The 72089-nt window shown below is 42.9% G+C and overlaps 1 protein-coding gene across 1 annotated transcript; it reads right to left on the bottom strand.

The window, feature by feature from the left end:
* Positions 1–26056: 26056 nt before the first annotated feature.
* Positions 26057–52763, bottom strand: LOC121450787 (acyl-coenzyme A thioesterase THEM4-like). Its single transcript, XM_041656080.1, has 6 exons — positions 52375–52763; positions 42929–43115; positions 38795–38954; positions 37881–37988; positions 30431–30555; positions 26057–26606 (listed from the first exon to the last, which is right to left on the bottom strand). The coding sequence occupies exons 1-6, from the start codon at positions 52444–52446 to the stop codon at positions 26566–26568; spliced, it is 693 nt and encodes a 230-aa protein (XP_041512014.1). The 5' UTR covers positions 52447–52763; the 3' UTR covers positions 26057–26565.
* Between the last annotated feature and the right edge of the window lie 19326 nt (positions 52764–72089).

Below are 72089 nucleotides of genomic sequence, written 5' to 3'. Positions count from 1 at the left end.
GTTCAGCTTATTGCCCCATTTTATAATTGGGTTGATTAGCCTTTTACGGTCTAGTTTCTTGAGATCTTTATATATTTTGGAGATCAGACCTTTGTCAGTTGCGGGGTTGGTGAAGATCTTCTCCCAGTCAGTGGGTTGCCTTTGTATCTTAGCGACAGTGTCCTTTGCTTTACAGAAGCTTCTCAGTCTCAGGAGGTCCCATTTATTCAATGAGGTCCTTAATGTCTGTGCTGCTGGGGTTATACGTAGGAAGTGGTCTCCTGTGCCCATGTGTTGTAGAGTACTTCCCACTTTCTCTTCTATCAGGTTCAGTGTGTTCGGATTGATATTGAGGTCTTTAATCCATTTGGACTTGAGTTTTGTGCATGGTGATAGATATGGATCTATTTTCATTCTTCTACAGGTTGACATCCAGTTTTGCCAGCACAATTTGTTGAAGATGCTCTCTTTTTTCCATTGTATACTTTTAGCTCCTTTATCGAAAATCAGGTGTTCATAGGTTTGTGGGTTAATGTCAGGATCTTCTATTCGATTCCATTGGTCGACTTCTCTGTTTTTATGCCAATACCAAGCTGTTTTCAATACTGTAGCTCTGTAGTAGAGTTTGAAGTCAGGGATGGTAATGCCTCCAGATGATCCTTTGTTGTATAAGATTGTTTTGGCTATCCTGGGTTTTTTGTTTTTCCATATAAAGTTGATTATTGTCTTCTCCAGATCTGTGAAGAATTTTGATGGGATTTTGATGGGGATTTCATTGAATCTATAGATTGCTTTTGGTAGAATTGCCATTTTTACTATGTTGATCCTCCCAATCCAGGAGCAAGGGAGATCCTTCCATTTTCTGGTGTCCTCTTCAATTTCTTTCTTCTAAGTTCTTGTCAAATAGATCTTTCACATCCTTGGTCAGAGTTACCCCAAGATATTTTATGCTATTTGTGGCTATCGTGAAAGGTGATGCTTCTCTAATTTCCCTCTCTGTTTCCTTGTCCTTAGTGTATAGGAAGGCCACTGATTTTTTGGAGTTGATCTTGTATCCTGCCACATTACTAAAGGTTTAAACATTATTTATATAGACATATACAGCCATATATATTCAATGAAAGGTATGATAAAGACAAAAGTAGATATGAAGAAAAGTAATTTTTTTCTAAATTCTTTTTTCTTTTTGTCTCATACCAGATAGCTCTTGACATGAGACATAAACTCTGGATTTTTCTTTGAACAACATGCTTGGATTTAGAGAAGGACAGAGCCATTGTCTAACTTCAAAACCAGCACCATATATTGATAAATATGTATACATACATACACATATAAATGGATATATTTTATCATCTGTCCTTACAAGTCATATTTGTTTTTCTTGATGATCCTTATTGGATAATTATTTTTCCTTCCTGTTAAGTGATCTGGTAAACTGCAATCTTTATTGTTCAGCAGATGTTGTAATTGCAGAGTTGCGACTAGAAGCTATGCAACTGGTGGTGACAGGAATGGTCCTGGCGGCTTTAGTTTTCTGCCTTGGTACTGGCTAAATATTGAGAAATATGCTTTGCTTGACAAATTAAAAGCAATTAAATCAATTCCATACATGGAGAAAGAAACCCAGAATTCAGCTGGGCGGTGGTGGCGCACGCCTTTTATCCCAGCACTCGGGAGGCAGAGGCAGGCGGATCTCTGTGAGTTCGAGGCCAGCCTGGTCTACATGAGCTGGTTCCAGGGAGCAGAAACCAGAAGCTGCACAAGTTGCCATGTGGCAAGAAACTGCCCCAGGGAACGAAGGGGACATGTGTGTGTGTTTGGGAAATATCCAAGTTGCCACATGCAGTAAACTCTGCTGTGACAGGGATTCTACAAAAAACCGCTTAGGTAAAAGCAAGTCATGTGGGCAGGGGTGGGAGAGTGTCTGGGCCATGGAACGGCTAGGCCATTCGATGGTCCAGTAGGCATGGAGTTTGAAACCACGTGGGTGTCAAATGTGGAACGGACACTTAAAAGAAATCCCACACTAGCTCAGAATTGAGAAATAGATGGTTATTTATTTAGAAGTAAACTCACAAATCAGAAATTTCTGCTTGAATGGAGAACAGAGATTGAATTCAGCAATCTAGCAATCCGAAAGAGCGGCCAGGGAAGAAGTGGCAGGATGCAGGCTCTGCATCAGCATATACAGTATAAGAGGCCACGCCCCAGTAGGTAGGTAACCACAAGCTGTAAGACTTCCTACAGTACACACCACACTGGTTAGACCTTCTTTTTCCACCACTCATCTCTTTAATTGGCATGCTGGGCTACGTGGCTCAACTTGGTTTGTTGGGAGTCCTAGAACCCCGGTCACACTCTCATCCCCCACCATTATGACTGAGACTGTAACTATCTTGGCAAGCATAATAGTTTTATTTCATGTTATGTGTGGAGGTGTTTTGCATGTATGTTTAAGCACCATGTACCTTCTGGATGCCCACAGAGGCCAAAAGGTGTCAGATCCTTGGGTTTGCAGTTCCAACTAGTTGTGAGCTACCATGCCAATCCTGGGAAAGGCATCAGTGCTCGTAGCTGCTGAGACGTCTCTTCAGCCCTAGGAACGAAGATATTCTAAAGACTCAGTTGTAGCCTAGGCAGTTTGGATGCTCACCTTACTAGACTTGGATGGAGGTGGGTGGTCCTTGGACTTCCCACAGGGCAGGGAACCCTGATTGCTCTTTGGGCTGACGAGGGAGGGGGGCATGATTGGGGAAGGGAGAGGGAAATGGGAGGCGGTGGCAGGGAAGAGACAGAAATCTTTAATAAATAAATAAACGGAAAAAAAAAGACTCAGTTGTGCCCTTCCCTTTAGCTTTCAGAACATTGAGATGATGGGCCACAAGAAGTTGGTACTTCCTCAGGAATAGTATGCTGGAAGAAGATGGAGGCTGGAGCCCTAGGGCAAGCCTAAGAGGAACTTTGTCTCCTGGAAAGAGAAACAGTTCTGCCAACTAATGATACTACCTTGAAGGAGAACCTGGAGCTGAGACAGTGGTGGGTCAATGAATAGCAAGATCACACCCCCACCAGGGCTGCTTAGTTATGTGTATTTCCCGCCCTCTGTTTAAACCTAAGCTCTAAGTCAGAGCCTGGAAGATTGACTTGGCCATTAGACTTCCTTTTTCCTCTTCCCATTGTGGTTAAATTGAATAAATCTTCTTTTCGGCTTTTCACTATGTCTCAATAAGGATAGAAAGAGTAAAAATCTTAGAGACATGAGAAGAGAAAAGAGCCCATCCCTTGGAATCTAGAAAAAGTCTCTTACCAGCAAAGAAGCAAGAATTGGACTGGTGAGACGGCTCAGCAAGTAATTGTTGGGGAATATTATTTTAAAGTGTGTTGATTTTGTTTATGCTACTTTTGACTCTGTGAAGCTGTGTTAACTTTGCCTGTCTAAAACACCCGATTGTCTACTAAAGAGCTGAACAGCCAATAGCAAGGCAGGAGCAAAGATAGGCAGGACTGGCAGGCAGAGAGGATAAGTAGAAGGAGAAACAAGGAAGAAGAGGAGCAGCAAGAGAACAGGGGAGAAGGATGTCAGGTGCCAGTCACCCAACCACCCATGAAGAGTGAAAGTAAGATGTACAAAAGTAAGTAAAGGAGAAAGCCCAGAGCCAAAAATTAGTTGGGAAAATTTAAGAAAAGCTGGAAAGAAACAAGTCAGGTTAAGGCTGGGGCATTAATAATTAAGAATAAGCTTCTGTATGAAGCTTTGGTGAGTCAACAGTCCAGTGAGCTTAACACAGTAAATATACAAGCTGTGGAGCCTACAAACCAAGACCTACTTGGTGGAAAAAGAGAATCAACCTCTGCCAACATAGTGTGACAAGCATGCTCTCCAATAATGCATCCAAATAGATAAAGATAATACACAAAGAACCAAGAATTTCAGCATAGTAATTGTGAGGACAGGTGAACAGGAGATGGAAACTGGTTGGACAGTTTTAGGGCAGAGATCTTGAAAGAGAGAAATTCTAATTTTTGTCCTTGGGCAGACGCCCAAAGTAGCCAGATTGACTCATCCATCTCCAAAATTATTTTAAGGTCTTAACTCTTGAGAGGGGAATGTTACAGAGATATCAGGGCTTAGTTGAGGCCCATTAAGGGGGACCTACTTCTTTCAGATTAAAAGAATGGTATCTACCTCATGCCCTATGTGAACCCGACTTTCGGATCTGTTACAGAGAAGAGAACATTTCATATTATTTTCTCCTCCATTAAGAGTTAACCTGGGAACTGAGCAGCTGTGGTGCAAGTCTTTAATCCCAGCACTCGGGAGACAGAGTCCATGAGTTTGAGGACAGCCTTGTCTAAAAGCAAGTTCCAGGACAGCCAGTGTTGTTACATGAGTAAGTGAGTAGAGTACTTGCCCCTGAGGCTTGAGAACCTGAGTTGATCCTCAGAGCACATATAAGGGTGTAGGGGACTCTACTAGAATGCCTTGGAACCACATATAGTTTCATTCTCTCTCTCTCTCTCTCTCTCTCTCTCTCTCTCTCTCTCTCACACACACACACACACACACACACATGCTAGCTTCTTGAACCTCCTTATTCTCCAGGGATAGGTGAGTGCGCTATCTGCCCATCCTGTAGCCCCACGATGCAGGACCATCCAGAAACGCAGACCCATGATGCAGTACAATCACATGCAACAGGGAGCCAAGTCAAAGCAGGAACTCAGTTTATTACTGTGAATGTCAGTTTATATATTAAGTGACATGGTGTGATGTGGGGGTACTTCCAGCCAATAAAAGGCAGCCAAACCCTCCCTCTGGCTAGAGGGGTGTCTACCTAGTTTTTGCTGTCTCACCCCTACTCTGTCCTACAGGCCTCAAAGTCTGGGCTCTGAACTCGAGCCAGGCTTTTTTCTGTCCTCAAGGTACAGGCCCTGAGATAATTTTGGCCCAACACACACACACACACACACACACACACACACACACACACTAACCTGTTTCAGAGGGGGAGGAGTTGGCATTTCAGCAGAGTTCTGCCATGTGTGGATGTAGATAATCGAGTAATAGTGAAAAAGCTTCTCTGTAGCCCTAAAAACTGGGACCATAAAATCCACAGAAATTTAAGGACTCCTGAAAACTGTAGTCAGTGCCCTATCAGTTTATCTAACCTGCATTCATCAATGCTAAAACTCCAAACCTCCGAAGTTCCAGTATAATAATAGCATAGAAAGAGGACAGAAGTCTGAAACGTCTTACATATTGTAAGTTGTTTAAGGGAAGTTACATCTGAAACCTGTTTATTCTTTACTATGAAGTCTGTGAACAAGGCAAACCTGTTAAAGTTTTTTAACAGGAAACTTAACTAATGAACTAATGACCTACCAAGGTGGTTATTGCCTTGGGGGATGGGGCAGAGCTATTAAACTGGTAAGTCTGTCAGTACCCTAGTCATCAAATACTGTCAGAACTGAGAAGGATAAATTTTACCTGAGTAAGCAGAAGTGAGACCGCTTTCTAGCTACCTAGGTATCTATCCTAGGTTTCTCTGTGGTCACTGGGGACAGAAGTCCCAAGGCACTTACCAATCTTTAGCTGCCAAGCCCAGAAGATCTGACAGACTTTCCTGTGGAGTAAGAATTTGGGAATACTGGTCTACCTTGTCTTGTCAATCAGTTCCCCATTGTCCTGTGCAACTAAACACTTAGTAGCAACTTTAGTCACTGAAGCTAGCTCACAGGGAGGGGACAATTTGGGCCCAGTCATAGCTTTCTTTCTCCAAATCTGGCAGCTAAAGCATGCAGCCTTTTCAGCAGTAGGGTCTTACCAATTCTGGGATGCAAACAATGACGGTGGCAATATCCTTTATTGTTTTAGGAGTCTCTAGAATCTCTGGAGCTAAAACTCCTAGGAATGTATGGTGTTTTGAATAAGAATAACCCTTATGAGCTCATAAGTTTGGATGTTTAGTTCTCTGGTTGATGGAACTGTTTAGGAAGGATTAGGATGTGTAGCCTTGTTGGAGAAGGTGTGTCACTGGGGGTAGGCGTAGAGGTTTCAAAAGTCCATGCCAGACCTTGTCTTACACTATATATACCTGTTGACTGTGGATCAGGATGTAAGCTCTCAGCTCCTGCTCCTGCACCATGCCGCTGCCAGCTGCCAGCTGCCATTATGCCCCACCATGATAGTCATAGGTTTATCCTCTGAAACAATAAGCAAGCCCCCAATTAAATGCTTTTTCTTATAAGTTACCTTGGTCATTGTATATCTTTACAGCAATACAACTGTAACTAAGACAGGAGGTAACCTCCTACCAATACTGAGATCCCCAGTTAATCAACTCACGTCTTTTGGATCCTTCAACATTACAGGCACAGGCTAGCTATTGCAGACTTTCCCTAGTCATCATGGTGGGTATCACTTGTACTAACTATAAAGCCCCCAAGAAACCCACAGCCACCTGGCCTTTTCACCCTTTGTAAACTAATTCCTCAGGCTTGCTTTGTCAGGTGCATTCCAATGTCTCTTAACTGAGTCTCCAAATCTGCAAAAACACTCAAAGGTTGGTGTTATGCTATGCAGATGTAACAAAATGTTTATGCAGAGGAGCGGCCCAACTCTGATCATGAACAGTGGGACTATGGAAATAACCCTGGTAAAACCCTTCACCACTCTGTTCCAAGCAAGTGTCTGGTGATCACAGAAGTTCACAACAAAGGAAATACTGATGGCATACATAAGCAAGGTGTAACGCAGCTTGAGATGCTATTACCCATTAACTTCCGTTGTTCCCTCCATAGGTCCATGTTGGGCACAGTATTATAGACAGGAGGCACTAGCTTAACTCTCCACGGTCCTCAGTCATCTCTGAGTCATTCCTCTTCTATACCCTGGTGCTCTTCCGAGGAGCCTCCCCATATTTCCCCACCCCTGCTAGCTTTCTGGGTCTGGTTCTTGCTGCTCATCCCTGCCTAATGCCAAGGTGGAGTAAGGATTCCCTCTCCCCAGCTGTATCCGCTGCTTCTCTGGGCTAGAGAGGCTCTGGGTTGGCACCTTGTACTGGCCTCAGGATGTGCAGCCTGTGGCTTCAGGGCTGATGGTTACATCTCTCTGTTTCTTTGCTTCTGCAGCACTCAGAGTGAGCCCATCTGCACCCATATCCCACGGCCTCACAAGGCATGTGTGGGAGATTCTCTTTGCTTGTAAAGCTTTCTCCCAATTCCAGCAATTCCAGTGCAGAATATTCTTTGGTTACCATGGTCTCTTGTGCAGAATCCCCATCTGCATGAAGGCTTGTGGGTTTTCCCTTTCTTGGTAGCAAAAGGTCAGACTCTCGGGTATCTTTTGTTGCTTTTAGGTCACTCATCAATACTGGACTCTTCTCATGGGTTCTAGACTTTGGAGTCTCAGAAGGGACTCTGTATTACTGGTCTAATATGGGCCGACTTTTACTTTTGGCTCACCCAAACAATGGCAGCCTAATGCTTCCATTTCTCCTCTTTTAGCCAATTTACTTCTTAAGTTGGAGGCTAGTGCTGAAGACAACACTCTCATATTTCTTTTGCTACAATTCTTTCTTTATACCTGTTTGATTGGCACTAGGCTTGCCCCTGCATAGTCCTGGAAGTCCCATTTCTATCTCTCTATCTCTCCAAACCTCACCCTCCCAGAGAGTATCTGAACAAAGGGAAGGCACGAAAAAGCCCAGTTCCATATCCTTGGCCACTATTGCATCTTCTTCCATGAAGTTGTTAGCTGCCCAAGTCCCCACCTAAGTGCTCAGCTTTTGACCATACTTGGGCACAAACCCAGCTTGTGGTGGATGCACTATCATCCCATGCCTACAATCTATAAAACTTTTCTGCCCTGGCCTGGACATACACATTCTCTGGCCTGGATCTCTGGGACCAGAGATCCTGTTTGGGAGTGGCTTTGATTAACAGACCTGTTAAACTTTTTCAGTTTGGCTTGATCTGGCTTGCTGTATTGGTAGAGAATCTTAGTATGGGGAGGGCAGAAAACCTATTAACACCCTCCTGGCTGAGCCTTGACCTCAGATCTCTTGTTATGCACTGCAGTGGCCAGGCTGCTCCAACAACTATTTATTGACACCTCCATTCCTGTGTTATACCCGAGCTTGGAATGTCTGCTCCGGACCTCCAGCAGTCCCCAAAGCACTTCTATACTTCCAGGGTGGACTCTGCCCATCAAATGAGCATGGAAGAAGGCACACCACCTGGAAGAAGACTGCCACCCCAGGGGTTCCCCCACAGACAGCCCCTGCCCAGGTGGCCTGACCTTAGTTACATACTCCTCTCTGCACTGTCTGTGTCTTTGCCACTGCCCCTCCAAACTCCCCTTTAAGAACAATCTACCATGCTCCCCCCACCCCACCTTCCATATTGCTTCAGGGACAACACCGTTGTTTAAATCAGGGACAAAACCATTGGTCTAGTCAGGGCCTCTCAAGGACTACACAGCCTTGCCACACCTCCCAGGCAATTCTCAGTCCCCACATTACAGACATTCTTAGTATCACAGCCCCGTTGTTTGAAAGTACCCAATTAGGGGCTGGAGAGATGACTCAGTAGTTAAGAGCACAGGCTGCTCTTCTAAAGGCCCCAGAGTGGATTCCAGTACCCACGTGGCAACTCACAACCATCTGTAACTCCAGTTCTAGGGGAATCTGACTCTCCTCACCTCTGAGGGTACCAAGTATGTACATGCAAGTCAAAACAAATGAACAAGCCTACCTATACATATAGATAAAGTAAACTAAATCAACTTATGTTACTAAATATGGGAAGCAAAGTACCTCCCACTCCCGAATCCCGCTGTGGATTCAAGTCCAGCTTCTTGATTCTTTTTTTTTGTTTGTTTGTTTTTTTGGTTGTTGTTTATTTTTTGTGTTTTCAAGACAGGGTTTCTCTGTATAGCCCTGACTGTCCTGGAACTTACTTTTCAACCAGGCTGTCCTCAAATTCACAGAGATCCACCTGCCTCTGTCTCCTGAGTGCTGGGATTAAAGGCACACACCAGTGATTTGGGAAGTCTTTCTGTATATGTGTTGCTTTTATTGGTTAATGAATAAAGAAGCTGCTTGGGCCTATGACAGAGCAGAATAGAGATAAGCAGGAAAACTAAACTAAATGCTTGGAAAAAGAAGACGGAGTCAGAGAGACACCAGATGCCCAAAACCTTACCAGTAAACCATGAGCCTCATGGTAAAATACAAAATAATAGGAATGGGCTATTTTAAGATGTAAGAGTTAGTTAATAAGTCGAAGCTATTGGCCAAGTAGTGTTGCAATTAATATAGTTTCTGTATGATTATTTTGGGTCTGGGTGGCCAGGAGTGAATGAGTAGGCTGTAACTATACACCATCACCACCCAGCCAGCCTTTGGATATTAATCTGCTGAGTCTGTATGATGGCATAACAATGCATCTTGGAAAAGAAACTTCAGTGTTCCACTTCCCTGCTTGAAAAGCTTATTACAAAAATGTCCAAATATCTAGTCATACTAACGCTACGCAATCTGAGCAGTCCATTCTGCTAGCTGAAAGGTCTGTCTGTGTGAACTATAGAGAGGGCACTGTTTAGGGACTGCTGACTCCATTTTCTTTTTTTTAAATTTATTTTTAAAAACTTATCTTTTCTCATTTTACATGCCAAATTCATTCCCACCTCCCTCTCTTCCACCTGCTCCCCCCACCTTCCCCTCCTGACACTCCCCATCCCACCTCTCATCCATTCCTCAGAGAGGGGAATGCTTCCCATGGGGAGTCAACAAAATCTAACACATTGCTCTGAGGTAGGCCCAAGGCCCTCCCCACTATATCTAGGTTGAGGAAGGTCTATTTCCAGAGAAAATGGGTTTCAAAAAGCCAGAACAAGCAGTAGGGATAAATTCTGGTCTTACTGCCAGTGGCCCCATAGTCTGCCCCAGACATACACAACTGTCACCCACATTCAGAGGGCCTACTTTGGTCCTATGCTGGTTCCTTCACTGTCAGGCCTGAGTTGGAAGGCTTCCATTAGCTCAGGTAAGCTGCTTCAGTGGATGTTCCCATCATGGTCTTGACCTCTTTGCTCATATTCTCACTCGTCCATCTCTTTGGCTGAATTTTGAGAGCTCAGCCCAATGCTCTGCTGTGGTTCTCTGCATCTGCTTCCATCAGTTTCTGGATGAAAGTTCTATGGTGACATTTACAACAGTTATCAATCTGACTACAGGGCAAGGCCAGTTCGGGCACCCTCTCTACTATTACTTACGGTTTTAGCTGGGGTCATCTTTGTGGATTTCTGGGAATTTCTCTAGTGCTAGGTTTCTTGCTAGCTCCATAATGGCTCCCTCAACTAAGATAGATCTTTCCTTTTTCTATGTCTCTGTTCTTACCCCATCCTGTTCCCTCTAGCTCTCTTCCCTCTCCCCTTCTCCTCCCCTTCTGCCTTTCCTTCTCCTCCCACCCCCATACTTCCAATTTTCTCAGGAGTTCTTGTCGACTTTCCCTTCCCAGGAGTTTCTCTTAGGTTTCTCCTTGTTATGTAGCTTCTCTGGGGCCATGGACTATAGGCTCCTTAACCTTTGCTTTATAGCTAGTATTCACCTATGAGTGGGTACATACCATGCTCATCTTTCTGGGTCTGGGTTACCTCACTCAGGATGTTTTTTTTCTAGTTCTATCCACTTGCATGCAAATTTCAAGATGTTATTGTTTTTTTATTTTTTGCACACAATTGCATAAATGTACCACATTTTCTTTATCCATTCTTCAGTTGAGGGGCATCTAGGTTGTTTCCAGGTTCTGGCTTTTTACAGATAATGCTGCTATGAAAATAATTGAATAAAAGTCCTTTTAGTATGGTTGAGCATCCTTTGGGTATATGCCCAAGAGTGGTATTGCCGTGTTTTGTGGTAGGTTGATTCTCAATTTTCTGAAAAACCACCATACTAATTTCTAGAGTGATTGTACAAGTTTGCATTCTCACCAGCAATGCAGGAGTATTCCCCTTACTCCATATCCTCTCCAGCATAAGCTACCATTGGTGTTTTTGATCTTAGCCACTCTGATAGGTGTAAGATGGTATCTCAGAGTCATTTTGATTTGCATTTCCCTGGTGGCTAATGATTTAATTTTGGTATGTGGTACCTATCCAGAAAATTGTCCATTTCTTTTACATTTTCCAATTTTGTGGAGTACAGGTTTTTGTAGTATGACCTAATGATTCTCTGGTTTTCCTCAGCTTCTGTTGTTATGTCCCCCTTTTCATTTCTGATTTTTTTTAAAATTTGTTCTCTCTTTGCCTTTTGATTAGTTTGGATAAGGGTTTGTCTATCTTGTTGATTTTCTCAAAGAGTCAGATCTTTGTTTCATTGATTCTTTATATCGTTTTCTATGTTTCTATTTTATTGATCTCAGCCCTCAATTTGGTTATTTTCTGTCATCTACTTACTCTTCCTGGGTGAGTCTGTTTCTTTTTTTTTCTTAAGCGTTCAAGTGTATTAGTAAGTTACTAGTGTGAAATTTCTCTACTTTCTTTATGTAGGCACTTAGTGCTATGAACTTTCCTCTTAGCACTCCTTTCAAAGTGTTCCATATTTGACTATGTAGTCATTTTCATTGAATTCTCAGAAGTATTTAATTTCTTTTTTTATTTCTTCTTTGACCCAGGGGTGATTTAATTGAACACTGTTCAATTTCCATGAATTTTTAGGTTTTCTGCAATTAGTGTTGTTAAATTCTAACTTTTAAACCATGGTAATCTGGTAAGATACATGGGGCTACTTCAATTTTTTTTGTTTTTTTTTGTTTTTTTTTTAAATTTATTTATTTATTAAGGATTTCTGCCTCGTCCCCACAACCGCTTCCCATTTCCCTCCCCCTCCCCCGATCAAGTCCCCCCCCCCTCATCTGCTCGAAGAGCAATCAGGGTTCCCTGACCTGTGGGAAGCCCAAGGACTGCCCACCTCTATTCAGGTCTCGTAAGGTGAGCATTCAAACTGCCTAGGCTCCCACAAAGCCAGTACGTGCAGTAGGATCAAAAACCCACTGCAATTGTTCTTGAATTCTCAGTATTCCTCATTGTCCGCTATGTTCAGCTAGTCCAGATTTATCCCATGCTTTTTCAGACCTAGGCCAGCTGGCCTTGGTGAGATCCCAATAGAACATCCCCATTGTCTTAGTGTGTGGGTGCACCCCTCGTGGTCCTGAGTTCCTTGCTCGTGCTCCGTCTCCTTCTGCTCCTGATTTGGACCTTGAGATTTCTGTCCGGTGCTCCCGTGTGGGTCTCTGTCTCTGTCTCCTTTCATCGCCTGATGAAGGTTAATATTCCTGAGGATGCCTATGTGTTTGTCTTTGGATTCACCTTATTTAGCTTCTCTAGGAACATGAATTATAGGCTCAATGTCCTTTATTTATGGCTAGAAACCAAATATGAGTGAATACATCCCATGTTCCTCTTTTTGGGTCTGGCTTACCTCACTCAGGATAGTGTTTTCTATTTCCATCCATTTGTATGCAAAATTCAAGAAGTCCTTGTTTTTTACTGCTGAGTAATACTCTAATATGTATATATTCCATACTTTCTTCATCCATTCTTCCGTTGAAGGGCATCTAGGTTGTTTCCAGGTTCTGGCTATTACAAACAATGCTGCCATGAACATAGTTGAGCATATACTTTTGTTGTATGATAGGGCCTCTCTTGGGTATATTCCCAAGAGTGGTATTGCTGGATCCAGGGGTAGGTTGATCCCGAATTTCCTGAGAAACCGAAACACTGCTTTCCAGAGTGGTTGCACAAGTTTGCATTCCCACCAGCAATGGATGAGTGTACCCCTTTCTCCACAACCTCTCCAGCAAAGGCTATCATTGGTGTTTTTTATTTTAGCCATTCTGACAGGTGTAAGGTGGTATCTTAAAGTTGTCTTGATTTGCATTTCCCTGATCGCTAAGGAAGTTGAGCATGACCTTAAGTGTCTTTTGGCCATTTGAAGTTCTTCTGTTGAGAATTCTCTGTTCAGATCAGTGCCCCATTTTATAATTGGGTTGATTAGCCTTTTACGGTCTAGTTTCTTGAGTTCTTTATATATTTTGGAGATCAAACCTTTGTCAGTTGCAGGGTTGGTGAAGATCTTCTCCCAGTCAGTGGGTTGTCTTTTTGTCTTAGTGACAGTGTCCTTTGCTTTACAGAAGCTTCTCAGCCTCAGGAAGTCCCATTTATTCAATGATGCCCTTAGTGTCTGTGCTGCTGGTGTTATACATAGGAAGTGGGCTCCTGTGCCCATGTGCTGTAGAGTACTTCCCACTTTCTCTTCTATCAGGTTCAGTGTGTTCGGACTGATATTGAGGTCTTTAATCCATTTGGATTTGAGTTTTGTGCATGGTGATAGATATGGATCTATTTTCATTCTTCTACAGATTGACATCCAGTTTTGCCAGCACCATTTGTTGAAGATGCTCTCTTTTTTCCATTGTATACTTTTAGCTCCTTTATCGAAGATCAGGTGTTCATAGGTTTGTGGGTTAATGTCAGGGTCTTCTATTCGATTCCATTGGTCGACTTCTCTGTTTTTTGCCAATACCAAGCTGTTTTCAATACTGTAGCTCTGTAATAGAGTTTGAAGTCAGGGATGGTAATGCCTCCAGACAATCCTTTATTGTATAAGATTGTTTTGGCTATCCTGGGTTTTTTGTTTTTCCATATAAAGTTGATTATTGTCTTCTCCAGATCTGTGAAGAATTTTGATGGGATTTTGATGGGGATTGCATTGAATCTATAGATTGCTTTTGGTAGAATTGCCATTTTTACTATGTTGATCCTCCCAATCCAAGAGCAAGGGAGGTCTTTCCATTTTCTGGTGTCTTCTTCAATTTCTTTCTTCAAAGACTTATAGTTCTTGTCAAGTAGATCTTTCACTTCCTTGGTCAGGGTTACCCCAAGGTATTTTATGCTATTTGTGGCTATCGTAAAAGGTGATGCTTCTCTGATTTCCCTCTCTGCTTCCTTATCCTTTGTGTATAGGAAGGCAGCTGATTTTTTGGAGTTGATCTTGTATCCTGCCACATTACTAAAGCTGTTTATCAGCTGTAGGAGTTCTTTGGTAGAATTTTTGGGGTCGCTTATGTACACTATCATATCATCTGCAAATAACGAAAGCTTAACTTCTTCCTTTCCAATACGAATCCCCTTGATCTCCTTATGTTGTCTTATTGCTATTGCTAGAATTTCAAGCACTATATTGAAGAGGTATGGAGAGAGTGGACATCCTTGTCGTGTTCCTGATTTTAGTGGGATGGCTTTGAGTTTTTCTCCGTTTAATTTAATGTTAGCTGTTGGCTTGCTGTAAATAGCTTTTATTATATTTAGGTAGGACCCTTGTATCCCTATTCTCTCCAAGACCTTTATCATAAAGGGGTGTTGAATTTTGTGGAATGCTTTTTCAGCATCTAGTGAAATGATCATATGGTTTTTTTCTTTCAGTTTATTTATATGGTGGATTACATTGATAGATTTGCGTATGTTGAACCAGCTCTGCATCTCTGGGATGAAGCCTACTTGATCATAATGGATAATTTTTCTTATGTGTTCTTGGATTCGGTTTGCCAGTATTTTATTGAAAATTTTTGCGTCGATGTTCATGAGTGAGATCGGTCTGTAATTCTCTTTCTTGGTTGGGTCTTTTTGTGGTTTTGGTATCAGGGTAACTGTAGCTTCATAAAAGGAATTTGGCAATGACTCTTCTGATTCTATATTGTGAAATACATTAAGGAGTATAGGTATTAGTTCTTCTTGGAAGTTCTGGTAGAATTCTGCATTGAAACCATCTGGTCCTGGGCTTTTTTTCGAAGGGAGATTTTTGATAACCATTTCTAATTCTTCGCGAGAAACCGGTCTATTTAGATCATTCACCTGGTCTTGGTTTAGCTTTGGTATATGATACTTATTTAAAAAAATGTCCATTTCTTTTGTATTTTCCAGTTTTGTGGCATACAGGCTTTTGTAGTAAGATCTAATGATTCTCTGAATTTCCTCTGTGTCTGTGGTTATGTCCCCCTTTTCATTTCTGATCTTATTTATTTGCGTGTTCTCTCTCTGTCGTTTAATTAGCTTGGATAGGGGTTTGTCGATCTTGTTGATTTTCTCCAAGAACCAGCTTTTTGTTTCATTGATTCTTTGGACTGTTTTCTGGGTTTCTATTTTGTTGATTTCAGCCCTCAGTTTTATTATTTCCAGTCTTCTACTTCTCCTGGGCGCGTCTGCTTCTTTTTTTTTCTAGAGCTTTCAGGTGTGTTTTTAAGTCCCCAATGTATGCATTCTCCGTTTTCTTTAAGTGGGCACTTAGTGCTATGAACTTTCCTCTTAGCACTGCTTTCATTGTGTCCCATAGGTTTGAGTATGTTGTCCCTTTATTTTCATTAAATTCAAGGAAGACTTTAATTTCTTTCTTGATTTCTTCCTTGACCCAGGTGTGGTTCAGTAGTTGACTGTTCAGTTTCCATGAGTTTGTCGGTTTTTTGGGGGCAGCGTGGTTGTTGCCTTCTAACTTTAATCCGTGATGATCTGATAAGACACAGGTGGACACTGATATTTTTTTGTATCTGTGGAGGTTTCCTTTGTTTCCGAGTATGTGGTCAATTTTTGAGAAGGTTCCATGAGCTGCAGAGAAGAAGGTATATTCTTTCCTATTTGGGTGGAATGTTCTATAGATGTCTGTTAAGTCCATTTGCTTCATTACCTCCAATAATTCTCTTAATTCTCTATTAGGTTTCTGTCTGATTGACCTGTCCCTTGGAGAGAGAGGTGTGTTGAAGTCTCCTACTACTAGTGTGTGTGGTTTGATGTCTGCCTTGAGTTCTAGTAATATTTCTTTTACATAAGTAGGTGCTTTTATATTGGGGGCGTATATATTCAGGATTGAGACGTCCTCCTGATGAATTGTTCCTGTTATGAGTATAAAGTGACCGTCTCGGTCTCTTCTGATTGATTTTAGTTTGAAGTCAGTTTTGTTAGAAATTAGTATGGCCACACCTGCTTTTTTCTTAGGACCATTTGCTTGAAACACCTTTTCCCAACCCTTTACTCTGAGTAGGTGCCTGTCTTTGTGGTTGAGATGTGTTTCTTGCAAACAGCAGAATGTTGGATCCTGTTTTCGTATCCAATCTTTTAGCCTGTGCCTTTTTATAGGTGAATTGAGCCCATTAATATTAAGTGATATTAATGACCAGTGGTTGTTTACTCCGGTTATTCTTTTTGCTTTTGGTAGTAGAGATTGTGTGTCTCCCTTCTTTGAGATGTGCTCGTGAAGGGTCATTAGATGCCTGGGTTATTGTAGGCAGTGTTGGCAGTGTTGGATTCCTTGGGTTGCGATTTTCCTTCTATTACTTTCTGTAGGGCTGGATTTGTGGCTACGTATTGTTTAAATTTGTTCTTATCCTGGAATGTCTTGTTTTCTCCATTGATAATGAACGATAGCTTGGCTGGGTATAGTAGTTTGGGTTTGCATCCATGGTCTCTTAGCTTCTGCAGAACCTCTATCCAGGACCTTCTGGCTTTCATAGTTTCCATCGAGAAGTCAGGTGTAAGTCTGATCGGTTTACCTTTATAAGTTACTTGCCCTTTTTCTTTTGCAGCTCTTAATATTCTTTCTTTAACCTGTATATTTTGTGTTTTGATTATTATATGGCGAGGAGATGTTTTTCTTTGATCCAGTCTGTTTGGTGTTCTGTATGCTTCTTGAATATTTAAATGAATATCTTTCTTTAAGTTGGGAAAGTTTTCTTCCATAATTTTGTTGAAAATATTTTCTGGGCCTTTGAGCTGTGACTCTTCTCCTTCTTCTATTCCTATTATTCTTAGGTTTGGTTTTTTTATTGTGTCCCATAGTTCCTGAATGCTTTGTGTTGAGAATTTGTTGGCTTTGCTGTTTTCTTTGATCTGTTCGTTTATTTTCTCTATGGTGTCCTCAGCATCTGAGAGTCTTTCTTCTAGCTCTTGTATTCTATTGATTATGCTTGTTTCTGTAGACTCTGCTCGTTGGCCTAGATTTTCCATATCCAGCTGGTCCTCAGTTTGTATTTTCTTCTTTGCCTTCATTTCAGTTTTCAATTCTTGAACTGTTTCCATTACCTGTTTGATGGTTTTTTCTTGGTTTCCCAGGGTATCATGTACGTATTTACTCATTTCTTCAAACTTTTTGTTATACTTCTCATCCATTTCTATAAGGGCATTTTTTACATGTTGTTTAAGGGACTCTATTATCTTCATAAAGTCGATTTTTTCCACTTCTTCTGTGTTAGGTTGTTCAAATACTTCTGTTGTAAGATCATTGGGTTCTGATGTTTTCATGTTGTTTTTCAGATTATTGGGTGAATTCTTGCCTTGGCGCCTGCCCATCTCCTCCTATTGATCCTATCCAATGGGTCCTTTAAAAACCGGATCAGGTTTCCCTGCTGGCCAAGGGCTCCGCTTACAAAATGCCCTCACTCTCTTTCGTGGTTCCTGCTGCAGGCCAAGAACCCTCTCACCCCTCCGAAGGATCTTCAGGACAGGACCAGGCTCCCCTTGTGCCAGTGACCTGGCCAACCAAAGGCCTACCTCTTTGATTCAATTGTAGTAGGGCGATCTGCTCTCCTTATTGCACGCCTGTCCCCGCCGCTTGGGTCTGCCGCTGCGCCGGTCCCCGAAAGCTTCTTCCTGTATGCGGTGTTGCTCCGCTGTGTCGCGCGCGCCTCCGCTCCGCCTCTGTGCGTCTGGCCGCGCCACCGCTCTGCCTCTGTGCGTCTGGCCGCGCCGCCGCTCCGCCTCTGTCTTCAATTTTTTTTGTATCTCTTGAGGTTTGTGATCAGTTTTAGAGAAGGTTCCATGAGGTGCTGAGAAGGTATATTCTTTTTGTGTTTGAGTGGAGTGTTCTATAGATATCTGTTAAGTTCATTTGAGTCACAACATCTATTAGGTCTCTTATTTCTCTGTTAACTTTTTGTCTGATTGACTTGTTCTTTGGGGATTGTGGGGTGTTGAAGTCTCTTACTATTAGTGTGTGTGGTTTGATGTGCAATTTAAGCTTTAGTAATGTTTCTTTTACATATGTGGATGCTCTTGTATTTTGGGGCATAGGTGTTAAGGATTGAGACTTCATCTTGATGGATTTTTCCTGTTATGAGTATAAAGTGCCCTTCTCCATCTCTTCTGATTGATTCTAGTTTGATGATTATTTTCTTAGATATTAGGATAGCTATACTAGTTTGTTTCTTAGGTCCATTTGATTAGAAATTTTTTTTTTTCCCAACGGTCTGAGCGCTGGCTCAATGGCATGGAGCACCGCCCGCAGAGCCCAAGGTCGCCAGTTCGAGTCCCAGGTAAGTGTGTACTGTGTGTGAATGCGTCTGTCTGTCTGTGTGCCTATGTGAGAGACGTGTGCTTGCATAATTAATCGGGGAAAAAAAAGAAATTTTTTCCCAACCCTTTACTCTGAGACGATATCTGTCTTTGTGGTTGAGGTGCGTTTCTTGCATATAGCAGAAGGATGGATCCTGTTTTAGTATCCATTCTCTTAGCCTGTGTCTTTTTATAGGTGAATTGAGTCCATTGATCTTAAGAGATATTAGTGACCAGTGATCGATAATTCCTGTTATCTTTTGGTGGTAGTGTTTGTGTTTCCTTTATTTGGGGTATGCTGGTGTGAGTTTATCTGTTGCCTGTGTTTTATTTGGGTGCAGTTAGCTTCCTTGAGTTGGAGTTTTCCTTCTAATATTTTCTGTAAGGCTAGGTTTGTGAATAGATATTTTTATTTTTATTTTATTTGTTTGTTTGTTTATTTATTTATGTATTTATTTATTTATTAAAGATTTCTGTCTCTTCCCCGCTACCGCCTTCCATTTTCTCCCCCCTCAATCAAGTCCCCCTCCCTCGTCAGCCCAAAGAGCAAACAGGGTTCCCTGTCCTGTGGTTAGTCCAAGGACCACCCACCTCCATCCAGGTCTAGTAAGGTGAGCATCCAAACAGCCTAGGCTCCCACAAAGCCAGTACGTGCAGTAGGATCAAAAACCCATTGCCATTGTTCTTGAGTTCTCAGTTGTCCTCATTGTCCACTATGTTCAGCGAGCCTGGTTTTATCCCAGGCTTTTTCAGACCCAGGCCAGCTGGCCTTGGTGAGTTCCCGACAGAACATCTGCATTGTCTCAGTGTGTGGGTGCACCCCTTGCAGTCCTGAGTTCCTTGCTCGTGCTCTCTCTCCTTCTGCTCCTGATTTTGACCTTGAGATTTCTGTCCGGTGCTCCAATGTGGGTCTCTGTCTCTGTCTCCTTTCATCGCCTGATGAAGGTTAATTGAATAGGTATTTTTAAAATTTAGTTTTGTCATGGAATATCTTGTTTTATCCATTGATGGTGACTGAAAGCTTTGTTGCATATAGTAGTCTGGGCTTTCATCCATGGTCTCTTAATGTCTGTAGCACATCTGTCCAGGATCTTCTGGCTTTCATGGTTTCCATTGAGAAGTCAAGTATAATTCTGATAGGTCTGTCTTTATATGTTACTTGGCCTTTTTCCTTTGTCTGTATGTTTTGATTATTATATGGTGTGGGGACTTTCTTTTTGTTTGTTTTGATCCAATCTATTTGGTGTTCTGTAAGCTTCGTAGGCATATTCTTCTTTAGGTTGGGAAAGTTTTCTTCTATGATTTTGTCAAATATATTTTCTGTGCCTTTGAGTTGGAGTTCTTCTTCTACACCTATTATTCTCGGGTTTGGTCTTTTCATGGTGTCCCAGATTTCCTGGATGTTTTGTGTTAAGAATTTATTCAATTTTTCATTTTCTTTTACCAATGAGTTTATTTCCTCTGTAGTATGTTCAACATTTGAGATTCTCTCTCCCATCTTTTGTATTCTGTTGGTTATGCTTGCATCAGTAGTTTGCGTTTGCTTACCTGGATTTTCCATTTTCAGAATTCCCTTGGTTTGTGTTTTCTTTATTGCCTCTATTTCAGTTTTCAAATCTTGAACTGTTTCTTTTACCTGTTTGATTGCTTTTTCTTTGTTTTCTTGAGTTTCTTTAAGAGATTTATTGATTTATTCCATCTTTTTTTGTCTTTTCCTCCAGTTCTTTAAGGAATTTTTAATTTTTTCTTTAACAGTTTCTATCTTTATAAAGTTATATTTAAGATCATTTTCTTCTGCTTCTTCTGGGTTTAGGATGATCAGGTCTTACTGTTGTATGACCACTGGTTTCTGGTGTTACCATGTTGCTTTTTAGATTGTTGAATGAATTTTTGCATTGGCGCCTACCCATCTCTTCCTCCAGCTGTTGCCGGCAGTGTCTTTGCCTCTTGGTCCACTCCTTATGGTTCCTGTCGTGTCTTAGGGAGATGCTCTTAGTCTCCTCTGTGCAGTTGCTATTTGTGTCTCAGGGAGCTGCTGAGGTCTCTCTAGGCTGCTTTCTTGATTCTCTCTGTGCAGTTGCAGACTGTGATTCAGAATTCCTCTGAGCTTGCAGGGGATGGGTGGGTTTAGGGATGAACTAGGTCTTGTAGCTTACAGCGTTTGATGGATGGGTGGGGATGTTGGAGCAGCCTATCTGCAGGAATCTTGCCTGCTGACTGGCTAGTGGATCTGAAGCAGGTGGGTGAGGGGCCTGGGGTTCTGCTCCAGTACCGAGGGCCTAGAGAATGGGGTATCCAGCTGGCTGGCTGATCACTCACGTCTTGGTCCACTGTGTGCAGTTGCAGCCTGTCTCCATTTTCTTTTTAGTTAAACAGTGGTGGACTTTGAGCATGTCCTCAGCTAGAGATCAACTTTTTTTTTAAATTTACTCTTCCTCATTAATCTTGCGTATTACACATTGTAAATTGTTTCCAGTGTTCCAAGAATGAACTGACCATAAGATGTTTTATGGATGTTAACTGACTGACTGTTGGAGGGGGCTGCTTGTTGGTCCCAGGCTGCCCGGCTAGCTTAGACCCAAAATAATCACAGAGAAACTATATTATTTAAATCACTGCTTCCCATTGGCTCTAGTTTCTTATTGGCTAACTCTTACATATTAATTTAACCCATCTCTATTAATCTGTGCATCACCATGAGGTTGTGGCCTACCAGTAAAGTTTTAGCACATCTGTCTCTGGTGGTGGCTCCATGGTTTCTCTCTGATTCTGCCCTTCTTTCTTCCAGCATTTAGTTCTGTCTTCCCCGCCTACCTAAGTTCTGCCCTGCTATAGGTCCAAAGCAGTTTCTTTGTTCATTAATGGTAATCACAGCATACAGAGGGAAATCCCACATCAACTGACCATAAACCCATAACTGTACCTTTCCCATGACCATAACAAGAACTGCCAAATTCCATCTTTAATCACTTGCTCACTTGGTATAAAGAGACTGCTCTGCCTCTAGTCTGTCATTTTCAGTCTCCTTCTATGGGAGACTGAAAATACGGCCCAGCCATTAGTAAATTTTTACTTTGCGACATATTGGTGTTGCTCCTGTTTTTGACACTGTGGCAACTCAGTGGTTAAGAGTAAGGGCTACTCTTCCAGAGGACCTGGGTTTGATTCTTAGCTCCTTCATTGGGTGGCTCACAATCACTTGCAACTCCAAGGGATCAGACACCCTCTGACACACACATGCACACACACACTAAAATAAAAATAAATCTTAAAAAGAAATATGTTTGTAAATTAATACTGAATTTGCAAACTAGTTTCTTTAAAGAATTGATTTTGTTGGCTGTGTTCTTGTAAAACTTTTTAACTGTTGTCTGCTAGCAGTCTGTAGCGGTATTTGTTTTTGATGGTTGAGGGTTTTGGTTTCTTGTTCATTTGTTTTTAGACAGTGTCTCACTGTGCAACTCTGGCTGTCCTAGAACTGGATATGTAGACCAGGCTGGCCTAAAGCTCAGAGATCCTCCTACCTCTGCTTCTCCAATCCTGGGATTAAAGGAGCATGTCACCATACCCAGCTGGTGGCTGTGTTTTTGGAAAGCTTTATGAGGAAATGTTGTTCACTAATATTTTGCGTCAATGAAACTTCTAACAAAAGGACCTGAGTATTACTTTTCAGGTGCTTGGACTTCACCTGTAGGACAGACAAAAGGAAAATTCAAGAATCAACTCCAGGTAGGGTTGATTTAAGATACACTTCTTTGTTGGGCATTATGGTGCACACCTTTAATCCCACTACTTGGTAGGCAGAGGCAGGCAGATCTCTGTGAGTTTGGAGCTAGTCTGGCCTACACAGTGAGTTCTAGGACAGCTACATGCCTTAAAAAAAAAAACGATCCACTTCTTCTATAACTCTTCATTACTTAAAATTGGCTATAAATGGTTTTATTGGCAGGAGATCCTTGGCATATATCACTGTACCAGATCTTTTCTTTTTTGACACCAAACAGTCCACAAACCATGACACAAAGACTTAGTATTCATTTTGAATGCACAGCCTAGCTTAGGTAGTTTCTGGCTAGCTCTTTTAGCTTAAATTAACCCATTTCTCTTTATCTACCTTTCGTCTTGGGGCTTATTACCTTTCTTTTTCTGTATATCTCACTTTCACTGCTCCACTGTTTGTCTGCCTGTCTGTCTGGCATTTGCCTGACTTCTTGCCCTTGGCATGTCCCTCATTATTCTTCTCCTATTCTTCCCTTTCTTTCTCCCGAGCCTAGATTTCTCCTATTTATTATAAATAGGAGGTTCCATATTTATAAATCTCAGAAGGGAGTGACTTCATGTAGAGATCCGGCTGTCCCTAGTTCTCTGGTGGGAGGCAGGAGGAGAGGGAGTCTTGTATTAGCAGGCAGGACACCAAGGAGAATCTAAGGAGTGGCACATCTGACAGGCACCCATTATATGGGTGGCCTGCTCAAATCCCAGAGACTAGCAATCTGAGGTCTATAAACTTCCTTGGGGAAGGGAGAATGATGTCTGCTCTTCTTCCCAAGTCTGGACACCTGGGGAATCTGTTAGGTTGGAGATTCACAGTAGAAGGGCTGCCATCTTCCCTGTGGCAGCAGAAGAAAGAGGCTACACATGGTAGAGATAGCCTGCAGTCCCAAACTTACCAAAACAAATTGTCCTTTGAATTATTTCTTTTAATCATGGTGAAAAAATTAACACAGTGGTCTCAAATACATATCAAATACAACTGGAAGACAAGATTGCCAAGGTTCCGTGGCTCCTGCGAAATCTGCTCTAAAGTAAGGAAACAATTTCCCCATGAACAGCAGCTGACACTTCCCATGGCTGAGCTTGATCATGTGCCACAGTTTACTTTGTGAGAATGGAGGCTGGGGAGAGACATGGCTAGGAGAGAAAAGGAGATCCAGAGAAAGGAGTGAATGTTCCTCAGCATTCTTTCAGCTAGGAGGTTCTACAAGGCTGTCCAATGAAGCCAAAGGACAGGCATGAAAAACCAGCACTGTTTCAACTTCCACCTGTAACTAGATAACAGACAGCGATGGCACATTGTTCTTTCAGCTTCCCATTTAATATGCCAAGTCCAAGAAATACAAGTTGTCATAACACTCTCTCAGAAGCTTCCGAATTGGCTGAAAGGGTGAATGGAAATAAATGATGGCTGTTGCTCAAAGGTAAGTGGATTACAAAGCCGTAGCCCACCACTTCCCAGGCACTACCTCAAACCCTTGGAGTTTCCATGGAGAAGCAGCTGCCAATTTCAACCCCATGGGCTACAGGTGGCTACCAGAACTTCTCCTAGGACCCGAGTCCCTTCTGTGGCTTGGCCACCCCAGGTTCAGCTGGCGCTGGCTCTAGCTCTGGAACATCCAGCTGATCTTAGGCTGTGGAAGACTGGTGGGGTACCACATGGCTACCTGACCTGGGGGATGAAGACCATATGAGAAGATAAAGAAGGCAGAAAAGTTTGGGATTAGGAGATCTTGTACAAGTGGATGGCTCATGGACAACAGGTTTAGTAAGTAAAGAATTTACATACAGTTTGTGGGGAAAAGAGGAGACAGTCAACATAAAGCCATCAGACAATGGGATGAAGTCAGCAGGAACTAAACAGGAAATGTTACACAGAGGGAATACAGGGCATCTCAAGAGCTGTACAAATCAAGCACACACCAGCTTTGGGACTGATAACCATAGCATATTAAGGTGGGATGAGTTGTGTCCCTACCTGTGGGGTTACATGGGTCCTGATCTGTGAAGGAACGTAGCTCCTTTTCTAAACCAGGAACATGCTTGGCAGAGCCAGTTTTAGCCTAGGGCCAGAGCCTTGGGAGCTTTCCCCTGAGGCCCTGGTGTATGGAAAAGAAACACAGTTCCCTCTCTAAAACCAGGAATGTGCTTGGCAGAGCCAAAAATGTCTTAGGACCAGGCAGGTGGCTATGGGGAAAGGAGAGTCACTGTTTTAAACGAGTGTGGCTCCTGATAGGTTGATCTGCTCCAGTGGATATGACCTCACCCATGAGTACATGGGCAACAAAAACTGGGCTCAGTGGGTTATTTTTAAAAAAGAGACAGTAAACAAAGATGGGAGGCAACAGGGTGGATCTGCAAGAGTCTGGGAGAGGAATGGGGGAGAAAATGTCCAATATGTTGTACACATGTATAAAATTATCAAAGAATAAAAATTAATTATGAAAAAATTATTTAAAAAATTAATTAAAAAAAGAAGCAAAATACGGGAGGCAAGAAAGAGCAAGTATGGCTCTTCAGGAGGAGCTTGATTTCCAGTTCCAGAGGATCTGACACCTTCTTCTGTCCTCTTCTGGAGGAGCTTGATTTCCAGTTCCAGAGGGTCTGACACCTTCTTCTGTCCTCTTCAGGCACCCATATGCATGATACACACTCACACACCCAGACACTTACGTATAAATAAATCTTTTTAAAGACAGGGTTTTACTATATAGACTACACTATAGATCACTCTATAGATCAGCATGGAGCTTATAGAGGTTCACCTGTCTCTGACTGCTAATGCTAGGATTAAAGGTGTGTATTACCTCACCTGGTCAAAAGTAAGTCTTTAAAGTAAATGCACAAAGCAGCAGCAAAATACCATGGTTAACCATGAGGTGGTGACAAGTAAGCCCTGGCATTTGGAGGCAGAAGCAAGTGGACCTCTGAGTTCTAGGCCAGCCTGGTCTACTTAAAAACCTCCAGGTCTCATCTCAAAAAACAAAATAAAAACAATAAATGATGACTAGAAGCCAGGTGGTGGTGGTGGTGCACGTCTTTAATTCCAGCAATTGGGAGGCAGAGGCAGGTGGATCTCTGTGAGTTCGAGGCCAGCCTGGTCTACAAGAGTTAGTTCTAGGACAGCCAGGGCTGTTACACAGAGATACCCTATCTTGGAAAACCAAATAAATAAATAAAAAAAATAAAAAATATGATGACTGGAGAGATGGGTCAGCAGATAAAGGTGCTTGCCCCTAACTCTGATGACCTGAGTTCAATCGTGGGGACCCACACATTAGAAGGAGAGAACCAGCTCCCTCATGCTGCCCTCACGCTGCCCTCACGCTGCCCTCACACTGCCCTCACTCTGCCCTCACGCTGCCCTCACACTGCCCTCTGAACTCCACACATACACTTTCATGGCACATACATGCCCCCCAATATATACAAATAAACGTAAAAACGAGAAGTAAATATGTTTTCTAGCACATTAATCTCCCAATTTATTTGAGCACCTACACACACACACACACACACACACACACACACACACAGATAAAGAGAGAGAGAGAGGGAGAGAGAGAGAAAGGGAGAGAGAAAAATAAATAAATAAACCCTTTCAATCCTTTCAAAGGGAAATTTGGAATCAGGGACCACAGAAAGAATATGATGGAGAGATATAATGGGAAACCATGCTGTGTCTAAAAATCAGGGAATGCTGGAGGCTTTCTTGGTAGAAGCCAGGAGATGTGAAATAGCTCCCGCCCACAACCTTCAGAAGGAGCAAGGTTTGGTTAACACTTTAACTTTAGATGTCTGGCCTCTGGGACTATGACAGTGAAGTCTGTGTTGGTTTAAACACCTAGCTTCTAGTCCCAGGAAGCTCACAGCCTTCTCCCAGTGATGACAGCACAGTGATGTACGATACAATAGCACAGGTTGAGGAAAAATGAACAACGGTTTAATCTCTAGGACCCTAGACAACAGAGGTGTGGATCCATTCCCATAGGAATGAGCTGTGTTCCCTAAGATGGCTGGAAAGACGTTTGTTCACAAACAACAAACCTCTCTGTAACACGCAGTCTGTGCTCGTGTACACACACACTCCACACACACCACTCCATTTCCATGTTTGCAGTGAGTTTCAATGCAATCCTTTGCTCCAGTCTGCAGGTACTGGGCTTGTCAGCTTTGACGTCTGTTCATATTTCAGGACATTTGTCCTAGGGACACATGAGTGCTGAGACTCTTCCAGGGAGTGCTTCTTATGCCAAGTCTGAAAGGCAGACAGCGAGTTCCTGCAGCCCTGTATTTTAGAGGCTGTTCTGAAGGGTCCGTGAGAGCAGGCTTTCCACTGGGGGTTCAGCAGCTGGGACAGGAGTGGAGACCGGTGCTGCTTGGGTGGGAGGGACTTCATGCAGCACAGTGTGGAGTTCAACAGAAGTTCTTTATGTCAAACGTTTGTCAGGATCCAGTTTTATAAATAAAGCTAAACCAACAAAACAATAGATGATTGTAAGTCAACTCTTTTCCATTAGATGAGGCCAAGCAGGAAGACAGTAGGAAGGGATTGCTTATATCTTTATCTTTCTACTCTCGTTTCTCAGAAAACTTAACTAACTTTTGACTGGGGGTAGTAGTGCACACACTTAATACTAGCACATGGGAGGGAGGCAGAGATAGGTGGATCTCCGTGAGTACAAGGCCAGTCTGGTCTCTATAGTGAGTTCCATGCCAGTCAGACGCTGTCTCAAAAGTAAACAAATCAATTTTTGACTGTCAAAGTCATTACCTTCCTTCCCCTTTACCAGGTCCTCCATTACTTCATGATTCATTAATACTTCTATCAAGAGGAAGCCTGGGAGATGACAATTAACTGAGCCAACTGATATGGAAGGTTTTGTGAGCGTGCTAACAAGCTTTAACTGTCAACCTGACAGCCCTGATACCCGAGAAGGGTGTCTCAATTAAGGGCTCACCCATATCAGATTGGTCCATGGGAGCAGACAGTTCTGGGCTGCCTAAGGCAGCTAGGCAGGAGCCTGCTTACTGAAGCAGTGTCCTCTATGGCTTCCCTCAATGGTAGACTGTGGCCTGAAGAGTAAGCTGAAGTAAACTTTTCCTTTCTCTAGACTGCATTTGCTCATGGCGTTTTATCATAGCACCAGAAGCAATCTAGAAAAGAAAGACTTGGAATGGTCTGCAAACTGACTGTGGATTCAGACCATTATGCCATCTTCCTCTCCTTACCCATCGTTCTCGTGAAAAGCTGACACTTTGGGGAAGTGAACTTTTTAAACAGAGTATGAAAAGCATTACTCATAAAGGAAAAAAAAATCTACTAACCGGAATACACTAACATTACAAACTTCTGTTCATAAAGAGATGCTTTAGAGCAAATAAAACCATCTTACACACTGGAGGATGTATGGAGTGTCTACCTATCCAACATAGGCTTAACCAAAAGTAACTATAGAACTCCTGGAAATTGGTGAAAACAAGAAAAAAGAGAATATGAGCCAACAGGAATTTCACACAATGGGAAAGAAATATGGTCATGAACATATGAAGAGATATTCAACTTTATAGGTTACCTGGTAAATGTAAATCTAAATGACACTGAGATTCCATTTTAGCCAGGCATGGTGAAGCAGACCTTTAATGCTAGCAGTTGGGAGGCAGAGGCAGGTGGATTTCTGTGAGTTTGAGGCCAGCCTGGTCTACAGAGTGAGACCTTGTCTCAAAAAGGAATAAAAAGATGTATTTTAAAAGCCTTTTGGTAAATATTGGGAAATGTCAACTGCTAGAGAAGACAGGGATCAAAAGAACGTCATACATTTGGGGACAGCTTTTGACGACAAGGGGGGCTCCCGTGCAAAGCGGAGCATTTATACATCCAGAAACTCTGCTTTTAGGCAGATGCCAAGCTCCTGCCACGCAGAGGGCACAGACAAGAACACGCCCAGCAGGGGCAGAGCCCATTATTAGACGAGCCAAGTCACTGTGGTGGGATGGCTAATGGGGCATTACTTGGAAGTGAAAGAAGGGACCGCACAGCTCAGACTGGGGCTGAATCTCAGCAATGTACAGTTAAATAAAAACCAAACCCAGAGAAGCCACACATCATAATCTCTTTCTACAAAGTTAACAATGAACAGCTGATGAACATACCCCTTAGATGTGCGTTATTCTTTCTTTTTTGAGGGAGAGTCTTACCATATAGCTCATGTTGGCTTTAATCTCATAATCCTCCTGCCTCAGACTCCCGAATGCCGGATTATGAACCAATTTTTCTTTCTTCCTTCCTTCCTTCCTTCCTTCCTTCCTTCCTTCCTTTCTTTTTTGAGACAGGGTTTGTCTGTGTAGCCCTGGCTGTATTAGAACTAGGCTGGCCTCAAACTCAGAGATCTGCCTTCCTCTAACTCCTGATTACTGGGGCTAAAGGTGTGCACGCCCACACCTGGTATACTCAATCATTCTTAAGGAAATTTTAAAAATAAAATCTAGAAGCTAGAAAATAATACAAGCTACTAAATTCAAGATCAGAGTTTTCATTAAACAGGAAGAAAAGATGGGGTATGTAGAGATAAAATACGATTGAGTCTGATTCCTATTTGGTGGTAGGCCCTAGGGTATTATTTACTATTAAATTTAGTAGATGAATAAATAAAAGATGAACAGCTATATTCCAGTGGGGACCGTGTCATAACTCAAGAACTATGATTAGCATAAACAAGTGCACTAAAGGTAAAGGGAAATGTACCTAGAGCTGGAGACATTTCTAGGTGGGATTTCTGGCTTGCTGCCTACGGAGAGCTCAGCAGGAAGGAGCCTGCATCTCTAAGTCAGCAGAAATAGGCTGTGGTTTCTTTTCTCATCATAACTAAAAATTCAGTTTTATACCAAATATTGAATTTTTTTTTTTGATAAATCGGGCTTCTTTTAAGTTTTGGGATCCATTAAGTTCAACTCCCTTCCTGGTAATCATTTCTCATGTCTTACTCTCAGGATATGCACAGGGCCTACAGTAAACTGCCCACCTGGTCCCCTTTCCAGAATAGTCTCTGTGCCCTTCCAAGAGCTGTCTATGTACGTGCAAAGAATTGCAGACATTTGCCTTTCCTCCCATTTCAGAGTCTTTACTCTGGAGTAATTTCAAGTTTATAGAAAAACTGTGAAATTGGCACAAATGTATATCTCTCTCTAAACTATTAGAGAATAATTTAGCAACGTGTGCATAAAATGACTTTTCAAAAGTTATTACACTATTTGGGAGAACAACAGACTGGGAAAACCCACATGTCCCGTGCAAGCTCAGGATTTAATTACGACTTTCTCCCTCTCTGTGACTGTGTGTCAGAGTGAGCCTGCGCCCACCACTGCTGCCATGCTCCAGGCACACCTTCCTTGGGTCTTGGCATCCTGTGACGGGCTGCTCCCTGTGATATATCCTCCTTGTCCTGTCCAGGCTCTGACACTGCTGGCCACGGTTGCTGCTCGTCTCCCTGTCCCTGGGCTTACCTCATCTAAGTCTACATAATGGCTCTTACAATAAACACAGGGAGGGAGAGGAGGAAGGAGGCAAGGGCAAGTGAAGGGGAGGAATGGGGAGAAATGGAAGGACTTCTGCCTTTCTCTCTACGCCAGTGATACTGACTTAGATCTCTGCCATGCCCTCTCTGGCTCTCACCCAGGATATGTTAGTGAACTTGCTTCACAGCATAAGTTGGGGAAGAGCTGTAGTTCTTTAGCCAGTTTTCCGCGGAAGTGGGTCAATGCTCTGCGTATTCTTTTGCAGTTGCAAGTGAGGGATGCACAGTCCTAAAGCGTAGCAACCTCCTATGTTACGTATGAGATACAGTCCTGGAGTCGGATCAAATGTTCTCTCACCTCCAGTTGTAACAGATATTGGCAAATAGTCCTTCACTAGCAGCATGTAAGAATGCCTTTAGCTACGGGGCTGGGGATGTAGCTCAGTGACAGAGTGCTTGCCTTGTGTGTACAAAGCCATGGGGTTTGATCCAGCACTGAACCTCTCCTCCTTAAACAAAAACAAAACTAAAAACAAAACCCAACCAACCTAAGCCAGGTGTGGCGGGTGGTTCAAGCCACACTCAGAACTCAGGAAGTGGAGGGGGCAGGATCAGGAGTTCAGGGTTATCCGTTGTGACAATTTCAAAGCCATCCCAGGCTACCCTTGTCTCAAACACTCAACTCCTAAACACTGAACTTGTTTTGTGTGTTCTGAAATGAAAGCAGAGGTAACCCCAAGCCAGGCCAACCTCCCAGCCTAGAGACAGTGCAGTTTCTCACCTGTTGCCTGTGTGTATAACGTCTTCTCATCAACACTCTGAACAGTACAGGAAATAAAAAGTTTCCTTCCTTCAGTCTTACTAAGTTGGCTGGTTACCACCACAACAGAACAAAGGGGAATAGGTCTGCAGAAGGGAGAAAAAAAAAAAAACCATTTTTTTTTTTTTTGTTAAATCTGTGTAACACTGGCTGACCACCAGGTGCACAACAGGGTGGATACACACTGATGCTAGAGAGTGCTGGCTGTCTCAGCTGGAACATCCCTTAAGGGCTCTGACACCAACAGTGTCTCCGTCCCTCCTGCTTCCTTTCTCCCACACTCCTGCCTGCAGGGCGTTCTAGGGCATAAGCTCCCAGACTGCCCTTCTGGGCTCCAGTCCACAGGCCAGGATTCCAGCTGTTCGGGCAGACTTTCCATCCGGAGATCCAGAGCCTAGTCTGATGCTAGTGGCAGAAAGCGGTGAGAACAGTCCTTGCCAGTGTCTGTTATCCTCAGAATTTCTTGGGCCAGTTAGATGACTCAGTAGGTAAAAGAATCTTGTAGCCAAGCCTGAGTTCAGTCCCTGAAAGTTGGCCTCTGACGTCCACATGCATGCTATGTGTACCCCACCCTAGACATAATAAATACATACATATAATTAAAATTTTTCTTATTGACTTTTTTTTAGAGTACTTGCCAGCAACAACCTTATTATTCTAAGCCAGTGTTCTGTAGCTGAGCTGTCCAATGTGGTAGTCACATGTGGCTACTGACCACTTGAAATGTGGCTAGTATAAATGAGAAACTGAATCTTACAATTTATTTCATTTTAATTAACTTATATTTAGACTTCGATAGCTATATGTGACAGTGGCTAATCTTTTGGGGAATCCTGGAGGTCGAGCACCACAATGAGAAAGAACTTTCTTTGAAGGTCAGAGTTCTGTTGGTTGATGTAAAACATAGAACATGGAAATGTCCTCTGTTCTACAGCACCACCATGTGGATGACACAGGAAGTTGTCACTGTGATTGCCCCCGGCCCAAACTTCCCTCCCATCACCTTTTAACAGGCCATTCCACCAGCTCTCCTGACCCCGCTGATGGAGATGCCAGGCGTTGCTCTTCTATTGGTGTCTATTCAACATCTGCCAAGGTCCTGGGGACATCTGGTGTTCTTACCTGTCCAGCATCTCTTTCTATTTTTTAAAATTTCTTTTTAAGCCGGGCGGTGGTGGCGCACGCCTTTAATCCCAGCACTCGGGAGGCAGAGGCAGGCGGATCTCTGTGAGTTCGAGACCAGCCTGGTCTACAGAGCTAGTTCCAGGACAGGCTCCAAAACCACAGAGAAACCCTGTCTCGAAAAACCAAAAAAAAAAAAAAAAAAAAAAAAATTTCTTTTTAAGATCTTAAATTATGCTTGTTTAATTGTGTGATAGTATGTGCAGGTGAGTGCAGTTCACCAATGAGGCCAGAAGAGGATACTAGATCCCCCCGGACATGGTTACAGATAGTAACTACCTAATGCGGGTGCTGGGAACTGAACTCAGATCCTGTGCCATAGCAGTAAGTGCTCTCAACCTCTGACCCACCTACCCAGTCCCCCTTTAAAATGTCTATTTATTTATCTACTTATTGTGTGTGTGTGTATGTGTGTGTAAGTGTGTGTGTGTAAATATGTAAGGGCAGACATTGATGTTTCATGAGGATTGCTTGCTTGCAAGGGAGGTCAGAGGACAACTTTTGGAAGTTGTTTCTTTCCTGCCTTGCTAGGGTAGGATCTCCAGGCTGGTTGGCCTGTGCACTGCCCAGTGAGCCTATCTCTGCCTCCTCCTTTAATGGAGAAGTTCTGGAATGACGGACTCCTGCCATGCCCACCTGTTTTCTCTGTACCTACTACTACTGTTTTTTGGGGTACAGTTGATTTTTGCTGATCTCAGTTTTCTTCTGATTGTTTTTGTCTCATGTATTTTCCTTTCTTTAAAACTTTTCTGTGTCAGGCTAGGCACAGAGGTGCACAATTTTGATCCCAGCACTCAGGAGGCAGAGGTTGGAGGATCTTTGTGAGTTTGAGGGCAGCCTGGTTTATGTATGGTGTTCTAGGCCAGCCTGATTTATGTATGGTATTCTGGGCCAGCCTGATTTATGCATGGTGTTCTAGGCCAGCCTGATTTATGCATGGTGTTCTAGGCCAGCCTGGTTTATGTATGGTGTTCTAGGCCAGCCTGATTTATGCATGGTGTTCTAGGCCAGCCTGGTTTATGTATGGTGTTCTGGGCCAGCCTGATTTATGTATGGTGTTCTAGGCCAGCCTGGTTTATGTATGGTGTTCTGGGCCAGTCTGGTTTATGTATGGTGTTCTGGGCCAGCCTGATTTATGTATGGTGTTCTGGGCCAGCCTGACTTATGTATGGTATTCTAGGCCAACCTGGTTTATGTATGGTGTTCTGGGCCAGCCTGATTTATGTATGGTGTTCTGGGCCAGCCTGACTTATGTATGGTATTCTAGGCCAGCCTGGTTTATGTATGGTGTTCTAGGCCAGTCTGGTTTATGTATGGTGTTCTGGGCCAGTCTGGTTTATGTATGGTATTCTAGGCCAGCCTGGGCTATTTACAAACAGACCCTGTCTCAAAAAACAAACAAACAAACAAACAACAACTTAAAAAACTTTTTTTTTGCTGGGCGGTGGTGGCGCACGCCTTTAATCCCAGAACTTGGGAGGCAGAGGCAGGAGTATCTCTGTGAGTTTGAGGCCAGCCTGGTCTACAAAGGGAGTTCCAGGACAGGCTCCAAAGCTACAGAGAAACCCTGTCTCGAAAAACCAAAAAAAAAAAAAAAAAAAAAACAAAAAAAACCCCAAAACCCCCCTTTTTTTTCTGTATCGTTTTTAAATGTTTCATATGCTTCTCAGCTTTTTACATTAATTTCAATCTTATAACCTGTGTTTGGACTGATGTTTGGTCAGTCAGTGCACTGACTTATTTCTGGTACTATCTTACTTTGCTTTTTCTTTGATTCACATCTTTTTTCTTGTTTCAAAAATTGAGTTATTTTCCTATTTGTTTGTACTTTTCTATTGATTTTTGTATTAATTATCACTCACTTTAATTTTTGTCCTACTGAAAAATACAAGGCATTGCTTGCCTTCTCCCCAGCTCTGTCTTGTTTCAGTGTTTCAGCTTCTTGCTGCTCTCCAGATGTAGACCTAGCCTTGCTGGTGAGCCCCATGTCCGGCACACGGACCATGTGTTTTCATAACCTCTCTCAATTTTTGGCTCAATGAAAACAACTTGACTTTGCCCTCTGAACTTTGGCATGCTGGACGCACAGTTCCTAGCTGGCCTAGTATGCTGCTGAGCCTCTTCTGTTGCTGTAGGTTTATTGCTAAGGTAATGGCGCCCTCTTGCGTCCTAGTATGCTGCTGAGCCTCTTCTGTTGCTGTAGGTTTATTGCTAAGGTAATGGCGCCCTCTTGCTTCCGGAAACAGCTCTCCTACGTGTGCTCTTCTGTGTCTGGTGCTTTTTAGAACTGTATAGCTAACTTCTCTATAATAATATAATGCCTTACTGTCATTTATCCTGATTGATATTTATTGTATTTTTTAAACCAATTTTTTCTACTGTTTCTTATTAGAGTTTTGATCTGTTCCCATTATATCTCAACTCCTGTTCTCTCTATACTGGATTCAAAACATCTCTCCCTCCCCTTACTCTTAAAATGATTCCAAACCACCACTAAACATATTAAATTGCCAGCTCTGAACACATCAGTAGTCCTAACAGCCTTCTAGAAAAACTGTTCTCATCTCTTATTGGATGAGCCATCTGAGGGTCAAAGAGTAGCCAATGCTGTATCAAATTGAATCCATGTCAATCTGACTGGATTCTGCTTCTCCTTTTTATTTACACTTGGTGTATCTGCAATTGGTTTAACTGCAGTGGACATGTTAATAAAATTGTGGGATATACTTGATGTCTCATTGACAGTGGAGTGGGTGAGTATCGCTGACCACCACCACTGAGCACACCAGCTCCGTGTGGAATCTGGAACAAATCTCAACAGAGGAGGACTGTCTGTAGTGAGGAGAGATTTGAGGCTTCACTGGGCTGTGAGATGATAAAGGACATGCGTGGATTTTCAGAGCAAACACAGGCAGGATTTAATTGTACATTTTAGAGGAGCAAGCTTGATGAGTGTGAGGCCAACTGCTACTCGCTGATCTAAACTGCTGAAAGGTAGAGAAAGAACAAATGTGACCTAAACTCCCAGGGGACAAAAGAACAGCTAGGGATGCCCCCACCCATTCCTGTTTCTCTCAAAGAGAAGGAACTGTGGTGGACAAGCATTAAAGAGCGACTTCCCAGGCGCTAAGGATTCACTGGCATAGCCTTCGTGTGGCGGTTAGAGATGGACATGCCACAGGTGATGCACCTTTATCAGGAAAATGGACAGAAAGCTTGGGCTGTGGTTTTGACTTTCTTTTTCCTTCTTTTCTTGGGGGGGAGGAGAGAGTGGTTTGAGACACAGTTTATCTGTATGTTCTGGTGGCCTTGAACTCACTCTGAGACCAGGCTGGTCTCAAACTCAGAGACCTCTGCCTCTGCTCTCTGAGCTCCAGGATTAAAGGTGTGTGCCATCTCTGCCCGGCCTGGCTTTCTAAACAGATTCAAAGAAAAGGTTTTGAGCTCCACGGGCATTGTGACTGCAGGTTCATTTCCTTAGTTCTATGTTTCTGGCCACTTTCAGTTGCATTAACTAAGCCCCTTTGCTCTTTAAATAATTCTGCCTTCACATCAAAGTTATATTGAATTCCACAGTAAATTTAATTAATAATCTTTACTTTCTTTTTCCTTTCATTTCCTTGAGCATCTCACATGGTTGTGTGCATCTGGTTATCCCATGAGGACAGCTAAAGTCTTTGAGCATCTCACATGGTTGTGTGCATCTGGTTATCTTATAAGGACAGCTAAAGTCTTTGAGTGTCTCACATGGTTGTGTGCATCTGGTTATCCCATGAGGACATAGTCTTTGAGGATCTAAGTTTGTTGTTGCTTTTGCTGATAATCTTTAAAACTTTTAAAAAAAAGTACTTTCATCATTTATTTCTGTTTATATGTCTATACAGGTGTATACCATGTATGTAAAGGTGCCTGTGGAGGCCATGGGTGTAACTGCTGAACTGTCTCTCCAGCCCGATACTCACTCTTATGTATGTATTACGTACATATGTATGTATGTATGTACGTATGTATTTGATGTAGAATCTGCTTATGCTGAAGAATATCCTTGAGTATTTATTTTCTGCCACATAGAATCGGGAACTCCAGGCGAGCTTCTGGCCTGATATGTTATGAAGAGGTTATAGGCTCAGACACCTCCCCTTTCAGTACCATCAGTTTTTAACTGTTTTGCCCTCAATGTATTTAGAGACAACGAAATAGTTCAGATAGACTGGCTGGCTGGAAACTGAGATGGCTAAGGTGAGGTTTTGCTTCTTAAAAGTGAAAAAGCTGCAACCCTCATAAAGTTCCAGCGTCATTGTTTTGTTTTTTCCTTGTAGAATTAAAAGGCAATTCTGAGACGTGTGTGGGAACAGAACCAGACCCATTAGTGCAATCTTGAGAAAGAAGAAAGCTGAGTCAAATATTACTTGATCTCAGGATACCTTACAAGGCCAGATAATTAAAACACAGTCCTGGCATATAAGTCAAAGGAACAGAACACTGGGTTCAGACACAAACCTACTCACATACAGTCTATGTTCCTGTGTGGTGAGCATATCTGAGTGTGAGAGACTGCATGGAGAAAATGGGGGCCATTCTCCATTTTATTCAGGGTCTTATTGAACCTAGTGGTCACTGACTTGCTTAGACTCTCTGGTCGGCAAGCCCCAGGGGTGCCCCCACATCCTCCTCCCCACACTGGATCGCAGTCATGTGGTGCTGTGCCTAACTTCTTCTTACAGAGGGTGCTGGGGTTCTGAACTCAGACCCTCTGCACACACAGCGAGAACTTTTCCAACTGAGTAACCACCTAACCTCACAGTCAGGTGACCTCTGACAAGGGTGTAAAGAAAACACAATGGGTAAGATACAATCTCTTTAACAAATAGGAAAACTGGATATCCGCAAGAGAACAGATGTAGACCCACATCTGTGGGGGCCTGAATGGCTGAGGACATCCTTTCCTGGCTGTTTTTAGATGATAAATTCCAATCTTGCCTAACTTTAAGTTGAAGTTACCATTATTGGCCACTAGAGAGGAAGAAATGAAAATAACATTTCTGTTTTTGTTTGAGGGAAGGTAAGGGATAGAAGGAACTACAGAAGAAGGCAAGCGGTTCTGTCTTTTTTCCAATTGAACCTCTGGGCTTGGCAAACTACAGCCCACTGGCTCCTCTTCTTTCTAAGTTAGTTTTACTGGAACACAGTTATTCTTATGTACTATCTATAGCTGCTCCTGTACTTTCATGGCTGGGTTGAAAAGCTGTGTCACACACTACACAGACCACAAATATAAAATATTAACAGAAAATGTCTACTGACCTCTGAAATAAACTTTTCTATAGGACGATACTAGTCTAATACACCTAAGCATTATCTATAAAAAATAATTTAACATCTATGAAGCACGGCTTCCAAAAGCTAGTACTCGGGTAACACGGCTTTTGTGATATGTAGAGGGGGGATGTTTAGTAACTTACATACTCTATGTTTGTGGTAGTGACCCCCAAGCTTCCCTTCATATTCTGAAGCCTTTGTTCTTACACTGTTTTTGACCTTCAGCTCATTCTCTATTCTTTGCTAGAAGCCGTTCTGTTGTCTGGTGTGGGAGTGTAGCTGGATGGTGACTCTAACGCATATCAAACTCATCTTATTTCCACTCCATTTCTCTGCGTAAAGTTATGAGAACCCTTTCTCTTATTTTTAATATGTAGGGGATATTTGGGCTCCATCCAGATCTTACTGAGTAGATGCTCAGCTGGCTGGGGTACTTGCTGCTGAGCCTGATGGCTGTGTTTAATCTGTGGGGTCCACATGCTAGAAGGAGACAGCTGACTCTTACAGGTTGCCCTCTGATTCTATACACACAACATGGCATGTACCCCTTTCTCACATATATACAATTAATAAAAAATAAAAATAAATTATTTCCTGGGTGATGCTTTACTCAAACAGAGAGCCAGGGCAGCCCACATCCTATAACTGGCATAGATTCCAGTTACTGACGGAATGAATGATTCTGAAGCATGACTCTCTCTTCCCAGAATTTCTTTGTGAGTTTGGTGGAAGCTACTCTTTGTAGAACTTTGAAAGCTGAGGCTTGGTAGCTTCCTCACTGTCCTGCTTCTTCATCTCCCTTGCTAAGTCCTTTGGGAGCACTTCCTTGATAGTAACAGACATACACCTTGACTCAGGATCTGCTGCTGGAGAATCTGACTTAAGAACATAAGAACTATCATGGACTTACTTTTTGTAGTCGATGTTGAGGTTGGCAGTCATGGCAATTCCCTCAGCAATTGCACACATGCCAGTAGTAACATCGATGATAGTTGCAATGGCACCTCCATGAACAAATCTAGCCACAACAGCAGCAGAAGAGAAACTTTCAGAAGGTTAGGAAATTAATAATTTATATCTTGAGAGGCTATTTCCTATTCAAGTGTCTTTATACATTTACCTCATGTTCCGTGTATTTAATGTTTACATATATATATGTATATGTATATGTACACACACATCTCCTTACTTTATTCTTAGCAGAAAGGATACTTTTAATAAAACTGGAGCTTGGTACTAATCATATTATAGAATGAAAAGCTAAACTTTAATTAGGAAACATTTAAAAGTTTAGAAAGTGGGGCTCAAGAGTTCAGAGCACATAGTCTTACAGAGCACCCAAATTCAGTTCCCAGCGTCCACACTGGGTGCCTCACAACTACCTGCAACTCCAGCTCCAGGAGGACCGGACACCTCTGGATTCCGTTGGTACCGGCACTCACATGTGCACACACACACACACACACACACGCACGCAGAGTTAGTTTAAAGTAATAATAAAAGGAATCTTTAAAGTTTAGGAAGTGCAGATAAATAAAAGGAAGAAACCTTTAAACCCTTACTACTACCATCAAGTCACAGCAAATCACTGTAAACGTGTCCACCATACTCTGCTGTTCTATGTTCTATATTATATGCATCATTTAATACTATGTTAAAATTTTGAAATTTAACCAACATAGATAATATTCAACTAGTGTGTTATAAGCATCTTTCTATACCAATAAATATATATTTATATTGCCATTTTAATGTTGTCTTTGTAGTCCCTGAATATGTGAGAATAAAACTCTTTCTGCTCCATGCTGCTAGGATAGTTCTTACCCAGGTACCCCTTGCAGGTGAAGACCTCCTTGAAACAAACAAACCATCTTCTTCTCCACTTTATTATAGAACATCACATACTCAAACCCCAGGCCTTCCTCTAAGCTTCTACTGAACTGTTGGGCCTTTGACACTTGTTCTTCATTCATAAACCTGGGATCTGAAAAGAAAATAAGGGTATGGGACAGGAGGGCAAAAAACAGATAGAAAAACACCATGACAGAACTAAGCACCCGTGCCCTGCTAAAATCATATGTGGGTAGATAACTGATTGGAATACCAAAGAGAGGAATGGAAAGGTCACAGAAACAGTGGCTAGAGATGCAGTTTAATTGGCAGAGTGCTTGCCTAGCAGGCTCAAAGCCCTGGGTTCCCAAGCCCCAGCACCACGTGAAACGGTGTGTGGTATTGTGTGGCTGTGATGTTGGAACTTGGGAGATAGAAGCAGAAAGATTAGAGGTTCAAGGCCATTCTTGGCTACGTGGTGAGTTTGAGGCCAGTCTGGACTGCATAAACCTTCTCTCAAAACAAACTAAAACTAAAACAAACAAACAAAATTAACAGAATATAACAGAACACAAACTTTCTGGGACAGCAAAAAAAACATATATGCAAACATACATGGGCAGAGTAAAAAAAACCAAAGTACCTACATACACACAACAATTAGTGAATATGGCAGGAAACTGAGCGAAGCAGTGAATTCTTCTGGGCTCAAGTGTGGTTTAAATGGAATTTAGCAAGAATGAATAATCCGACAGAAAGGAAATGGTTTTCCTGGCAGATGTGAATTTACCCTGCTATCCTGAATTAGAAACAGAGATAGTTTAGCCTAATAAATCATCTTTGTGTAAGAACTATGGTGGCTCCTGAAATCAACTTAAGAGTTTAACATTTCTGGTCAAGATTATCAAATTGTAAGGTAACTTATAAACATGGGAAAAATAAGTAAAACACATTTGTTAAGAGAATTTGAGCGTCTACCCCTGTTTAACTGAGGCAGAATCTGCTGTTTGACAAGATTCCCAGGGTTTCACATTTGGGTTAAAGCCTCAGACTGAAGAGTGCTGCCGGCTGTAAAGGAACACCGGGAGATTGGCACTCTTGGTGGGAGGAGGGCTCTGATGGAGGCCAACTTTACACTATAAAATGAATAGTGCCCACCAAAATTGGCATGCAGATCAGTATCAGTTTCCATGCATATATCATTCCCACAAAGCCGAGCAGGTAGAAGCCAGGCTGCATCCAGTCAAGGGCATTCAATGAATCGTGTGATGTCAGAACAACTGTAGTAAAAACAACAACACTACTTTTATAGTGCTAGCGATTAGAGCCAGGGCTCTGGGCACACTAGCCAAGTCATCTAGCAGTTAATCCTGTGGACTGGAGTGGGACTGGTTTCAGTTAGAACAGGGTCTCACCGTGTAGCCCAGGATGGCCTCAAACTCTCATCCTCCTGTCTGAGCCACCTGAGTATCAAAACGATAGGCATCCTCTGCCATACCCAGCATGGACAGTTACTTTTAAGTAATTTGTAATAGTTGAAATTTAATAATGCAACTTACTTAAGAGTTAACTTTTCCCTTTATTGATAAAAGAATAATTCTTGGCTTGCAGCTGAAGAAACAGAAATCTGAAAATGACCAACTATTCTTGGTTAATTTGACTTTTGTTTCATTTATTCCTTCAGCCATGAGAACACCAAGGCATGGGAGGGTAAAGTATTTTACCCAAACTCACACAGATTTCTATGCTGTGTAGAACCCCAGAATTTCAACCTAAACGTGTGAGACTAAGTGTGGTGGTTAGTATTTCTGTCAATCTGACACAAGCTAAAGTCATTCAGAAAGAGGAACCTTAACGACGGAGGGGCAGCCTTCATCATTCTGCCCCTAGTCGAGCTTGAGAGCTATTTTGTTGATTAGTGATTGGTTGGGGAGGACCCAGCTTACGGGGGCGGTGGCACCCCTGGGTCCTGGGTGGTATAAGAAAACAGGCTGGACAAGCCATGCAGAGTAAGTCGCCAGGAAGCAGCCTTCCTCTGTTGTTCCCGCTTGAGTTCTTGCTTCCCTTCATAACTGGCTTGTAAACAGTAAACATAAAATAAACCCTTTCCTTTTCAACTTGATTTAAGTCATGGCGTTTACAGCAACAGAAAGCAAGCCAGGACCTGAAGTTCCAATGATCATATTTTCAGTGGCTCCTAAGGCCATGAGACTGAAGGGGCGTCCAATGATAGAGAGTATTATGTACTGAGAAATGGGTGCACCCACGAGAGTCTGGTGGCCGAGTGTTGGGGTGGCCCCGGGACACTAGGACGAGTACACAGTTGAGGCAGGTCTACCTGTTTCTGAGAAAGGTGTGGCAGGGAGCAGTGTCACAAGCAGGCCAAGGGAAGGGAACACGGCACAACCACCTTTATTCATGGTCAGTTCATTCATGCAGGCTAGAAGCAGATCAAGCTCGGGGACAGGAAGGAGGGGACAAGAAGTGAGGAGAACTTGGAAATGCCCTTCTGCTGGCTTCCACCTTTATTTAGTGCTGAGAGTGAGAGGGGGAGGAACTAGAGGTGTGAGTGGAAAGGAGGCAGGACACAGGCATCCAGAAAAGCCCAGTCAGTAGACTAGGGAAACGGGGACAGGCTGCCAGGAAACATTAAGGGCTAATTAGAAGTCATCAAATATTGTGTAAAACTCTCAGAGAATTAATTAAAATAGTTATTTAATACAAAGCGTGTTAAAAATAAAACCAAACAACCCAGAATGATGGGAAGTGTAATTTGTGAGTGTTAGGCATGAGGTAGTCTTTGGGTCTGAAGTCTGAGAGATTAGAGGATGTGCTGGCTAGTTTATGTCAGCTTAACATTAGCTATTATGTCAACTTGGCATAAGCTAGAGTCATCAGAGAGGAGGGCGCCTCAGTTGAGGAAATGCCTCTGTAAGACACTTGCTTAATTAGTGACTGATGGGGGAGGGTCCAGCATCTCATGGATGATGCCACCCTTAGCCTGGTGTTCTACAGGAAAGCAGGTTGAGCAAGCCATGGGGAACAAGCCAATAAGCAGCACCCCTCCATGGCCTCTGCTCCTGCCTCCAAGTTCCAGTCCTACTTGAGTTCCTGTCCTGACTTCCTTCAGTGATGGACTACAGTGTGGAAGTAGAAGGCAAATAAACCCTTTCCTCCCCAACTTGCTTTTGGTCATGGGGTTTCATCATAGCAATAGTAATCCTAACTAAGGCAAAGCATAATTCAAGCGTTCTGATCTTATCAAAGGGAAGAGCCCAGATTTTGAAGTAAAGAGAGAGAAGAGATTGGTGATGTCAGCTTCAAGATTCTAGGTTGGGAGGATTTTTTTTTATGGTTTTTCGAGACAGGGTTTCTCATGTAACAGTTCTAGCTGTCCTAGAACTAGCTCTTGTAGACCAGGCTGGCCTCAAATTCAGGAGATCCACCAGCCTCTACCTCCCGAGTGCTGGGATTAAAGGTGTGAGCCACCACTGCTTGTCTTAAAATTAAGATCTTTAGTTTGTTTGTTTCTGTTTTTTCAAGACAGGGTTTCTCTGTGTAGCTTTTTGAGCCTGTCCTGGAACTAGCTCTATAGACCAGTCTTGTCTCGAACTCACAGAGATCCACCTGTCTATGTCTCCCAAGTGCTGGGATTAAAGGCGTGCGCCACCACCACCTGGGATCATCTTATTTTTGATATGTTTTATTTTCTCCCACAATTCACAAAATTTCATGAGATTTCTGGCCTATAAAAGTAGGGACTATAGAACCCACTGTACTATTGCTTTTTTTCTTTCCCCTCTTCCTAATCTCCTTCCCATTTCCCTTACTTTTTCTTTCTCTCTTCTCAATCCCTCCTTGCTCTGTTTCCTGACACTCCTTTCTTCCTTCCTCCCCACTCTGAAATGGAGTCTTACTACGTAGCCACTGCTGGTCATGAACGGGACAGTGTGACCCAAGCTGGCTTTGAGCTTATGCTCTTTCTGCCTCAGCCTACTGAGAGGATTATACACATGGAAAAATTACCATGTCTGGCTCTTCCTTCTCTTAAGTAATAATTAGTGCTTCAATCTGTTACACTTTACATTGATGTTCAAATATTATTTATGGGAAAGTGGCTGTTCTTACCAACAAAACGGGTTTGGAAGTCTTTAAGGGTTTGAGTAGGATTTTGTCTGTATGAGGGCAAACGTTTCCAGGAGCCATCTTCACACTTCTTCATGAACTGGTCAAAGAGGAGTCTTAGGTCCTTGCTCCAGCTGGGGTTTGGGAGACCATAGTCCTTGGGAATGACTTTCTCAGAGGAAAATAACCTCTAAAAGACAAAAAGGAATAGGAGGTATGTGCTATTTCATATTTCTACAACCTCCTAAGACTACTGTGCTGCTTTTCTTACTGCTAGAAGATGATCACTTCAAAATGGCTGGGAACTTCAGAGCTCATTAGACCTCCACCCCTTCATAGAAATGACAGAATGACAGAGGGTCAACGGTTTTCCCAACTTCTCTCAGCTCGTTACTGGTAGAGATAGTATTAAGCCCAGGTGAGCCAGTCATCAGAAATAGAGAGATGGACAGGTGAAATACATACGGGGTGTTAGTTTGAATGTAATTGGCCCCCATAATCTCATAGGGAGTGCACTATTAGGAGGTGTGGCCTTGTTGGAGTAGGTGTGGCTTTGTTGGAGGAAATGTGTCACCACATTTGGGGGTAGGCTTTAAGGTTTCCTGTGCTCAGGATACCACCCAGTGTCCAGATCATTTTCTGTTGCCTGCAAGATGTAGGACTCTCGGCAACTCTGCCAGTATCGTGTATGACTACACATCACCATGTTACCGACCATGATGATAATGGTCGTAAGTGAGCCACACCAATTAAATGTTTTCCTTTATAATAGTCGCTGTGGCCATGGTGTTTCTTCATAGCAATAGAGACCCTAACTATGACACACAGGAAGCTGGAACACAAGGGAATGCTAGTATTTGGCTTTTTGACCTGAATATTGATAAGTAGAGACTAGCCATTTGGAAAGAGTAGCATAAAAATAAAAATAAAACCAACCAACCAAATAGCAACAACAAAATCAATGTGTGCAAACGTAAGTTTTTATTTACTCTATGCAATAGGAACTATTGTCCACATTGTACAGATAATAAAATTAAGGTCTAAAAGAAGCTAGGCACAGTGTAAGAGAAGGAGCAGAAGGATACGGAGGTATAGGCAAAGCCTCAATGCTAAGCTAACTGGTTTGAGTCGTATCTGCAGCACTCTCTGATTATTTAAGCAGGGAGTGACATGCTCGGATTTGGCCATAATAGGAAAGAGAATGGTAATGTTCAAGATTGCATGGAGGATTCTACTTGGAGGCTATTGGGGTAATTCAGCAAGAATTATTAGATCATAAAGCAGAACTCAGAGACTACTTCCATAAAGCAAATGAAGGAATAGGATAAACACTATACCAATCCCTGGTGTATGAATGGCACCATGGAGTAAATGACAGTTTACAAGAAAGAATACAAGAGGGACAAGGAGAAAGCTCAGAGACAGAGGCTGGTGTCATGGTAACCATGACTGTCACTCATGCTATTTCTCTGGAGCACTGAGCATTGCCACCATTCCAGTCAACATCCGAGATGTAGAGGACCAGGAAGACAGAGTGTGATCTATGAAGGAGCACAAAACAGATGCTCATAGGGAGCAGACAGGGGAGGCCAGCAGAAATCTCAGGACAGTTAACATTAAAGAAGGCATCAACCATGTGGCATTCTCCTTCTAGTCACCGTTATCAATCCATCTTGATTAATGTATGTTTGACTTGGACCACACTCCTGACATCAAGACACCATGCTTACTCTCTGGTGGAAGAACTGACTTCCGCTGATGCCTTAGTTGGCTCCAGTCCCGATTCAATAGGAAGAACAGAGGGAGCCTGTCCCCAGCACTCTATGAAACCAAACACTGGATTAGTGAGATGACTCACTGGGTAAAGGCGTCTGCACCAAGCCTGATGACCTAAATTAGATCCCTGGAACCTATATAGTGGGAGGAGAGAACTAACGAAGTTGTCCTCCGACTTCTATTAAAAAATAAAATGTAAACAAAACAAAACAACAACAACCCTTCCATGGAGATGGAAGTACTTGATTTTGTGGTATTAGAGAAACGAGAAAACAAACAGAAATAACATTTTGCCTGTAGCTCAGGATAAGTAACTTCATTTTCTATGCCTCTTTGACCGGCTTATCCCTTCAGAACCCAGCTTAGATAATCTAGGAAAGACAGAAAAACTGGGAAAGGCAGAAAAATACTCTGCCCATTATTTCTCCCTGTAAATAAAATTGTGGGATAATATTGATGCATTTCCTGCAAGTTCTTTTCATGCACTGCTCTGCATCCTGGTTTACACTGCCAAGGTAGTTCACTTTATATTTTTCCTGGCAAGCCTCTGGCAGCAAAAACCTTGCATAGTTCCAAAATTGTAAACATCATTCAGCAGATTTTTTCCCTCTTTTTATACTGCTCATGCCCACTGAAGTTTCTGTTTGTTGGGGAACATTATTTTAAGGTGTGTGACTGTTGTTTATGCTGCATTTGTTTATGCAAATGTAAAGCTGTGGTTCTCTGCCTGCCTGTAACACCTGATGATCCCAATAAAGTGCTAAATATTCAATAGTGAGACAAGAGCGGGGGGGGGGGGGGGGAGGTGAAGGGGCGGAGGCTGGCAGGCAGAGAGTATAAATAGGAGATCTCTGGATGCAGAGAAGGAGCAATGAGAGAACAAGGGAAGGAGGACGACAGGGACCAGCCACTTAGCCAGTCACGGAGTAAGAAGCCCACGCAAGAGGTAGAATAATTAGTTAAGAAAAGCTGGGAAGAAACAAGCCAAGCTAAGGCCAGGCATTTATAACTAAGAATAAGTGTCCATGTGTGATTTATTTGGAAGTTGGGTGGTGGACCACCAGAAGAGTCAATCACGCTCTATCTATTCTTTTACTTTTCACTGAGAAAAGTTTTAAAGGAGTGGAAAGAGGGCAAAAGCCAGAGGATCCAGGACTTTGCCATGAGGTTGTGTTTCTTAGTATATAGCAGTAATGTTGCCTCAACATGACTGCCCAATGTGAGCTGAACAAGGATGACAGCAATGGACATGCTAAACTACACAGAGACCAGCCCAAGAGGCTTCAACCCTCCACAGAGAACTACAGGCAACTGAGTAAAGCTGGGATTGGGAGGATGAGGCGGTCTTCCCCAGGGAAGAGCACACCAATTGGTTGTCCAGTCCCAAACAGTCAGTGCTGAAACATGCATACTAGTAATATTATATGGACTTGACAGTTAGATCTGTGATTATGTATGCATATATAAATACATATAAGCATACAAGAACAACTGATGATAAAAGAGGTGAATTTAAAGGAGAGGGAAGAGGGTATATTGTGGTGATATTTAGTTTGTCATCGAACAAATAAAGCTTGCTTTAAGATCAGAGGGCAAAGCTAGCCATACTAGTTAGCCATAGTGGTCAGGCAGTGGTGGCACACACCTTTAATCCCAGCACTGGGGAGACAGAGGCAGACTGATCTGTAAGTTCAAGGCCACCCTGGGCTACACAAAATTGTATCAGTCTAAAAAAGAAACAGAGGTCTTGATCCCAAGACTCGGGAATCCCGTGCCTTTAATCCCAGCACTAGGGAGGTGGAGACAGGAGTGATGTGGCTGGGCTGAGAGAGGAATATAAGGCGGAAAGAGGCAGGAGTTTAGAGCATTCAGTCTGATGACTTGTAGAGACAGAATACCCCATTAGGTCTGAGAATTTCATAGAGATAGGAACTAATGGCTGGCTACTCTGCTTCTTTGATCGTTCAGCTTTCATCCCCCGCCCCCCAATATCTGACTCTGGGTTTTTATTATTAAGACCAATTAGAATTCATGCTATATCATATGAGAGGGCTTACAGTGTAAAATGAAAGGAAGAAATGTATTTAAAATACAATCACAAAATAAACAAAAATTTTATTTCATTTTGTTTTTGAGACAGGGTGCTGCTATATAGCCCAAGCCGGCCTAAAATCTGTGATCTTCCTGCCTCCCAAATGTGGAATCACAGGTATGTACAACTGTGTCCAGCCTGAGAGTCTTATTATTTATTTATAAGATCAGGTCTCACTATGAAGCAATGATGTGGGAGTGTCATATATCTGTTGATTTCATTGGTTAAGTAATAAACAAACTGCTTGGCCTCATAGCTTAGAACATAGGTGGGTGGAGTAAACAGAACAGAATGCTGGAAGGAAGAGGAAGTGAGCTCAGAAGCAACGCTTCCCTCTCTGCGGCAGATGCAATGAACTCCGACCCAGGATGGACGTAGGCTAGAATCTTCCCGGTAAGCGCACCTTGGGGTGCTACACACATTATTAGAAATGGGCTAGTCCAGGTGCAAGAGTTAGCCGAGAAGAGGCTAGATATAATGGGCCAAGCAGTGTTTAAAAGAATACAGTTTGTGTGTTGTTATTTTGGGTAAAGCTAGCCGGTGGTGGGAGCTGGGTGGCGGAATGCAACCTGCAGCTCCCACAATACCTGGATAGCCTGGAATTCATTATGTAGATCTGGCTGGTTTGAGCTCACAGAGATCTGCCTGCCTCTGCCTCCCTGGTGCTAGGATTAAAGCTGTGCATCACACCATACTAGTTCTTTGCAGGAAACTGTTCTCTTCTTCTATTGTGGGATCAAACTCATGTCTAGAGGATTGTGAGCAGGTACCTTTACCCAACTTGCATTTTGCAAGCACAGTACCCCCACCCTGTCTCTCTTATTGATTTACTTCGGGATAGGTCTCACTATATGTAACCTTGCCTGGCCTGGTACTCAATGTGTAGACCAGGCTGACCTTGAACTCAGAGAGCCACCTATCTCTGTCTCCCGTGCTGGCATTAAAGGTGTGTGTCACCATTCCTGGCACATTTTCATCTCTTTAAACATTTAACATTTCTTCGTTCTAGTAACTTTCAAGTGCCTTTCTTTTCCTGTATAAACTATATAGTAGGGGTTTGGGGCGACGGCTTGGAGATGGCTCTGTGGGTGAGAGGTGTTTGTCTGCAAGCACAAGGACTTGAGTGTAAATCCCCGCACCCACAGAAGCTGGCCATGGCTGAATGTGCCTGTAACCCCAGCACTGAGAGTGTGGAGACAGGTAGATCCCCAAGAGTTTGGTGGCCAGACAGCCTAGCCAAAATATCCGGTTTCTAGTTCAATGAAAGCCTCTGTTTTAAGGCAAAAGTAAGGTGCAGAGTGATAAAGGAGGGCTACCTGACAGCCTGCCCTGGGTTCTGTACGAATGTGATGAGTGCGCCACACAACTCTATAATAGGGCTTGGAGATACAGCTCAGTGGTAGGATACCAATTTGACCCTCCCCCCCAAGAACATACCTCTACATAATAAACCACTGTAAACTGTAACCACCACCCACCTGTGCTGTGGTGTTTATACTCATGTGACTATATTTCGATATTGGTTATTCAGCCTCTATATTCCTTCCACCCTTACTTATCTCTCCCCTTTCTAGTCTCTAGCAACCAGTACTTTCTGCTTCTATGACATTAGCTTTTTTTATTTATTTTTATTTATTTATTTTTTATTTATTTTTTATTTTTTTTTTGGTTTTTCGAGACAGGGTTTCTCTGTAGCTTTGGAGCCTGTCCTGGAACTCCCTTGGTAGACCAGGCTGGCCTCGAACTCACAGAGATCCACCTGTCTCTGCCTCCCAAGTGCTGGGATTACAGGCGTGCGCCACCACAGCCCGGCTGACATTAGCTTTTTTTAATTCCCAGAGTTCTTCAAATAAAAGTTTCCTTAATATACTCTTAATCTGAGAAATAAATTTCTCTGTGTTGCCATTTAAAATGATTTAGTATTCACTTTTCTGTGTTCTTAGTCTTATTACCATATGTGTGTGTAGACGTATGGTATATGTGCATGTGTCTGCTTGGGTGTGCTTGACATACATGTGAAGGAAATCTCACGTCCTGCTCTGTTATACCTTTGAGATAGGCTCTTTCATTGAACTTGGAACTAGGCTGGTGGCCAGAAAGCTCTGGGGATCCTACTATCGCTACCTGCCACAGTGTTACACACTCAAATGGCCACGCTCAGTTCATTTCTGTGTACGTGTCTTTGTGAGTGTAGGCAATGTGTGTGCAGGTACCTGTGGATACCAGAAGACGGTGTTGGCTCACCTGGAGCTGGAGCTGCAGGCAGTTGTGAGCCATCCCATGAGGTACTCTGGAAGAGCAGGGTGACTGAATGAGAATGGACCCTACAGGCTCATATATTTTAATATGTGGTTCCCAGTTGGTAAAGCTATTTGGGAAAGATTAGGAGGTATGGTTTTATTGGAGGCGGTGTGTCATTGGGGGAGGACTCTGCGACTTTAAAGCTCACATCATTCCCAGTTAACTCTCTTTGCCTCCTACTTGCAGTAAGGAAATAAGGTCTCAGCTACTGCTGCAGCACGATGCCTGCCTGCAGCCATGCCTCCTACCATGATGGTTATGAACTTGCTCTCCAGAGCTGTAAACCCCAAATATATGCCTTTTTCTATAAGGGGCCTTAGTCATGGCGTCTTCAAAATGTCTTGGCTCCACTCAGATCTCTTAAATAGGAAGCCCCAGCTTGGAACAGTTCTAATATCCTTTTATAGGCTAGTGAAATACAGTTAATTGAAGTCTTTTAGTAATCATAAGAACTCCTGGGCTCTCCTACCAATGTAAGTTGTTGTTTTTTGTTTTTTTTGAGACAGTGTCTCACTATGTAGCTGTTCTGTTTGAGACAGTGCCTCATTTTGTAGACCAGGCTGGCCTGGAGCTTACTTTGTAGACCAGGCTGGCATAGACCAGGCTGTCTTGGAACACACAGAGCTCTGCCTGTTTCTGCTTCCTAAGTGCTGGAATCAAAGGTGTATTCCACCATACCCAGTCTGATTTTAACTTTTAAACATAATTCAAAAAATTTTCTTGAGTTCTATAATGTGGCCTGTTTTTATACCAGGGACAGGAAAGACAAAAAGAAAAGATCTAGGCCCTGCCTGCAGGTGTTAGGAGCCCCAGATCTGGAAATATTACTACAGACAGAGAGACAAGTGCTTTCAGGGAATACTTAAAAGCAAATAAGCAAACAACACACATCAACAACAACAAAAACAACACACCCAGAGTAATTTCTTGCAGCTAAAGCTCGTGAAGGTGAGAACTAGGGTTACACTAAGCAAAGACATAGAGGCTAAAAAGACTACATAACACACTAGATTGACAAAACAAGCGGATCACACCACAGGTCTTAAATTTAACCTTCTAGGTCAATCAATGGTTTAAAGAATTAGTGTGAAAGGTGATTTTAGGTAGCACAAGGACAAAGACTGATGTATATTTAAATATTATGTATAACATAATATGTAATTATAGTAATAATAAAATCCTTTCTGTATATATATCACAGAAGAACATGAGTAGCACATGAGACAACACACAGAAAATTTAAAACTATTTTTCTTCTTTTTTTAAGTAAAAGACATTCCACGAAGGCGATACTTGAGTGTTGAAATGCCTTTTTCCATGATGAGCCTTCAGCAAAGAAACAACATTGGTTTTCAGAAAGTTTCATCAAGTGAAAAAACAATGAGAAGGAAAGGGAAAGCGGCCAGAGATCGTTATAAAGGTCTAGGTCAGAAGGTCCACAGCAGAGTTAGGTACGGAGGAATAAGAAGAAAAGGTTCAAGTGACAGTCAGCACCAGAACCCAGGGAAACGGGAGTTACTGACTTCAGGAAACAGAAAGTACTAGAGTCTTGGGTGACTCCAGAGTTGTGGCTTTGATGGCAAGGTTAGAAGAAAAAGGTGTTTGTGAGGGTGGAAGTGTGGGTCAGAGAGAATGGGTCTGAGGGATGCTGAGTTACCTTAGATGGACAAAACCACTCAGCTTTCAGTTCAAAGAGGCGAGAACTAAGAGCTACTTGCCGTAAATGCACTTGTAAACCTACTGCACACTTGTGACTGAAGGATGAATCCAAGGGTCGTTACCCTTTGTTCTCAGTAGAGGAAAGGTCATGCTTGATCTTTAGTTACAGATTTATCAAGGTTGGACTTGTAAGAAAAGTTATGGCCTTTTATGCCTCCTTAAAGATGTCGAGCCTATAAATACTAACGCTTAATTGTTTACAGCACAGACTGCCAGGCACCAACGTGTAACTAAAGAAACTAATTCACCTTTGTGGTTGTATAATTAGCACAGTGCATTTTCCTTTCTAGTGGGCAAGATGGTACCTGATTAATAATCTGCATTCATTATTCTCTTAAAATTGTGTGTACGTGTGTGTCCGTGTCCACCACTGAGCTACACCTTCAGCGCCCACTTTCAATCTAGCAGGAAGCTGCAGCAGCTTGAGAGAGATGCCACAGCCATCTAACAATCAAAGTTCGCTTTCAGTTCTTGCTCAGTGGAGAGCTGTTCCCTGTTGTCCCTCAGTCATTTATTTTAACAAAAATTGAGGCATTTGAATTTAGCAAACTGACCCCATTCTCCCAAACTAGACCATAAAATCCTTAGGAGGAATTTTTTTTTTTCCTTTTTTCTTACCTAACTGTAATATGTCTTACTTCTTATCAATGGCCAATTATGCCTGTAGGGCCCAGCCATGACAGGCTCAACAGAGACCACTCAGACACCACCCAGGAACAGACCATCCAAAGGATGGTCCCAACCATTGCAGATAGGATCATCTGATGTCCCTTAGTACAGCACATACCTATCCCCTTTTCACCAGGGCACCCCTAGACAAATGTCAGTCAATCACGGGTGCTCAACCTTAGAAATCCCTCACCTCAACCTCTGCTATTATAAAAAACCCCACCCCAATTGACCTCGGGGGTTCTCTGCTCATGCCAATGCGCTGGACAGGAGAGTCGGGGTTCGAACTTGAATAAGAATAAAGGCTCTTTGGTTTTACAAATGGGACTCGGTCTCCTTGTTGGTTTTGGGGGGACTCTGCGGATCTGAGCATAAAAATGCCTGGAATATTGTTGGAGCTCAACAAGTACTGACTGCATCAGTGAAACAAAGTAGGGATATAAATAAGGGCAGGGGATTATTTAAGACTTACATTCCAGGCATGCTATACGCTTCCCTTGCATTATCTCATTTAACCTTATAACATCCTCTAAGATGATGAAAATGGGCTAGAGAGGGCATAATTGATTATCTGACAGTGGGAAGCCTTTTCCCCTGTTGGTTATAATAAATCAGAGACCATCAGGATTAGATCCTGGAAAGGGTAAGTGCTCTTCTCCAGCGGTCTATAATGGCTGGCTCTTTCACGGCTTTTCTGGATGATCTTGCTAACCATTATTATTATTTCAGTAGCAGTGGCGGTCCTATCCCTGCTGACCTATCTCAACCTCGAGTTACGTTCCCTTCCCGATCCTCCCGATTTGAGTCTCAGGGCTGAGGAGCCGGTGCCCGTTACAGCAGAGGATCGCTGTCCCTCCCGCTCGCACCCTCACCGGGGCGACCTGGGACTCACCCACACTGCTCTGGGCCTCCTCGCAGGCGGAACAGCAAGAGCGCGCAGGCGCGTAGCGCAGCTTCTTAGCATCGCTCAGGCCAGGGCAGGACGCCGCTGTGTCCTCTCAGCCAGAAAGAGCGGCATAACCACACACGCCGACACGCTGGCTCCGGACTATTAACTGTGGAGGCGGGTGGAGGGCGGAGCCGCACGCCGCCGGAGCGCCTCCCCGAGCCCGGGCGGACCGACTCCCCGCCGCCCGCCGTTGGTTCCGGGACGCTTTGCGCCCGGCTCCCTGTCGCGGTTCCCTCTAGCAGGGACTCCTGCACAAGCACGGCGCGTTAGCTGACGCCTTTAGTTCGAGTCCCCAGGCAATTAGCGCTCCACCCTGCGAAAGGCTCAGCACCTCGGGCAGACAGGAGTGAATGACCTTTGGGAGCCGGTTGCTGGTGTGGAAGTACGGTCTTCCTTCCGGTGCAGGGCATTTGCACGTTTAAAATTGTCAGTCCCTCCGGGCGGTGGTGGCGCACGCCTTTAATCCGGGTACTTAGAAGGCAGAGACGGGTGGGTCTCTGGATCCGAGGCCAACTTGGTCAACAGAGCGAGTTCCAGGACAGCCAGGGATACACAGAGAAGCCCTGTCTAGCTCAAAATACAAAAACAAAACAAACAAAAAACAACCAAACAAAAGAACAGCAACAACAACAACAAAAAAAGGTCAGTCCCTTCTATTTAATATACACACTCTTCAGTTGCACTCTGTGTGTGTGTGTGTGTGTGTCCCCGCACGGATCTGTGTACTGAAAAGAATGTGTTTCAACTTTTACTTTTGCAAGAACCGTCTCTTTCAAAGAGAGTACAACTGGACTGATTTGATAGAGTTAGCCTGAACTGTCTGATGGGAGCCTCTTTAAAGACTATCCAATGATTCACTGATGTGTTGTTCATTCTGTGCTGGGGATTGCTAGACAAACAGAAATCTCACAAGGGAACAAGGAAACAAGGGGAGCAGTTCAGCAAGGCAATTCTTTTTGTTGAAAGAATGCACCAAGACCCACCCATGGCTAGCAAGCTACACAGGGACAGGTGGCAGAAACCACCCTCCCCCAATTGCCTGGAGTCTATCATGATTGGCTTAATTTTTTTTTAAATTATTTTCGAGACAGGGTTTCTCCGTAGCCTTTATTGGTTCATGTCCTGGAACTAGCTCTTGTAGACCAGGCTGGACTCGAACTCACAGAGATCCGCCTGCCTCTGCCTCCCGAGTGCTGAGATTAAAGGCGTGCGCCACCACCGCCCGGCGATTGGCTTAATTTTAAAACAATAATTATGGAGAAAATGGAAGGGGTTGGCTCTTTAAGACAAGTTGCTTAAGTTCAGAGAAGGCAGCAGTCTATGTAAACAAATATTTTATCCGGTTGGGGGTAGTCTACACAGCACTTGGGCGGCAGAGGTAGGAGGATCTGAGTTCTCGTCTAGCCTGGTCTACATAGTAAATTCAGCTCAGCCAAGGCTACCTAGTGAGATTCTGTCTCAAAAACCAAAAATGAAGAAGTGAACAAGAATCTGCATAGAGCTGGAGAGCTGGTTCAGGGATGGGTTAAAAGCACCGCTCTTTCAGAGGACCCAGATTCGATTCTGAGCACCCACGTGACAGCTCATACTTGTTTGCGATTCCTGTTTCAGGCAATCTGATGCCTCTTTTTCGTCTCTATGACACCAGGCATGAGTGTGGTGCACAGACAAAAACACCCATATAAATAAAATAATTGTTTCTCTACTCTGTTTCATAGTGGATAGTTATATGCCTTAAAATTCACTAATTGGAGCATTTAATCTGTTTATCCCACCAAGCCTCTTTTACCTAAGACACTCATTTTTTTTAAATAAGAATCATGATGCAGTTCATTAACTTAACATATGATTGGGAACAATACACACATATGTCTTAATTTTCATTTTACAAGTGCACAGTAATGGGTTTCATAAAACTGCCACACAAAAATGAGATTATAGCAGGACACTCATTTTCACAAGCCCACACTAAGCTGAGTCAGTATGATGCTCCTTCATCTGCTTGGTGGAGATGCTGGTGTAAACAGAACATCTCCAAAGAACTCACTTTGTACAGAACTCAGGAGCTAATAAGAATGTACGTGGAAGAATTATTTGTAATTATGAAAGTAACAATCCTCAAAATTTCAACTTATTATACAGCAGTTATTTGTTCTGCCTACTCATTTAAATAAAATAAGAGAGTTTGTAGGATTCTGACAGCCTCTCCTGTACACCGTCTTTCATTTTACCTGGGCTAGACCACCCTCTGATGACTGGAAGGACTGGAATTGGCATTATGATGCTAAACATTGCTGATCCCAATGGGGCTGGAAGCTTGGGCTTCATGATGACTTGGAAATCTTATTTGTTTGCTTTTAAGCAGTATCTCATCAGGAGACTGGATGCTTTGGAATGAACTATGTAGACCAGATGGGTCTCTAACTCACAGACATCTTCCTCTATCTCCCTAGTGCTGGGATTAAAAGTATGTGGCATAATGTTTGACTTGGAAACTGCTTTTAAAAGCAAATATATCTAGAGATAGTAACTACAAGTTATCCATTTTCAAATTTCTAAATACAGAATGTCATTTCTATTAAATTTTGCTAGGCAAGAAACCAGAGGCTAGGATTATTGGGGAACATAAACACACTATCAGAAGGTTATAGGATGGTCACACTGCTGTTAAAATGATAAAATGACTACAATGGTGGCAAGATGCTCATTTTTATCTGGGAGTTTTCTCTTTTGTTGGAGGCTAGAGTCAAAGATGCCTTACCACAATTCCAGATAAGAGAGAGAGAGAGAGAGAGAGAGAGAGAGAGAGAGAGAGAGAGGTTTGCAAGTCATCCCAGAAATTTGTAGCACTCTTAGACTCTTAGACTCTGGTCTGGTGGATCCTGGTCTTAGGTTTCCCCTTTCAAGGTCCCGATTGCAGCTTCGGTGTCAGTGTAGCCTCCCCTTTCTTGGTAAGGTCTTTCCTGGGCAAGGTGTTTACAATGTGACATAACTGCTTTATGTGCAGGATCATTTAATCCCAGTTAGACCTTCACTAAGTTTTCCTTTAGGCACATTCTCATAGTTGTAATTCAGTCTAAATTTGTAAGATGCCTGTTTCCTTCAGGAAACCATAGTGTTTTTTCTTTGTCTTCTTCAATGTTCCATGGCTTCCTTCTGTATCTGTGGTACCCAGCACAGATCATAGACACTTGAAAGCAGTTGCTGAGAGAAAAAGGAAGCCCTACCCAAGGTAGGGTCTCACTTGATCTAGGTTGACTTTCAACACATTGTATAGCCAGGGGTGTTGGCAACATTGGCAAGTGAAACTGTGCCAGCCTTCGAACTTCTCAGCCTTGCAGAGGATTGACGCTGCCCAGACTTGGTATATCCCATAACCCTATGTGAGCCTAGGGTAAAGCTACAGATAGCAGGTAAGTCCATTACTTTTATTTTGGACATGGGAGCTACCTATTGTGTTCTAATATCTCACTCGGGCTTTATGCTCCCCTCACCAATTTCAGTTATAGGAGTAGATGGGACCCGTTCCTCCCCACTTAAAACTTTGCCACTGCTCTGCATTCTTGCAGGACAATTTTTTCTCTCATTCTTTCTTAGTGATATCTGCTTTCCCAGAACCTTTCCTGGGTCAAGATATCCTTAGCTGCTTCAGGGCCACACTCACTTTAGCCCCCACACACGCTCCTGAGTCACACTTTCTTCTTACTTTAACAGCCTCACAGGTTCCTACCCCAGACTGTACTGTCCCTACACTCCCTTATCCAGTAGATCCCCAAGTATGGGACACTTCTACTCCTGTGATTGCTACTCACCACCAGCCAGTCCTAGTTTACCTTAACAACCCTTCATCCTTCCCTTTCAGACCCCAGTTTCCTATTTCTGAAACCCACCACAGAGGCCTTAAGCCTATTATCACCGTCTCCTACCTCAAGGACTTTTAATTCCTATTGACTCACCCTGTAACACTCCAATTCTTCCTGTGCATAAGCCCTCTGGCGCTTACCATCCAGTTCAAGACCTCTGCCTCATAAGTGAGGCAGTCGTTCCAATTCACCCAGTGGTTAACAACCCTTACAATCTCCTGTCTAATGTCCCTCCTACTACCTCCTACTTTACAGTTCTAGACCTAAAAGATGCCTTCTTTACTGTCCCTTTACACCCTGACTTATACTTCCTCTTTGCCTTCACATGGGAGGACCCTGACTCCCGGTCCTCCAGACAGCTCACATGGACTATTCTCTCTCAAGGTTTTCGAGACAGCCCCTATTTCTTTGGCCAAGCTCTGGCTTCAGATCTCTCAAACTTTGACACGGGGTCCAGCACTCTCCTCAGTATGTGGATGACCAACTTTTCTGCAGTTCTACATTGTCTGTCCCAACAGGCCACCTCTGTGTTCCTTAACTTCCTCAAATCCCTGGGGTATCAAGTTTTACCAAATAAGGCTCAGCTATGCTCTCCTACAGTGGTATATTTGGGTGTTCAACCTAGCCTGGGGTTTAGGACCCTCACCTCTGACAGGGTTCAGGTATTGCGGGATTTACAGCCTCCAACCACAGGGGATCAGATCCTCTCATTTTTGGGTCTGTTGGGGTTCTTTCACCACTGGATCCCTAACTTTTCTATTACATCCAAGCCTCTGTACCAGGCAGCTAAAGAGACACCCAAGGAACCTTCTCACCCACCCGGCCATCGTCCATCGCCACTTCTCTCTACTGTGAGATGCCTTCTAACAGCTCCTGCCCTTGTTCTTCCAGACCCCACAAAGCCTTACCATCTCCATACAGATGAGAGGTCAGAAGTGGCCACAGGAATTCTAACCCAATAGGCTAGGCCTTCGAATTGGGCTGTCACCTTTTTATCCAAACAGCTGGATGTCACCGTCTATTGATGGCAACCATGCTGCTGGCAGCAGCAGCTGAACTCACTTGGGAGGCTCTCAAGATTGCCTTGTCTGGACCAATCACAGTATATTCTACCCATAGCTTCTCAGACCTTCTGAGACACTCCTCTCTCTCCCTCCTTGGGTCTTCATGAATCCAGACTTTTCACTTACTTTTTCTAGAAATCCCCCAAATTACTTTGGCTTCTAGTCCTGCCCTAAACCATGCAACTCTCCTTCCTGTTCCCTTCCCCTCTGGTACCTCCTCTCACTCTCTCTCAGAGGCTGTAGAGGCTTTAACCTCAGCCCGGCCTGGTCTTCTGGACCAGCCACCTACAGATCCCCAACTCACCCTGTTAGTTGATGGAAGTTCCCTTATAGATAAATCAGGAAACCGACAGGCAGCATATGCAGTGGTCACTTCCACTGACATAGTCGAAGCGACGCGCCTGCCAATGGGAACCTCCTCACAAAAGGCTTGACTGGGGCACTCCAGATAGCCAAGGGCCAATGGGCTAATATCTACAATGGCTCTAAATATGCCTTCTTGATAGTCCATTCTCATTCTGCACTCTGGAAGGAAGGGGGCTTTCTTATTACCAAGGTCACTCCCATAGTTAATGGACCTCTTATAGCCAACATTTTGCAGGCCCTCCAGCTCCCTGCAGAAGTAACCATTATTCACTGTTGGGGACATCAGTCCTCCAAGGACCCAGTGGCCTTAGGCAATGCCAAGGCTGACTCAGTGGCCTGGGGGCTGGCCTCCAGCTCCTTGGACTCCACAGAACATATTTTGTTCTTAACTCCCTCCTATCAGCCCTGTTACTAACCAAAAGAGAGGGATGAGCTTATAAAAAGAGGGGGGGCACAAAAACAAAGGATGGATGGTTCTATTTAAATAACCGTCACATCCTTCCTCAAGACCAGGCACTGTCAATCATTTCAGAAATCCACCAGACCTTACACATAGGCCCCAAAGCTTTGTTCCGCTTCTTGGTGCCTCTTTTTGACCCCACTCTTCTCTGAGATTCTAATTTACAGGTTCACTCCTCCTGCCAGATGTGTGCCCAGGCCAATCTACAGGGGGCTCTCCACATACATCAGTCTCTACACCAGCTTCGCGGACACCAACTGGGTAGAGATTAGCAGGTTGATTTCACTTACATGCCTACTCATAAAAAAACTCCGTTATCTCTTAACACTTGTGGACACTTTTACAGGATGGATAGAAGCATTTCCGGTCTCTAGGGAAACAGCAGATGTGGTGGCTCAGGTACTCCCGGACCACATCATTCCTCGGCTTGGTGTCCCACAAACTATCCAGAGAGACAATGGGCCAGCCTTCACTTCCAGGGTCATGGAGCTTGTGTCAGAAGCTCTCAACATCTCCTGGAAATTTCACAGCCCCTACCATCCACAATCCTCAGGAAAGGTGGAGAGGGCCAATGGACTCATTAAACAATACCTAACCAAGCTCTCCATTGAATTCAGGTTATCTTGGCCCTCCCTTCTCCTCATTGCCCTTACTCACCTCAGGGCCACCTCATGTTCCCCTATGAGCTGTTTTATGGCAGGCCCTTTCTCCTTAACCATCACCTCCCAGTCCAAACTCCTCCACTGGCAGGGCACCTACCCTACCTCTCCCTTTTAAGGTCCTTTCTCCCATTCACACACTGACAGTTGGACTGCCCCCACACCAGTGGACCCTAATGCTCCTAAATGTGCCCTGCTCTCTCCAGGGGACAGATATTCCTTAAACAGTTAACTTCTAGGTCTCTCAAACCTCGATGGACAGAACCTCACATGGTAATCCTCACCACCCCCTTGGCTGCCAAGCTCCTGGGACACCCATGTTGGTACCATTTCTTCAAGTTCAAGTGGGCACCTACTCGAGACACTTGGTCTGTCCAGCAGACAGGACCTTCCACCCTTCGGTTTTCCAGGATGCAACAATGAAGGGCCTACCTGCTCCTCATCCTGGCACACTCATCTCTGGTGATACAAACACAATGGGTAAAAACAATATTTTTGTCCTAGACACCTGCCTTTTCCTCTCCTCCCCCCAGTGGTCACGTTCGTGGCTTCCCAGTTCTCCCTTGGGGTCACCCAAGAGTGCAGGAATCCATTAAACCTGGATATTCTTTAATTTGGCTTGTTGTGATTTGACTTGATTGGGATTTTTGCTTCGGCAGAGAGCTCGTGTTAGGAAAATTCCTAATAGTAGCCACACTGGTTGCCACAGAAACTGGACAGTGCATTCCTTTAATCCCAGTGGTGCACGCTTTTAATCCCAGAATTAGAGAGGATTATAAAATGAGAGAAACAGCTCTCAGACATAGTCTCATTCTGTGATTCCTGGAGGCAGGATCACCATTTCAGATTGAGGATGAGTAAGAGCCAGTGGCTGGCTGTTTTGCTTTTTGGATCTTCAGGTTTAACCCCAATTTCTCTGAATCTGCTGTAAACACTTTGAAGATGGATTTTGGTCATTAAACTTGGTCCTTCCTTGTGTGATCATATTGCTAATAACGCCCTTCTCTACCCTACATTCAAAGATAGTTACAGCATGAAAGAAATGAGGGGGAGATGTTTGGAAGGAGAGCTAATATCTTTTCTCTCTAGACTTTCTGTAACTTATCATGGTTTTAACTCTCATTTTTAAATCATTAGTCAAAGTTCTCTTCATTAATCACTGGGCTAATTATGTGAGATGTCCATTATCATCTCCATTTTACAGCTGAAGCACTGGGGGAAAGTATCATCATGCTATCATCAACTAGAGGATTTCATGGGTATTTTAATGCTTCCTTATAAAATTTCCTCTTAATTGTTTCTGATTACAGGATGTTGGTGTCTTAGTCACTGTTCTATTGCTGTGAAGAGACACTATGACCACAGGAACTCTTACAAAAGAAAGCATTTAATTGGGGCATGATCACGATTGCAGAGGTTTAGTCCTTTATCAGCATGGTAGGAAGCAAGGCAGGCAGGCATGGTGCTGGAGAGACAGCAGAGAGTTCTATATCTGGATCTGTAGGCAGTAGAGAGAGAGAGACACTGGGCCTGGCTTCAGCATTTGAAACCCCAAAGCTCACCCCCAGTGACAAAGCCTCCAATAAGGCCACTCCTCCTAATCCCTGTCAAGTAGTGCCACTCCCAAATGACCAAGCATTCAAATCTATGAGCCTATGGGGGCATTCTTATTCAGACCACCACAGTTAGCTTTATAATTATGGGCATTGCTTTTGTTGAACTTAGAGCTAAATAGCACTGTAGGATTTGTTATGTAGATATCTGATTAATGGGCCAATGAAACTATTGCATGAAGAGTCTGGCAATGAGTGAGTGTCAGGAATACATAAGTAGCACTCTTCACAGAAGTACTGGCTTTGTGGGAGCCTAGGCAGTTTGGATGCTCACCTTACAAGACCTGGATAGAGGTGGGCAGTCCTTGGGCTTCCACAGGTCAGGGATCCCTGATTGCTCTTCGAGCAGATGAGGGAGGGGGACTTGATCGGGGGAGGGGGAGGGAAATGGGAAGCGGTTGCGGGGACGAGGCAGAAATCCTTAATAAATAAATAAATTAAAAAAAAAAGAAACTTTGGTTTAGCCAGGTGGTGGTGGCACACACCTTTAATCCCAGCACTCGGAAAGCAGAGGTACTCAGATCCTGCAGTTCGAGGCCAGCCTAGTCTACAAGAGGTAGTTCCAGGTTAGGGAAATAGAAGTAACCTAAGTGTCTTTTAACTGATGCATTCTTAGTGAATAATAAGAACATTGATATACAAACACCTTGGAGTATTATTCAACTGTAAAGAAAAATGAAATAATGAAAGTTGCAGATGAATGGATAGGACTAGAAAATATAATACTGAATAAACATCCTAGTCACTCTTCTTTTGCTGTGAAGAAGCAATGATCTTCTTATAAAAGGCAACTCTTATAAAAGAAAGCATTTAATTGGGGCTTGCTTACAGTTTCAGAGGGTTAGTCCATTATCATCATGGTGGAGAACATGCTGGCTTTCATGCCAAACATGGTGCTAGAGAAGTAGCTGAGAGCTTTATGTCCTGATCCACAGTTAGCAAGAAGAGAGAGAACTTGGGATGGGTTTTTGAAAACTCAAAGCCTACCCCCAATGACATACTTTTTCCAATAAGGTCACACTTCCTAATCCTTCTAATCCCTTAAAAGAGTTCTACTCCCTGGTGACTAAGCATTCAAATATATGAGCCCATGGGGACCATTCTTATTCAAACAACTGCAGCAGGTAACCCAAGCCAAGAATGACAAGTGTTATATGTTCTCTTTTATCTGTGGTTTCTTGCCCCAAATGTTCAGATATGTGATGTGGGATTCCCCTCTGTATCCTGTGAATATGTTTTATTATCATTGGTCAATAAAGAAACTGCTTCAGCCTATGGCAGAACAGAATAAAATCAGGTGGTAAATCTGAACAGAGATATAGAAAGAGAGTAGGAGGAATCAAGGAAATACCATGGCAGCTGATGAAGAGAAGACACTGGAACCTTATCAATAGGTTACAGCCTCATGGTGATACATAGATTATTGGAAATGGGTAAATTTAAGATGTAAGAGTTAGTTAATAAGAAGCCTGAACTAAAAGGCCAAACAGAGCTTTAATTAATACAATTTCTATGTGATTATTCAGGTCTGGGAAGCTGGGAAATGAATGAGCAATCTCTGATTACAGATATGGATATAATACCTGGGGAAGCAAAAGACCATATTGGTGGCATTCGAGAGCAGGAAATAGCAAGATAGAGGTGATATGAAGGGACAAATGTGGGGCTTTATTTGGGGGAGGAAGGTTAATATTGAAGGAGAAGCAAGGAGGAGGGATAAATAAGGTTCATTGGTCAGTCCAAAGAGGCTCCCCTGTAGCTACTCTTTCTCTGTCCTGCCTGCCAGCTCCCAAATCATGGCACAGAGATTTATTATCAGCTGATAGCTTAAGCTTGTTTTAAACTAGCTCTTCTAACCTAAATTAACCCATCATATTAGTATATGTGCTCTCCTGAGGCCAGTTTATGTCATCTATGTACTGCCATTCTCCTTGCTCTGAGTCTCATGGCATTTCTTTGGGTTTCCCCGCTTTTTCCCAGCATCCTCTCTGCCTGGAAATCCTGCCTAGCTATTGGCCATTCAGCTTTTTATTAAACCACTCGCAGTGACTTATCTTTACACAGTGTAATAAAATATTTCACAACACTCCCTAAAGAATATAGGCTATTACTGATGCTGTTGGTGTGCCTCCCAGAATTTGAAGGTAAGTTTCTACTGCCTAAGACACCATGAACTTCACACACAGAATTTGGATGGACTATTTGCAATTTTAAAAATTTAAAATATAATTTCATCACTTTTCCCTCCTTATCAAGTGACTAAACTCAGAAGATGACACATATGTGTATATATATATGTGTATATTAAAGTAAATATATATGTATATATAAATTAAAGTAAAAGGGGCCATGAATTTGAGAGGGAGGGAGGTGGGAGTCAGGGTGGGGACATAGATGGGTTGAAAGGAGGAGAGGGAGGGAGAAATAATATAATTATATCTTACTTCTAAAAATTTAAAGTAAAATTTATACCATAAACCAAATGGATTTAAAAATATCTATAGAATATTCTATCCAGTAGTGACAAAATGCAATTTCTTTTAAGAAATATTTATTTATTTGTTTGTTTGTTTATTTATTATGTATGCAATATTCTGTCTGTGCGCATACCTGCAGGCCAGAAGAGGGCACCAAACCCTATTACAGATGGTTGTGAGCCACCATGTGGTTGCTGGGAATTGAACTCAGGACCTTTGGAAGAGCAGCCAATGCTCTTAATCTCTGAGCCATCTCTCCAGCCCTGCAAGCTCTTTTTTTTATTAACACAAGGAAGTTATACAAAGCAGACATATTAAACCACAAAACAAGTCTTCTTTTGCTTGTTTTTCGAGACAGGGTTTCTCTGTGTAGTTTTGGTTGTCTTAGAACTTGTTCTGTAGATAAGGTTGGCCTTGAACTCACAACAGTCTGCCTGCCTCTGCCTCTTGAGTGCTGGGATTAAAATGTGTGAGGCAACTGCCCTTCACAGAGCAAATCTTAACAAATTAAAAGAAAAACTGTAGTAACTGGGAATCTCAGTCAGTAAAGAGCTTGCATTTCTAGTTACAGATACCTAGGGCAATAAGGGCACTAAAATTTTTATGAAATGGCATGAGATGGACTTTGGCAGTTGGGTTGGGTCCAAGGAATCCCATGGAGGGTGTGAGACAGACACGCCATGCAGACAGAGCTTATGTGGAGGGTTTTATTGGTAGGGAGGGAGAAAAGAGAGAGAGAGAGAGAAAGAGAGAGAGAGAGAGAGAGAGAGAGAGAGAGAGAAAGTGAGCAGAATGTGATTTCATGGGGAGAGAGGAAGAGAAAGAAAAAGTGTAATCAGAGACTATTCTTTTGTTCCCGGCTGCCCAGACCTGAATAATACACACACTCTATTCATTACAACAATGTTTGGCTTAATTATTTATACATCTTAAATGAGGTATACAAACATAATACCTTAAACAAAAGCAGAACTATGTATACAAACTGTAATAAAGTTGACCTTAAATTTGAATCAATAAATCAAGATTCATACCAATGCAAGGTATTCACCTCTATATCATATCTCCCCTCCTTTTTCTAGAAAGAGATTTAACCATTTATACCCAACTCCTTTTAAATGAAAGCAAACATTTATAAACAATCATTTTGGGAATTTGGGTATAGTATTCTCCAAATTGTTTCCTTCTGTTTGTTGGGCAAAGTATTTTTAGGATTCATGGAGACCTTTCAGGGGCTCTTGTTCCATCAAACCACATTAGCCTGGCAAGAATGCACAGGTTTTCATCTTTTGTGGAAACAAAAGCAGAACCTCTTTTCCAAAGTAACATGTCCCTAGACCCAAATTTTGAAGTCAAGATACCTTTATGTTGGTTTAACTTAGCAGTCTCCGAATCAAATATCTCTCTGCAGCCAAAAAATTCAAAGAAATCACAATAATATACATAATCCAAAATCTCTTTGTATTTTCCATCTTTTTTTTTATTGAGAAAAGAAAAAAAAACATAAACAAAAAAACAAGTTTCCACCTCCTCCCAGCCTCCCATTTCCCTCCCCCTCCTCCCATTCTCTCCCTCCTCCCTCCCTTCTCCCCCTCCCCCCACTCCTCTCCCCCTTCCTCTCCAGTTCGCAGAGCAGTCTGGGTTCCCTGCCTGTGGTACGTCCTAGGTCCTCCCCCCTCCGTCCATATCTAGGAAGGTGAACATCCAAACTGGCTAGGCTCCCACAAAGCCAGCACATTAAGTAGGATCAAACCCTGTGCCATTGTCCTTGGTGTCTCATCAGCCCTCATTGTTCGCCATGTTCAGAGAGTCCGGTTTTATCCCATGCTTTTTCAGTCACAGTCCAGCTGGCCTTGGTGAGCTCCCAATAGATCAGCTCCACTGTCTCAGTGGGTGGGTGCACGCCTCGTGGTCCCGACTTCTTTGCTCATGTTCTCCCTCCTTCTGCTCCTCATTGGGACCTTGGGAGCTCAGTCCAGTGCTCCTGTGTGGGTCTCTGTCTCTATCTCTATCCATCACCAGATGAAGATTCTATGATGATATGCAAGATATTCGTCAGTATTGCTCTAGGATAGGGTCATTTCAGGTTCCCAATCCTCAGCTGCCCAAGGAACTAACTGGGAACCTCATCTTGGGCACTTGGGAGCCCATCTAGGGTCAAGTCTCTTGCCCACCCTAAAGTGGCTCCCTTATCTAAGAATTGTGGTTCCATGCTCCCCTATCCACCTTTCCTTTATCCCAATTCTCCTGTTTCCCCAGGTCCCCCCTCCTTCCCTTCTACCTTTTCTCTCCCCACCTCCACTTACCCCCATCCCACCCCACCCCCAAGATCCCATTTTCTTCACGGCAATTTGGTCTACTTCCCTTAGCCAAGAGGATAACTATATGTTTTTCCTTGGGTCCACCTTCTTACTTAGCTTCTTTAGGTTCACCTATTGTAGACTCCGTGGCCCTTATTTATGGCTAGAAACCAATTATGAGTGAGTACATCCCATATTCATCTTTTTGGGTCTGGGACACCTCACTCAGGATAGTGTTTTCTATTTCCATCCATTTGCATGCAAAATTCGAGAAGTCATTGTTTTTTACCGCAGCGTAGTACTCTAGCGTGTATATATTCCATACTTTCTTCATCCATTCTTCCATTGAAGGGCATCTAGGTTGTTTCCAGATTCTGGCTATTACAAATAATACTGCTATGAACATATTTGAACAAATGCTTTTGTCATATGATAGAGCATCTCTTGGGTATATTCCCAAGAGTGGTATTGCTGGGTCCAGGGGTAAGATGATCCCGAATTTCCTGAGAAACCGAAACACTGACTTCCACAGTGGTTGCACAAGATTGCATTCCCACCAGCAATGGATGAGGGTACCCGTTCCTCCACAGCCTCTCCAGCAAAGGTTATCCTTGGTGTTTTTGACTTTAGCCATTCTGACAGGTGTAAGATGATATCTCAAAGTTGTTTTGATTTGCATTTCCCTGATCGCTAAGGAAGCTGAGCATGACCTTAAGTGTCTTTTGGCCATTTGAACTTCTTCTGTGGAGAATTCTCTGTTCAGTTCAGTGCCCCATTTTTTAATTGGGTTAATTAGCATTTTAAAGTCTAGTTTCTTGAGTTCTCTATATATTTTGGAGATCAGACCTTTGTCTGTTGCGGGTTGGTGAATATCTTCTCCCAGTCAGTAGGTTGCCTTTGTGTCTTAGTGACAATGTCCTTTGCTTTACAGAAGCTTCTCAGTTTAAGTAGGTCCCATTTATTCAATGTTGCCCTTAATGTCTGTGCTTCTGGGGTTATACATAGGAAGCGATCTCCTGTGCCCATCTGTTGTAGGGTATTTCCCACTTTCTCTTCTATCAGGTTCAGTGTGTTCGGGCTGATATTGAGGTCTTTAATCCATTTGGACTTGAGTTTTGTGCATGGTGATAGATATGGGTCTATTTTCATTCTTCTACATGTTGACATCCAGTTGTGCCAGCACCATTTGTTGAAGATGCTTTCTTTCTTCCATTGTATACTTTTAGCTCCTTTATCGAAAATGAGGTGTTCATAGGTTTGTGGGATAAAATCCGGGTCTTCTATACGATTCCATTGGTCGACTTCTCTGTTTTTATGCCAGTACCACACTGTTTTCATTACTGTAGCTCTGTAATAGAGTTTGAAGTCAGGGATGGTAATGCCTCCAGAAGATCCTTTATTGTATAGGATTGTTTTGGCTATCCTGGGTTTTTTGTTTTTCCATATAAAGTTGATTATTGTCCTCTCCAGATCTGTGAAGAATTTTGATGGGATCTTGATGGGGATTGCATTGAATCTATAAATTGCCTTTGGTAGAATTGCCATTTTTACTATGTTGATCCTCCCAATCCAAGAGCAAGGGAGGTCCATCCATTTTTTGGTACCCTCTTCAATTTCTTTCTTCAATGCCTTAAAGTTCTTGTCAAATAGATCTTTCACTTCCTTGGTTAGATTTACCCCAAGATATTTTATGCTGTTTGTGGCTATCGTGAATGGTGAAGCTTCTCTGATTTCCCTCTCTGCTTCCATATCCTTTGTGTATAAGAGGGCGACTGATTTTTTGGAGTTGATCTTGTATCCTGCCACATTACTAAAGCTGTTTATCAGCTGTAGGAGTTCTTTGGTGGAGTTTTTGGGGTCGCTTATGTACACTATCATATCATCTGCAAATAACGAAAGTTTAACTTCTTCCTTTCCAATTCGAATCCCCTTGATCCCATTATGTTGTCTTATTGCTATTGCTAGAACTTCAAGCACTATATTGAAGAGGTATGGCGAGAGTGGACAGCCTTGTCGTGTTCCTGAGTTAAGTGGGATGGCTTTGAGTTTCTCTCTGTTTAATTTGATGTTAGCTGTCGGCTTGCTGTATATAGCTTTTATTTTATTTAGGTATGACCCTTGTATCCCTAATCTCTCCAAGACTTTTATCATAAAGGGATGTTGAATTTTGTCAAATGCTTTTTCAGCATCTAATGAAATGATCATATGTTTTTTTTCTTTCAGTTTATTTATATGCTGGATTACATTGATAGATTTTCGTATGTTGAACCAGCCCTGCATCTCAGGAATGAAGCCTACTTGATCATAATGGATAATTTTTCGGATGTGTTCTTGGATTCGATTTGCCAGTATTTTGTTGAGGATTTTTGCGTCGATATTCATGAGTGAGATTGGCCTGTAGTTCTCTTTCCTGGTTGAGTCTTTGAGTGGTTTTGGTATCAGAGTAATTGTGGCTTCATAAAAGGAATTTGGTAATGACCCTTCTGTTTCTATATTGTGGAATACATTAAGGAGTATAGGTATTAGGTCTTCTTGGAAGTTCTGGTAGAATTCTGCATTGAAACCATCTGGTCCTGGGCTTTTTTTGGTAGGGAGGTTTTTGATAACAGCTTCTAATTCTTCGCGACTGACAGGTCTGTTTAGATTGTTCACCTGGTCCTGGTTTAGTTTTGGTAAATGGTATTTATCTAAAAAAGCGTCCATTTCTTTTACATTTTCCAGTTTTGTGGCATACAGGCTTTTGTAGTAAGATCTAATGATTCTTTGAATTTCCTCTGTGTCTGTGGATATGTCCCCCTTTTCATTTCTGATCTTATTAATATGCGTGTTCTCTCTCTGTCGTTTGATTAGTTTGGATAGGGGTTTATCAATCTTGTTGATTTTCTCCAGGAACCAGCTTTTTGTTTCATTGATTCTTTGGATTGTTTTCTGTGTTTCTATTTTGTTGATTTCAGCCCTCAGTTTGATTATTTCCAGTCTTCTACTCCTCCTAGGTGAGTCTGCTTCTCTTTTTTCTAGAGCTTTCAAGTGGGCTGTTAAGTCTCCAATATGTGCTTTCTCTGTTTTCTTTAGGTGGGCACTTAGTGCTATGAACTTTCCTCTCAGGACTGCTTTCATAGTGTCCCATAAGTTCGAGTATGTTGTTTCTTTATTTTCATTGAATTCAAGGAAGACTTTAATTTCTTTCTTAATTTCTTCCTTGATCCAGGTATGGTTCAGTAGTTGACTGTTCAGTTTCCATGAGTTTGTAGGCTTTCTGGGGGTAGCATTGTTGTTGAATTCTAACTTTAATCCATGGTGATCTGAGAAGACACAGGTGGTTACTAATATCTTTTTGTAACTGTGTAAGTTAGCTTTGTTACCGAGGAGGTGGTCAATTTTCGAGAAAGTTCCATGAGCTGCAGAGAAGAAGGTATATTCTTTCCTCTTTGGGTGGAATAATCTATAGATGTCTGTTAAGTCCATTTGCTTCATTACCTCCATTAATTCTCTAATTTCTCTGTTAGGTTTCTGTCTGATTGACCTGTCCATTGGTGAGAGAGGAGTGTTGAAGTCTCCTACTATTAGTGTGTGTGGTTTGATGGCTGCCTTGTGTTTTAGTAATGTTTCTTTTACGTACGTGGGTGCTTTTATATTAGGGGCATAGATATTCAGGATTGAGACTTCTTCCTGATGAATTGTTCCTGTTATGAGTATAAAATGTCCCTCTCCTTCTCTTCTGATTGATTTAAGTTTGAAGTCAACTTTGTTAGAAATTAGTATGGCCACACCTGCTTGTTTCTTAGGTCCATTTGCTTGATAAGCCTTTTCCCAGACCTTTACTCTGAGTAGGTGCCTGTCTTTGTGGTTGAGGTGTGTTTCTTGTAGACAGCAGAATGTTGGATCCTGTTTTCTTATCCAATCTCTTAGCCTGTGCCTTTTTATAGGTGAGTTGAGCCCATTGATATTAAGTGATATTAATGACCAGTGGTTGTTAACTCCGGTCACTTTTTTAGTAGTAGGGTTTGTGTGTTTTCCTTCTTTGATTTGCGCTGGTGAAGGGTCTCTAGATGTCTGAGTTATTGTGGTCATTGTTGGACTCCTTGGTTAGTGATTTTCCTTCTATTATTTTCTGTAAGGCTGGATTTGTGGCTACGTATTGTTTAAATTTGTTTTTATCCTGGAAAATTTTGTTTTCTCTATTTATAGTGAATGAAAGTTTGGCTGGATATAGTAGTCTGGGCTTGCATCCGTGGTCTCTTAGTTTTTGGAGTACATCTATCCAGGACCTTCTGGCTTTCATGGTTTCCATAGAGAAGTCAGGTATAAGTCTGATAGGTTTACCTTTATAAGTAACTTGGCCTTTTTCCTTTGCGGCTCTTAATATTCTTTCTTTTATTCTGTATATTTTGTGTTTTGATTATTATATGGCGAGGGGATGTTTTCTTTTGGTCCAACCTATTTGGTGTTCTGTATGCTTCTTGAACTTTCATAGGTACATCTGTCTTCAGGTTGGGAAAGTTTTCTTCTATAATTTTATTAAGTATATTTTCTGTACCGTTGAGCTGCACTTCTTCTCCTTCTTCTACTCCAATTATTCTTAGGTTTGGTCTTTTTATTGTGTCCCATATTTCCTGAATGTTTTGTGATGAGAGTTTGTTGGACTTGCTGTTTTCTTTGATCAGAGTGTTTATTTTCTCTATGTTATCCTCAGAATCTGAGATTCTTTCTTCTATCTCTTGTATTCTGCTGGTTATGCTTGATTCTGTAGTCTCTATTCGTTTACCTAGATTTTCCATGTCCAGCCAGCCCTCTGTTTGTGTTTTCTTCTTTGCCTCCATTTCAGTTTTCAAGTCATGAACTGTTTCCATTATCTGCTTGATTGTTTTTCCTTGGTTTCCTAGGGTATCATTCACTGATTTACTCAATTCCTCGAACTTTCTGTTATACTTCTCATCCATTTCTATAAGGGCGTTTTTTATATGCTGTTTAAGGGTGTCAATCACTTTCATGAAGTCAGTTATTTCTACTTCTTCTTGATTAAGGTATTCATGTCCTCCTGTTGTGAAGTCACTGGCTTCTGGTGGTTTCGTGTTGTTTTTCAGATTGTTGGGAGAATTCCTGCATTGGCGGCTGCCCATCTCTTCCTCCCAATACTCCCCTTTGGATCTTCTTTTACAGGATCAGGTCTTCTTGCCCACTGATGTACCTTCCCAGTGATGTCACTCCCCAGAGATGTTTCTCCACAATGATGTTTCACTTGGGGCCCAGATCAAAACTCCGCGCTGCTTGGTTAGCTCGCAAACAAAGGACCCACCCTGCTTGCTGCGAGCAGGCTATGGGAACAAAGGAGCTACCGGCCACCCCTTTGTCCTCCTGGTTCGGGCTCGGTCCCAGCGCCCCAGCAGGCTGAGCAGGGAGGCGCTATGCTGCCCAAGAAGGGAGGGAGGGAGGGAGATAGGGGGTGGGGGGGATCTGGATGTAAGCTGAATGGGATAGGAAGAGAGAGGAGGTATGGGCAGTATAGCCCCTGTAGGATGGCCAGGAAGTGTGGGCGGGCTGAGGTATGTTCCCAGCTGCCGCAGCACTCACTCACCACAATGATGTTTCACTCGGTGCCCAGGTCGAAACTCCGTGCTGCTTGGTTAGCTCGCGAACAAAGGGCCCACCCTGCTCGCTGCGGGCAGGCTATGGGAACAAAGGAGCTACCGGCCACCCCTTTGTCCTCCCGGTTCGGGTTCGGTCCCAGCCTGTATTTTCCATCTTTACATGGCTTATTTTTTTTTACTTCTTTAATCTATGACTGTGTGTACTCTTTTATGTTATTTTTACTGTCTCTTCAAAGACTTTGTTTTATTTTTGAAAACTATTTCTATCCTCTTTTTCTTCTCTCTCCCAAGCCTATGTACATTTTAAAAACACACTATGATCTGTTCACAGGTTTATTTCTTTCTGAATCTGTCTTTATTGCATATCTGTATGTAATCATTTTCTGATCAGGAGTGCTTTAAAAATGGTAAGCAGCTTGGTCACAGGGGCCCTGGATGCTGGCTCAACCTCTCTTGGCCATTCAACATGGCAGAAGTATGTTTATTGCCAGCTCTGCAAGCCATGCTCACTCACTGCTCCAGCTCCAGGGACACAGCAGGTATATGTCACCATTAAGCAACTGGTAGCACTGTGCTAACAAACCCTAAGGGCTCTGTAGCAGAACCTCCTGAAAGAGCTGCTGCCAGTACAAACCAGGAAGCCATTTCTTAATGGAGCTGCACCTCTCTTGCAGCCTGCAAACAGAGCCTATCTGAAAAAAATGCAGCTACTAAAAAGCTGTGCTTGGCTCCCATTTTTGTGGATCTAGATGCCCTCTTTTTTTCTTAAGCTTTTTTAAAGGTCTTATGTGGATCCGTGCCCCAGATGGTGGGCACCATTATGTAATTGGAGACTGCTCTTTCATTCCTGGCTGCCCAGACCCAAATAATCATACAGGAACTATATTAACTAGAACATTGTTTGACCTGTTAGCCCAGGCTTCTTATTAACCAAGACTTACATCTTAAATTAACCCATTTCTATTAGTCTATGGATTGCCACAAGGTTGTGGCCTACTGGTAAGTTTCTGGCACCTGTCTCCTTTGGTCTGTCTGACCCTACCTTCTTTCTCTCTGAATTCAGTTTTTTGTCCTGCCTAGTTCTCTTCTGCTCTGCCATAGGCCAAAGCAACTTCTTTATTAACTAATGGTAATAAAGCATATTTATAGTATACAGAGGGGAATCCCACATCAAGAAAGAAGAGAAAGGAGTAGGCAGAGTTCTGCCATCTAAAGGGACGAAATGAGACCACACAGCAGACTAAGGTATTGCCTGCCATGTAGGCAGG

The sequence above is a fragment of the Microtus oregoni genome, unplaced genomic scaffold (assembly GCF_018167655.1).
Source record: "Microtus oregoni isolate MIOR12 unplaced genomic scaffold, Mior012 000007F_ref0000211, whole genome shotgun sequence".
Classification (NCBI taxonomy): domain Eukaryota; kingdom Metazoa; phylum Chordata; class Mammalia; order Rodentia; family Cricetidae; genus Microtus; species Microtus oregoni.
The sequence above is the reverse complement of the archived record's forward strand: the minus strand, read 5'-3'. Positions and strand labels throughout refer to the sequence as shown.

What these genes read in the sequence shown, in the direction of transcription:
- LOC121450787 (XM_041656080.1), bottom strand. Translation starts at nt 52,446, where the DNA reads ATGCTAAGAAGCTGCGCTACGCGCCTGCGCGCTCTTGCTGTTCCGCCT. An exon ending in GGAGGCCCAGAGCAGTGTGG is followed by an intron (nt 43,116 to 52,374) that starts GTGAGTCCCAGG and finishes TTTGTCTTTTAG; the next exon opens with AGGTTATTTTCCTCTGAGAA. An exon ending in CTCAACATCGACTACAAAAA is followed by an intron (nt 30,556 to 37,880) that starts GTAAGTCCATGA and finishes TCCCTTCTGCAG; the next exon opens with ACCTATTCCCCTTTGTTCTG.